Source organism: Numenius arquata, chromosome 6 (assembly GCF_964106895.1).
Source record: "Numenius arquata chromosome 6, bNumArq3.hap1.1, whole genome shotgun sequence".
In the NCBI taxonomy this organism is placed as follows: domain Eukaryota; kingdom Metazoa; phylum Chordata; class Aves; order Charadriiformes; family Scolopacidae; genus Numenius; species Numenius arquata.
In genome coordinates, this window is record NC_133581.1 from 41,863,563 (window position 1) to 41,933,998 (window position 70,436).

Genomic DNA, 70,436 nt, shown 5'->3' on the forward strand with positions numbered 1-70,436 from the left:
ATCTTGCTTGTTGTTTTTACCCTGTCCTGAAAAATATTTTGTGTTTCCTTGCAAATAATAGCCTTCTCCCACCCCACTTCTGAAGCCGAGGGAGCAGTGTGGGATTTGTGGGATGCTAGCAGTGGCAAGAGATGCTTCTGTGCATCTGTGGTCCAGTTTCTCCTTTGTCTCTGACTCAGTAGCTCACATCAGAGGCTCTTGATTTTCCTTCCATCAACTTGCATGAATGGTCCACTGTTCAACATCAAAAAATGGCAAGTAAAATTCTTCCTAAGGACCAGGTTCAGATAAGGGCCACTAACTTCTGCAAGAAAGAAGGCCCAAGTGGGCATATGAATAATGTTGGGCGCTAGACCATGGGGAAATCTGATAACCCTATACACCCTCTCTACAACTGTAAAGAACATCAATACTATTGAATTACAAGTTCTTAAAAGAATATGACATTAAGGTTAGTGTCCTTTCACCACAGAGCTGTATGGCTTCTTTCTTCAGTAGAGAACTGCAATTTTAGACTTTGTTCTTCAACCCTAGAGATTGATTTAATCTTCAAATTCACACCAGTTCTCAAATGCATCATGTTTGACTGTCTCCACTGATGATGCGGGAATTTGGTTGGCTATGGAAGACCAAGTGCTCACAGCACTGCTGCGAGCTCTCTCCCCACAAACTCAGCCTGTCCTCCATAGCTGACTCCCACAGCGTTATCCCAAGCAGGAGGTGCTTTCTGCGACCACCCCTTGGTGGCCTCCATGTTGACATAATGAAGGAAGGCCAGCGTTTCAGAAGGGCTGGATATTCATGGGACTGTCAAATGCCCAAGCCTGCCGAAGTCACCGAATAGCCTTTAGAGGGCGTGGTGCATCTGGGAAATGATGGGAACCATAATTAGGGAGAGACAGGCTGGCTATACCCTGGCCATTCCCTTATGCCATGCGGTTGCCTCCTTTCTTCTTTGCCCAGTTGTGCAATGACCACCCCACTGTCAGGCCAGCTATTGCCCACCTCTTCTCTTTACCAGCACAGCTTCTGCAGTGATGACTTGTTCTTGCTTCTTCCTGACTGCTCCTGCTGCATCAGAGCTCGTGGAGCTGCTCTTCTAACCTGTTGATGTATCCCCGGCAGGTGCCTTTGAGGTAGTGATTGCTGTGCTCCTTGGGATCTGCATCATGGTGGTCCTGGCGATCATCGGCTACTTCTTCCTGAAGAACAGGAAGAAGAACAGCCGCCGCCGTCAGCCGACCACTGCTACCAACTCAACCCTCTCCACCACAGAGGACACTGAGCATCTGTTCTACAGCAGCACCACCAAACCTGTCTGACCTACAGCCTCTCTCTCTCCAGCCCAGCACTGGGGCACTCCCCAAAGCTTCTGGAGTTCCTTTTTCAGACACAGGCCTGTGCCTGAAGGACTCATTCTCTTCGAAGACATTTGTAGCATCAGGCCAAGATCTAGCCATGATTTGGCATTACTAGTGTTTGTGATTGTCTTGGCTAAATGGCTGCTCTGGGAAAGTGAGGATCTGGGAGCGTTTTGATGCTCTCTGATGTCTATCCCTTCCTAACTTCAAACAGTCCAGTGAAACTCTGAATTACATATTTCTTCCTGCTCAAACCCAGAGCACAACTCCGCTCAACTTACTGAAGGACCCCGGGACTCGATCTGTGTAGCATTCATGTTGGTGAATGGTGAAAGCTCACCAGAGCCAGCAATTTTTTGTTTGCAGCGCCACTTTCTTCCACCCAACCTTGTATTTTCCTCCCTTTCCCCCAGTGCTCTGCAAGGTGGCCCTGCCTCCCAGCAGTCCTGAGATTCACATAACCGTCCAGACCTGTTTCAAGGGCTCTGTGACATTCTCCAGTGGTTCCTGTTTTCGAGATGGAAGGAAACAGAAATACCTGCTTTAATCACTAGGCTTTGCTTTTTACCAGAAAAGCACACCTAGATTTAGCCTCCCATGTACAGTATGTGTCCACCATTTTCTGTCTGAGTTGCCCCGGTTGCTTTTCCTGGTTGTTTGAACCCAAACGCATTGAGAAAATATCTATTTATTCCCACGTGAAAGAAAAGGAAATGTCCCTACTTTTCCTGAGGGCAAGGTGGAAGGACTCAGCTCTCTCGCCGTTGGACCTTTGCCACAGCTTTGATTTTACTGCGCTCTCCTCCGAGCGCGCAGCCTGACCAGAGTTCCCGGCATCTCCCAGAGCACGGGAGTGGGCTGGATACCACCAGCTAATGTCCCCGGGCATCCCCACTCCTGCTGGCCCATCCCTCCCGGTGCAAGATGAGCCCAGCCCTGGAAGGTCCAGAGCTCATCCCTGGCCCCATGGCAGGGGTTGACATTCGGCGAGGTCCCATGTGTTCCCCTGTAGACTGCTCGCAGTGTGGTGCTCCCCAGTTCTGTACTGCCCCATCTCTGTTGTCCAGGCTTGTACCCCTGGGAGCTGAGGACTTCTTCCGGGGGCAGAAGCTGCTATTTCTGAAGTGCCTGGTACATTTTGTCGTCTGTGGGGTTGGCACCAACCCCCAAACTGGAAGTGCCTGCTGCTCTTGGAAAACTCCTGCTGTGAAGAGAAAGGAAATCAGTGTGTGTGTGTTTGCATGTGTGCGTGTGTGTAAGAAGCATAAATCTATGTACAGATTTTAGTTTATATGCTTGGACCCTTTCAGGGCTCTGGAAGGCTCTGGTGAAGCCATGCCCGGCTCAGGGCACGGCTCAGGTCCTCTCAAGTGCAGCTCCAGGAGAGCTGCCACCCTGGGCCGATGCCTGGGCTGGAAGGGAAGAAGCCGCTGCCCACAGCCTGCTGGCAATCTGACTGCACGCTTCTCCCCATCACCGGCATCTGCCTCAGTGTCCCTGGGGCTGGTCAGATTCCTCCACGGCTTTTCATGATCTGTCTTGTATCGTTTCTTCCATCTCTTTGTTTTTCCCACAGCCTATCATGGCCTAGACAATAAACCTAACATCTTGATTTTTTTTTTCTTTTTTTTTTTTTCTGTGCGCTCACTCTGATAACACGAGTTGCAATAAAAAGGAATTGTTTGTCTTATCTGACTTGGGAGTGGTGTCTGAGAAGCAATGACCCGCAGAGGGGGCAGGTACCGTTCCCATGCCTGGTATCTCCCACCCTTTCATCTGCCCGGACTTCAGGGCTCAGGAGAGAGCCATCGGGTCCCACTGCAGCAGCATTGGTGGTCTCGTGGCTTGGGGAGGGCTGAGATGGGGGATGCAGCCTGTGTGGACACCTGGAGAGACAACCAGGGCATCAGGTGTGGTGGGAGTGAGATCATCACCCACTCAGTCACCCAGAGAGCAAGGCAGGGTGTAACCTGAAACTAGGTTCCAGCTGGTCGGACTGGTTTGGGTCTGAAACCAAAAGCAGACACTATTCTTCAAACAGGAGTTGCTCTAGCTGTGTCTCCAGGCTGGTGATCCGCTCAGGCACTGTAATGTAAAGTTAGCTAAATGTAAATTCGGCTGATCGTCAATGAATACGTATGGGAACCCGGAGAACCTGCCCCTGCGTCACTGACCTGGCAGCGCTGGGGCTTTGAAGGCTTTCCCCCCTGCCCTCTGCTCTGCGCTGTGGGCTTTGCTCTCCCACTACCACCTCTCTCTTCCTCCACTCCTGACATACACCAGCTCTCCTGCCCTGCCTACTTGTGTCTACGTTATCCCCTGTGTCCCCAGCCCCAGGAGCTGGTCGCTGCTGAGCCATGCTCTGCTCAGCCGGTGGGGTCACCGGTCCCGGCAGGGTGCGGGGGACCCTGTTTGAAACCAAAGCTGCATCTCTCAAGAGTCTCCAAAGAGAGAAGGCTACGTGCATTCCAGCCTCTTTCACTTAAAGCATCTTTGTGTCTCCTGGTGGAGACGCCATGGTCACCATGGCCCTGGTGAGGTCTGCAGGTCCGTCCAGAGCCCTCCCCTTTGCTTTGCAGCTTGCAGAGCACTTTCTGTCCCAAAAGCCAGCGGGCAGAGAGAGGGAGTGAAAGGGCCAGACCCGGCTCCCGCTTGGCACCGAGCAGGCACACTCTGTGGCAAAGGGACTTGCTGCTCTGGGGCACGGGGGCCATGAGCAGTGCCACCATCTCGGTACAGCTTCGGGACCCAGGGGAGCTCAGGAGCGCAGCTGGCAGCGGGGCCAGCCCCAGGCAGTGATGCTGTGCCATGCTGTGCCGTGCCGTGCCGTGCCATTCCGCACGCCCACGCCCGCAACCGCGCACGCCAGGTGTCTGCATTCCCCGGGTTTTACCGTGTGGGGTCACTCGGGCTGCACCAGCAGGTCCCACGTGGGGCGACTAGGGAAAGGCCCTGCACCTCTGCCACCCCCGGACACCCCCGCCGGGTGGACATCCCACCCCTCCGTGCTGCAAGGCACAAGGGTGTCCACTCTCTGGGAAATCCCAGCTCTTTAAAAGGGGTTTGTTTTTCAGATGGGAATGGGAGCCCAGATCTTGAAACCTTCTGCAAAATTAAAATCTCCTTCCCCCCAAAAAAACAGAACCGAAAACTGCCTCGCTATCATCTGGTTAAGAAACACATCTTTTGGTGAAAACTGAGCTTCTTTGTTTCACTAGCTGTGCCTGAAGGTGACAAATCCTTGCTCTTCCCCCAGCTGCGGCCAGAAACAAGCAGTTAGGTGAAGCTGCTGGTCATTTTGGAGCAGAGTTGCTCCTCCTGGCTTGGAGCTCCCCAGCTCCAGAGCCCATCACCCCAGCACAGCTGCTTTGTGGTGCAGGAGGGTCCTGGGGGGTCTGGAGCTGGCCCCTTGTCCTTGCAGTGGGTGCAGGCGATGTCTTCCCCGCTGAGGTCGGTGTTTTCGAGGGGGTTGTTTGCATGGTTTACACAGCCAGGCTCCGACCAAGCCCCAGGAGCTGCTGCCCACGGTGATGCTCCACCGAGGGAAACCTGCCACCTCTTCGCAAGTGTCCGGTCTGACTTCTTGGTGGCCTCCACCTCTTTAGAAGGAAGTCCATCGAGCCCCTCATCCTCTCTGGGCCAGCGAAGCCATTTACCCACCTTGCTCTGACTATGAGGAAGGAGGCCTTGCCTGAGCTTTCGGCTGAGTTCATCCCAGCGGGCTGGAGGGGACCTGGCAGGCTTTGTGCGGCTGCCGGGCTGGATGCAAGGAAGCATGAGCTCACAGCTAAATATCGGGTGTCTCCGGCTTCCCCGTGGCACCATGGCTCCGTGAGTAAACACAGCAGCCACCCCAGCATGACAAGGGATGGCTCCACAGTGGCAGGCCAGAATAGTGTCCCCCATAAAAAAGCCAAAGCGATGTGATTCAGAAGGCTTTGAGGTCAAGAAGTTCATTCGGGTTAAAAAGAGAGCTCTAAAACTGTGGGGGGGAGGAGAAGGAATGGTGTTGTCTGCAAGCTCTGCATAATGTAAAGAGAAATCTTCAATGTTGGTTTTCCCCCTCTTACCGCAAGCATTAGGAATGACCAGACTTCCTCCTACTGAAGTGTGCTTTGAGCTCCTAAATGGAGCAGATGCAGATCTGAAGTGCTATGGCTAGACCAGAATGTAGTGAGCAAACACCGCTTGCTGAAGTAGTGCTCGTGTGGGAAATAGCTTATGAAAACTTCCCAAACACTTTTTTTCCCCCTTGAAGAAATGGGGAGAGAAATTGGAAATATCCTCCCTTGGTCATCAGGCACAGAGCCGGATGTTACTGTAGTAGCTTGTAGTCACAGAGAAATGCAGTCAGCTATAGGAACTATAGCAGATCCGATCTCTTCTGCAGCATGTAAAAGGGCATGGAGGAACCTTTCTGCAGGGAAGCTTGGCTGACCGGTGTCTTGGGGAAATGAGTGTTTCCTGGGCAAGGTGCCACCTGAGGTGTGACGGGGTTTCTGTGGCCCTTAGTCAACGGTTGCCTCTCCGAGATGTCCTCATCTCCAGCTGTGTCAGGAGTTTTGAAACTCACCGTCGGTTCCTGTAACAGCTCTAGGAGATTTCGTGGAGGCCAGACCCAACATTTAATTACCATCTTCGCTAAGTTGCCCAGAGCCAGCCTACATGAGAGAATATACAGAATGATAGCGAGCAGCTGACAGGAGCTGCAGAGGCCAGGAGCCCTGCTGGAGCCAGCCAGGCGCTCCGGCGAGAAGAGGGGAAAATTTCCACAGGTCTCGGTGCAGACAAAGTGTCTGTGTCTTTGTTCCCTGCCCTGACACACCTGGCCCACACGCCGGCTGCTTCAGGATTGTTAAAAAATATTTGTGACCGGTCGAAGCCAAGCATTGGCTCAATTGGAATTTGAGCTGCTGAGACTCCCCCGGCCAGAAACTCTGCTTTAAATTCTTACATCCCTCTCCCGTAGACGTGGTGGGAGCCTGCTCTTCCCTGCCACCGAGCTCTGCTGCCTGCCTCCTGCCTGCACCTCCACTGCCCGCTGGTTGCACCGACTGCTGCGTTTTCTTATTCATGATGGGGTTAGTGTTCAGGCAGAGCAGTTGCCCGGTGTGGTTTGCCAGCCTCCTTGAGGTGTCCCCAGGAGGGGGCAGCAATATCTTTACATCCCACCTGCTGTTGTTGCCTTGGACGCCCTACTGTCAAACCAGCAGGGATTTTGCGTGCTGCTGGAGATGGGTGATAAGATGTGAGATGCCCCACGCCCCTCTGAGCCCCATAAGATTCATAGATTCATAGATCGGTCCAGGCCGGAAGGGACCTCCAAAGGTCATCTAGTCTGACCTCCAAGATGGACCTCCAAGATGCAAGGTCCTGTTTCCTTCCTCCCTGTCTGTGGTAATGTAATGGTCCATGTTACCATAGCTGAACTCGCCCTGGTCTCTTGACCCACCTGCAAGGCAGGGAGGAGCTGGTACAACCTTCAGGAGACCAGAGAATTGACATGAGGTCTCCCAAACCTCTTGTGGGTCCTCTGTGCCCTGGGTCTGCTAGCCCTCCATTTTATATGTGTTATATATATATATATGGGGTCACCAGTACAGCAGCAAAGACTGCAAGTGAGACTTTTAAAAACATGTATGTGGGTGCTTCTCCCTCTTGTTTTTATCTATTTGGATCAGTTTCCCAGATTTCTTTTTGCTGAATTCTACTCCTCCCCTCAGCACACACATGATGTTTTGACAGAAACAAGAGATTTTTTTTTTTGGTATGTAATCAGAGGACTTCAGGCAGAAGAGCCTTCGTTAAAACCAAAGCAACCCAAAACAGTCCTTTTGTAGAGTGTCATCAAATTTGGAAGCTGGTAGCTGTGCCTGCCAAGCTTTGCCACGCAACCCTTTCCTCTGCCTTGGATGCAACCGCAAATCTGTATTAGAGGATGAAGGGGCACTTGTGACACACTTGAGGAGGCCCAGCAACAGAGGCAGATGCTTTGGGAAGCTGTGGGGTCATTGCATGGACCATGGACCGTGTGGCCCCACAGCTGAGCAGGCCGGAGCTGCTGCTGAGGATACAACACTTATTCTAATGTCCTTGCTGGAGGTTTTTGGTGCACGAAGTTTCTGTTAAACCAGTTTGAACTGGTTCTCTCTCATATTTAGAAACTATCCCTTCTTACACTGTAGAATTACACCCTGTCAACAAATCTTCCTTTCATCCTTGTATTTTGGGAGAAGGGGAAGCCTTTTCCCTTTTACCCCAAAGCCTGGGCTCATCTGTTTTAAATGGAAAACGGATTTGCCCGGGAATTGCCTCTTGCCTGCCATACCTTCTGCTAGCTGATCCTTCCACCACCCCTCCGCTGCTCAGCCATGCGATTTCCACCCTCCTTCCGCTTATCTCCCCGCTGCGAAGGGACGGATCAGAGACAGGATCTGCTCAGAGTACAACCCCGTAGATGAAAGGAAGAGCTGGCACAACATGTGTGCCCAATATCATTCTTCCCATCACCTCCTATACGCACATTCTCAGCCAGCAAGGCTTTATCTTCTTCCTTTTCTGTTGCATTCCCATCACATTACTGTCTTAAGCACACAAAGCTGTAAAACCCATGCAAATACCTGGCCATCAAGAAAATGAGTAGGCATCTGAAGGACCCTGCTTGGAAATAGTCCATGAAGGCAGATACTGCCATTTGAATACTAAAAGCGTCGGGTACTGGGGAAACTTCCCACTGTTGGCGAACTCTGGGGTCATGGGTGAGGTCCAGAAGGAAGCACAAGTACCAGGAAAATAGCTATTTGTTATCACCAGTATTTTTTCACTACTAGGGCTGTTCTTTCTCCGCAAGGCCCTGGGTGCAAGGAACTGGTCTAAGATCTCACGTGCTGTATCTCACGGCTGATGTTTCACAATCCACTTGCAGCTTCTCCCAGACTCTGGTGGACGTGTTTGTCTCCATGCACTGGAGGTGAGCTGGGCTCCCTCACGTGGGTGCTGGTCCTTGTGTCACCAAGCGTCAGCCCAGTCTGCTTGGTGGGACAGGCTGGAATGGACGTTTCGATTTTCTGTTGGGTGAGCTTTCATCCAGGCTGTTCCTCTGTGTTGGTGGGAGCCTCCAGCCCAAGGGTGCAAGCCCGGGCAGGACCCCTGCGTGAGCGGACCCCTGCAGAGCTGGTGGTGAAAACTGAGCCCAAGGGAACAGCTCAGCATCACAACTCAGCCTGTCCTACAGCCAGCCCCTGTTGAAGGGGGAGGCCCACGCTCTGGCTGCTTTCATCGCATTAGCACTGCTGCTTCCCCCCCAGCCCCGAAACATCCCGGCAAAAAGCTATTCGCTTTTCAGGAATTTGTTATTTCGCTAGTGCAGCTCCTTGAACCAACTCCCCAGGGCATCAGCTGAGCAGGCAGGAGAAAACCTACAGGAGAGTGCCTTGGAGAGCATCTCCGAGGGAAACTAACCCAGAAACATCAAACCATACCCATCAGCCCTGACATCTCCCCTCGCCCTGCGTGCCCCCGTTCTACAGCGCCGGACTGAAGGTCTAGAAAACTGCGTCCAGTTTCTACTTGTTGTCCTGCAAGTTGCATCACTGCTTGGTCTATCCCTTCATTGGCAGATAGGGAGTAACTTGGCCATCTCTCCTCTCAGCCCTCCCTGTGGTTCGGAAAGCTTTTCCCTGCACCGTTTGCAGCAGGGCTGGTGTCTGGGGCAGAGTCTCACCAGCTGTCCTGCCTTGGCCCACGGCGCTGGGGCTGAGGGGGCCAGGAGCGCTTCCCCAAACTGCCCTCATCCATCCTTTCACATGGACCCGCAACCTCATGAAAGGCTCCTTCTTCCCCATGCCTCCAGGCTTTCTGTAAATTGCCTCATCCAGCTGCTGAGAAAAGGGGGCTTTCCCAGCTTTCATTTATTCCGAACTGCGCTCAGGTTTATGTTAATTGTGCGTGATTAACAGGCTGTGGGCTGGAAACATTTCTGACAGCCCGTTCCAAGGAAGCTGTGAGGAAAGAGCCGGGAAACGGCGGTGGTGAAACCCGCATGTAAAACTGCAGAAGCTTCTCCCTTGAGCCTGGATTTCGGCAGCAGGAGGAGCGGGCTGCGGCAGCCCGGGAGGGCAGCCTCTGGCAGAACCTGTGCTTGGGGCAAAAGCGGCCACTTATTTTGCATAAGTCGCCTGAGCCAGCAAGCCGAGGACTGCCTGGCAGGGCTGTGCATATGACTGTGGGTAGGAAAGGAGAAAAGCAGCTCCCAGAGCCAAGAAGAGACATCCTGGGCCCTGGCTCGTAGGGTCTGCATCCCTGAAACTACGCGCTTCGACATTTCATCCACGCAGTCATTGCATCGTACGTAAACTGGGTACAAAAGGCTACTTGGCCTTCATTTCCCTCTGGGTGGAAAAAAAAAAAAGTGGTGGTAGCACTTTTTGGTTTTGGTAGCTCTGAAGAGCTTGACAGGTTTCTAGGCTGGAGGGAACCAAGCCCTGTGTCCATGCTCCACTCCCTGCACTCCAGTGAAGTTGCTCCAGAAGGTTTTTCTAGCGGGGGTGCTCTCAAGCCTAGGACGATCCTGCAGATCGGGTACTCAAGCCTCCCTCTACTTGCTCTTTTCAGCAGAAACAAAGCAGAAATGCACAGTCGTTGCCTCCAGACCTTGAGAAGTAACTGGGGAAACGAGGATGGTGGGGAGCACGGGATGCTTGTCCTTTCCTGGGAGATAACTGTCTTACCTGACTCTGTCCAACTGATGCCCTTTCTACTCCGTGGCTCCTAATGACTTTTCCTCCTGGGATGGCCTAACTGATACATAACTAATGAAATCCAGAGCAGTTAATCTCAGCTTGTAATTGCCTTGGAGTCTGCAACTTCTGTTTCAAAATGGAGAAGGGCTGGTGTGCCCAGGTGATTGCTATTGTGATTGAGTGCTGTCTCTTCTCACCAAGCTCAGAGCCTGGCTAGATCCTTATAGACTGTAGGGTAGGAGAAAAGCAGATGTTTTGGATGGGGGGGTTGTTTCTTCTGCAAAGCTGGGATGATGCTAATCTGCGATGATTTGTGAGTATACCTGGTCCTGTCACCAGGGACTCCTCTGCCACCCCTTTCAGCAACCACACGCACCCCCAGGTCAGCTGCAGAGATCACCAAATCCTCCTCTGTCACCGTCCCACAACCAGTTCCTTCCCAACCCCTGCAAGAGAGACCTCACGGGTGAACAAGCGTTTGCTCTCCAGAGCCACTTCTGGTGCCTGTGCAGGGGCCTTGGGCAAGGGCTGCTCGTGGCAACGTGTCTCGGCCACCTCCCCTCTGCAGGAACACCACCAGCAAACAAACCCCACTCCCTCAGTGCTGCTCCGTGCCCCAGTTCCCACTGCAGTCACCGGGCAGACTGGGCTGTGGTCAGGCGGCGGGCAGGTAGAACCGGTACCCGAGGCATGACTGGGCTTGTTCAAAGCCTGACTTCCTATTGCTCTTGTTTGCCCCCCTCCCCTTCACTTTCCCATAAACTCTACCTTTGTTTGACTCTCAGCACTCCCTTCTTCTTTCTTTTTTTTTATTTTTTTATTTTTTTTTTTCCTCGGAGACTTCTGATATGCGTTGCAAGATGTCTGGAACCGCCAGACCGTGTGGCACAATCCAAATATCACAGCATCGGGCAGGCAGATAGCATCTTTCTCCAGTCACAGGAGCACCTTGTCTCCCTGTATGTTCCTGGGACCCTGTAAACTTTTCTGCACCAGGCGGAATGGTGACAGGAAAGGAAATGGTACGAATTTTTTCCAGTTTGAAACACTGAGGAGATTTTTGGCACTGTGCAAAGCACTCTAAGAGCAGCCTGGGCATTGCAGAAAGCACCAGGGGAACCCTAATGACTGAAAATGTGCCTTGGCTGCAAAAACCAGTGCCTCTGATTCCAAGAAAGCTAATTTCAGAAGAGCATCCTACAGCACAATTCAAGCTAAGGACATGTTCACCCCAGTGTATCTACATGAGACCCACACTCCAGCTCCCAGCCGTGGGAGATCTCCAGCCGCTGTGTGGGGGTAAAAATGACCCGGCTGTCTTCTCAGCCAGGTGAATGGTGCTTTTCAGCAGAGCTGAACCAAACCGTCCTCTCCAGGCTGCCTTTCATCTCCTTGGAGCAGAGGACAAAACAACTCCTCCTTGATACGTTCAGAGCTTGACTAGCCACCTCCTCGTGACCAGATTGCTGCCTCCGTGACACGAGTTTGGGGCTATCTGCTGAGGTGCTGTGCTCCCATCCCTGGGTCTCTTGGGCCAATTTTTGTGAGCCCAAACCTGTGGGTGGCTGGTGGGGGCAGAGTCCTTGTCCCAGCCCAGGCAGTAAGGAAATCTGCTCTCTGCCCAGTTGTCCCTGGAAAACAGTGATGGTCAGGAGGCCAGGCTCCCGACCAAGGACTCTGTTACGAGGGAAGAGCCGATGCACGGGTGCTTCTTAAAACTGGCCACTGAAAGCAATGAGACAAACCGTGTTTGGTTCCTAACCAAGTCTATGCTTGTCTGTGCTGCAATTAGAGTGGAGTAATACATGTTGCACACAGCATGGTCCAAATTTCTCACAGAGATGAGTGTCGTGGAGCTGGGCAAAGCTTGGGAGCCATCCCCAGCGTGATCGTAATTGTAAGGTACGGCAGGCCTTTGAAACTGCTTTTGAACGCAGGGCTGGAAGGGGCCTCCTGACTCATGTCCACTTACTTACCTTCTATTTTAGACAACTTCGTAATCTAGTAGTTTTCATAAACTAGACATGCTCAGTCTTCAGTGGGAGGGGTTTGTCCTCACACCGTTCCAGCTGAAAACCTCTCCAGAATCTCCAGGTTCTGTGACCAAGAAAATACCTTCTACTTGCCAGCCTGTCCGGACTTTTGTCCAGCTTTTACCCATTTAAATTGTGTCAAAAATTGATCTTTTTCAAGTTGCTTTTCTACCCCTAGAATCAGCAAGCTGAGAATCTAGTGCAGAGGAAGCCAGTGGCTATGTCTCAGCCCCTCCTTGCAGTTCATCCCAAACTGCAGTAATTCACGTATCTGGTGGTTAGAGTGCTGGATCTTCGAGCTCCATAGGATTAGCAATAAATCTCACAAAATAAGAGAGATTTCAGAAATCCTTAGGGTGTCTAATGAGGCTGAGACTTGCTGATTCACCTTAGAACAAACCAGAGGGACTGCCCTGCTGCCCAAGCATCCCTGTTCCTCCCAGGTAAGGGTAGATGCCAAAGAGGATCTTGCCGTGGCCGGTGACTGTTTCTAAGTCACCTGTTTGCCAGCAGTACTCAGCCAAAGTTCAGACAAGGTGAGAGGAAAGCAAACCTTTGTGTTTTCATGACAAAATATGTTTTAGCATAGACAAATCTATTTGTTAGTTTAAAATCCCCTCTTGTTTCCAACCTCCCAAGCACTCCTGCACCTTTGCAATGCCTCTCCAGTCCCCAAGCTTTAAAGCCTTACACGCCGCCATTGCCGAGTTGAGGCAGTTATTTAAATCAGGGATGGGGACTCCGCTGTTGCTGTCTGCTTCACAGGCACAAAAGAAAGAGATCATCCCAGCTCCGAGGAGTTTATGAGCTGATGCAAGCATGACCCTGTGGCATCTAAACCTCCTGGAAGCAAGTCAGATTGATGCTCCACTGATAAACATATCAGCAGCTGAGGAGCTGTGCACAGTGCGGCTCCCATAATTACTAACTCCGGTTCAAAGGCTTTTATGCAAAGGAACAATAGGCACCAAAACAGTGTAGCAGCCTGTTATGCACCGCAGTGTTTTGCTGTGATGGAAAGGCTTGCCCTGTCAGACAAGCCTGCTTTTCATGTCTCTGTCCTCTTCATAACACAGGGGTAATTGCTACCGGTAAGGAGGCTATTGTCCACCTTTTAAGAACAGGAGCCAGGGATGTACACACTGGCTAAGGAGATGAAAAGAGGTTTCAGCAAAAAGGGAAGTGCCAGTCAATAACAAGGGCTGTTTTCCTCATTGGAAATCTGTCCCTATTATCAGAAGCTTTCCCTGTCACCAGCAGTGCCCGAGATGGAAGTGACAGCTTGTTTGTTTTGCCTTTGCTGCCAACAGTCGAGCACATCTGTGGGCGTCATGAAGGAGCGTGCAGAAGACATTTGCATTTTTGCCTCGTGTCCATTTTCCCTCCCTGCTTACCAAGTAGAGATTTGCAGCCTTTGAAAACGAGTCTGCGTTCCGTGCAATCTGGAAAACTTTGTGGGACCCGAGGTGCCACCCGGCCAGCGCCTGCCATTTCAGGGTGCTCACCGAGCCGCTCTCGCCGACTCCAGAACCGGCTGCTTCTTATGCAACTCTGCAATCGCTGATGCATATGACGACCGGGCAGCTTCCTTACAGCCAGAGCAGTATTTATTTAACAGGGAAATGCTTTGCGTAAAGCAATCGCACCCTGCTCAGTCAGCACTGATGAGGCAGGACTCTGGGGGCAGCACCCCACGTGTGGGGTGAGTCTCCCCCAGGAGCTCCCCAGCCCTTGCTGGGAGCAGGCCCTTTTCCAGCTCCCTGGGTTTTCGAGGGCTCTGGCCCTTCTGCACAAAACTAGATTATCTCTTAGTGTATTTTGTCTGCTTACTGAGACGGGGTTTATTTTCAGTCGGTTGCTTTCCTTCTTGCTCATTTTGCCTTCTCCACCCCGAAAACACCAATCCGATGTATTTGCACAGCAGCCCCCCAAAGCCAGACCTACAGAGAGTGCATCCAAAACACTGAGAATGGCAGAAAGGTCTCCTAGCTGGTGGGCTGCTTGGAGGGGAAGGGAAGAAATAGGAGTGATCCTCATGGAGTTATCCCAGCAGGCCCCCATCACTCGAACTTCTCCAACCTCGTTTGGAGGCATGATGTGAAATGCTCTGCTCCCTGACTAGCCAGAGAAGTTGTGCTGGAAGGCTGTGCCCTTCTAAACCACCAGATTTCTTTTGCTCTCCTGCAAACGCTTGCTTGGAGCGCTGGAGGTATGTGCAGGTCAGTGGGCCAGGGCCACCTGAGTGTTTAGTTGCAGAGTCAGGATCTCTACGAGGTTGATGCAGGCTTCAGTGGGGAGGATGCTCACAGCCAACACTCTCAGAGGGTCTGTGTTGGCAGGCTGAGCTTAATAACAAAAATATTTATTAGTAAGTCATAACAACGTTAATGGTAACAAAGTATCTACTTCATATTGTGCATAATATCAATAGATTTCACTTTCTTTCCAAGTGCAACAGCTTGCTGAAACTCCACTTCTTCTCTGGCATGTTTATTCCTACTTCTTTGAATATTCCTGGCTAATATTCCAGAGTAGATTTTTGTTATGACCCACACTGAACCCTGGGATTTCTGTAGGACAAAAAACTTTCCCTCTAGGAAACCATAAGAAGCAGCATGATCTGTTCACCTCTGAGGGTCTCCCTTCCCACAAAGCCAAGGGATCTTGAAAGGGATCCTCTTCCACCCAGGGCTCTTAGGGCATCAGAGCTGCAAGGGCTCAAGCTCCAACTCATTTCTTCTCAGCAGGAAGGTGGGAATCCTGGAGATGTCACAGCCAGGAGTGGTCAGTGTGGCTGGGATGCTCCAGGGTTCATCCAGACCCACTGCAAAGAGCAGCCAGTGGTCCAGCAGCCCTGGCTGCATTGCAGTGGGTGGTCACCAAGACAGGACTCTTCCTCCCAAACATCTATTGGAAAAAGCTAATCTATCAAAATGTGAAAATGTCAGTTAGATAGTTCCTGGCCAGCACCAGCCTGTAACCCTCTTATCGGTTCCTCCAGATGAGATGAAAAGACGAGGATGTGGAGTACACGGGGCTGGGTAGTAGTTGTGGTGTGCTCCTTGCCAGGAGAGTTTCCCAGGCATGGAATGACCAAAGGCAGCTGACGTCTCCAGGCAAAGGAGATGTCTGGAAGAACCTTGCAGGGGAAGCGATCTTGGAATGAGTCACTCTAGGCTCAGGTTTGATATCCCTGCCTAAAGAGGCAGAGGCAATTGCCTCTGATTAATGCTGGCAAACCTCTGTGAACTCCAGTGAGGATATGAAAGGACTGACATGCCTTTTTGAGATGGGGGTAAGATAGAGTACAGCCAAGTGTGGGAAGAAAATTAAGCTGAGATGTAGTTTTTAATTACCAATAAAGCCATGCTCTAGGGTGGAGGGTTGAGAGCAGGACTCGGTCTCTTCCTACTCTTTTATGCTCCTTGACGTATAGAAAGGAGTTTAGGGAAGAGCAACCAGTGCTTGCCGTGGAGTCCCATTTGTAACATTTAAATGCTCGTGGTGCCCCTCATCCTTTCTTGCTGGGAGGCTATTTAGACCACAGATGTGGCCACAGGTTTCCAGTGGGTGCCAATAAAACACAGAAAGGTGGCATCAGTGAAGCCAGCACTGACATTTAGCAGAAGCAAAACTGCCCCTTTCCTGGCTGACTGTTAGTCCGGATGAGGCAGGAGGAAGGCTGGACTCCGGAGCGTGCCATTCCCTCTCGGCAAACACTCCGGGTGCTCAGCAGCCCTGCTCCAGTCTCACCTCTGGAAGAGGGAGAAGGAAATGGGACAGCAAGTGGCAGCTGGAGGGCTTCAAGCCCCTCAGGTGCATCTTTTTGCACCTCAGTTAGGAAGTGTGAGGAGAGCTTGGTGGTGGTGAGCCAGCTTCATCCAGCCACATCAGGGACCATGACAGCCCAGCAGCACAGACTTCAGCGTGGGCTCAGGCATACCCTCCTGGGCCGTTGGCTGCTTACCCAGAGAGCTGGCTTGCTTGGAAACATGCGCTGCTCTCATCTTACTGATCTTCTCTCCCTAACTATGCAGAGGTGTCTCAATAGTCAGAACTCCTTTTCCTCCCCTCCCCATTCTACAGCATGACAGACTGAGGGTGGGATGCTGTTTCTCCATCCATAAGTAAAGCTAATTCTGAGTCTTGTTCGGGAACGGTTCCTGCTGTTGCTGGGTTGCCAGCCCTCCTGCGTGGTGGGCCCTCATCCATGTGGGCTGTGGCTGTGCTCAGATAGCTCTGCCTATGCTACAGGCACGAAGCAGCAGAGCCAGACACGAGTGTTCCACATTCTGCATTTTGGGTTCACTTCTATTTCTCCCTGGGCACTTGATAGTACCAGCTGCATGAAGACACCATGTTTCATTCTTCCTCTCCTGTCACATCACCAAGGTGGCATATATACCATTTAAGTAGCAATATGTATAGGGATTCCTTTTAATCATCTCCTAATTTTCCAGACCATGGGGTTTCCTGTTTCCTTCAACAGCTCTGAAGGTTGGAGACATTTGCTCTAAATGAATACTGAATTTCTCCCTTAATTGCATGAACCCCAGAGCTGGATCTGTAATCACAGTGTTTGGTTTTCCAGATCTCTCTGACAACTCACAGAAGACAATAATTGAGACTGGTGTCTGGACACATCTCAGAGCTTTTGTCCCATTTTGAGGACCATGAGGAGAAGCTCTGTGATGCTCCTGGCAATAACCCTTTCTCTGCTATGGCACCCGGTGAATGCCAGTTAATAAATTTGTATCACACCCCATGGCGGGGAAGGAGCTCCCTTTTGCAAAAGGAAAAGGGAAAGTTGCTCACCCAAAACCACACAGGGAAATGATGTTAAAGCCTGGGTTAGCACATCCAGCTTTCTGGTGACCTAAACTATATTTAAACTTACCCTTTCTCCCAGAACCTAATGCAGTGTTTGTATCGTGTGAAAAGAGATGTTTGGAGACAGCAAATGAATGCACTCCGTGGAAGGGCAGGACACCGCTGTTACTGGTGCTCATAAGGCAACCAGCCAGGTGCTGCAGAATGTCCTGTTCCTCCCAAGGTAGGGTGATATTTTATCAGTTAGCATGGAGTCCCCATATTTCAGGCTTAGTATCCTTTGACAGGAGTCTTGTACATGTAAGACTTTACTGTTAGACACTAATAACTCTTGTTATTCTACAAATCTGTTTGGTTTACAAGAAATAAACCCAATCACCCCATAGAAGATATCACAACATTAGATATCCTCTCCTACCCTCCCTTCAGACTACACGCTGCTGCCCAGGTAATATTCCAGGGTGGCTGACATCTTTCATCTGCTCCATGTTAATAAAACCCCTTAGCCAGAGGAATGAATATTCATCTGTGCTATATATAGCAGCATGCATATTACTATCCACAGCTGGGAGGGCAGCCTGGGTACCTACACTCGGATTTTTACGGTTTGGTTTTTGCAAGCCTTTTTTTTTTTTTTTTTTTTCTTTTTTCCCCTCTGCGGCCGCCGAGTCTCTGGCTGGCTGGTGGCGTTGGCGCGCCGTGAGGAGCCCGCCGCTCTTCTCTCCTGGCAGAGGTTCCACAGGGTTTCAAAGCCTCCCTCCAGTGCGGTTATTAAAGGCTTTTGTTTATCTTGTGAAATCTGCCCCGTGAATGCTGACACTGACTGAAGTGCTGGGAGAGTTTCCCTGACTCTTCCTCTCGCTGTCTCTCACGGGTCTATTCCCATGAAAATGATCTCAGGTGTGCCGTGCGTCATCACTCCGCCCCGGGCGCTCTCTGACTTACTGGCAGGGAAGATGAATGCGCAGTTTCTGAAGCTCTGCCCGTAGCCGGGTGCTCCTCCTGCCTCCCTGCCATCCCAGCCGCTCCAGCAGCAGCGGGCACCAGCCGTCCCCAAGGCACATGCCGCTCCCCGGGGCAGGTGGCCCAGCAAAGGAGAGGAGAGGAGCCGGGGCTCTGCAATACTGCCCGAAAGCCATTTTCACTGCTTGGGCAGCATTTTCCCAGCCTCTCTCCTGTCTAGCCCCGCAGGGATGCAGCCTCCGCCGGGAGAACTGAATCCTCCCACGGCGGGCCCCGCTGAGGCACGTGATGCCGACTTTCCCCTGTGGAACGGGAAGCACCTCCGTCTGCAGGGCTGGGGATGTTGACGCCGGCCGCCAGCGAGATCCCAGCCAGGACACCCTGGCTTCTCCCTGTGTCCCTGTTGCCGCCGAGCTATCTAACCAAGTGGTCACCTGGAGAAGCAGAGGGTTAAGCTCGGTGACAGGGTGAGACACTTAGGGGAAGGTGGAGGAAGGGTGGAGGCCCATGACTTGAGTGTGCTGAGCCCCCCCACCCCGCCCCGAATTTAACAGTGGTGATGGCACCCACCAGCACAAGTGCTCCTGGCTGCTCGGAAACCACCAGCGCTGTCCCCATGCCACCGTACCACCAGCACAGAGACAGCAGTGCAGCCACCCGGGGGGCCACGGGAAGGGGGCTTTGCCATCCATTCTTGACTTGCTGACCCACGCTCTCCCGTCCATCCTCCTCTACAGGGCTGTGGAGGTGCCTCCGCAGGAGGTCGAGCTCTCCCACCCTCACCACCAGCAGAACCAGGTCCTGCGGGTGGGCTCCTGCTGCCAGCCGGGGGCTGGGGGGGAGCGGTGGGACCATCCCCTGACCAGAGAGCCAGGCCTGGCTGTGAGGCTGAGCGGTCACTGCCCTCTGCGCCGCAAGCCTGGGGGAGGTTTCCGCAGCTCCCTGGCTCGCTCTCTGAGAAAACAAGGAAAGAGAGATTTACCCCAAACCCTGGGAAGCCCGTGTATTTTCATTGTATTTTAATTTTAAGAGATTGTCTGCCCCGCCCAAGATTATCTCATGGGAAAGAAAAGCCTGGCTCGGTGACTCGTGGTGAAACTTGTCCCCGAGCCAAATTTCCCGCACCTGATGTTCCTCCGTAGCAGCAGAAACCAGAGTATTTCAGTTCACAACACTGCCCCGGGGGCAGCGCTGGAGGTGAGGGGATGGAGGGGGAGGATGGGACCCACATCTCCTCCTGCTCTCCCAGAACAAGTCCGGCAAGTTTGGATGCCGAGCGGCGCAGTCCGGGAGCTGGAAAGGGCATGGTGTCACCCTGGGAACGGGGATCACGTGGGGCTGCAGCGGAGGGAACCTGTCTCAGGGATACGTTGAAACATACCCTGCTCTCTTGTGCAATAGGTCTTTGCAAGTACAATGCTGTATTTATACGGTGGGAACGGAGAGCCCAGGGCTGGACTCGGCAGAGGCATGAGTAAGCAGCTTCCAGGAGGCCCAGGTGCCGGCTGGGCCAGCTCTTTGATTCCTCTTCTGGGAGCAGATGCAGACTGGGAGCTGGGCCTTGACCAACATCCTCCAGTACAGGGAGGGCAGTCTTGGAGCTATACGGTAAAATTTGAGTGGTTTCTTTGTATAAATGCTTTATGTCCCAGATCCACTACAGAGTGATTTAGCATGGCTCCAAGAGAAGCAGTGGTATAGAATCATAGAATGGTTAGAGTTGGAAGGGACCTTAAAGATCATCGAGTTTCAACCCCCCTGCCATGGGCAGGGACACCTCCCACCAGACCAGGTTGCTCAAAGCCCCATCCAGCCTGGCCTTGAACACCTCCAGGGATGGGGCATCCACAACTTCTCTGGGCAACCTGTTCCAATGTCTCACCACCCTCACAGTAAAGAATTTCTTCCTAATATCTCATCTAAATCTCCCCTCTTTCAGTTTAAAACCATTACCCCTCGTCCTATCGCTCCACTCCCTGATCAAGAGTCCCTCCCCATCTCTCCTGTAGCCCCCCTTTAGGTACTGGAAGGGGCTATAAGGTCTGCCCGGAGCCTTCTCTTCTCCAGGCTGAACAACCCCAACTCTCTCAGCCTGTCTTCATAGCAGAGGGGCTCCAGCCCTCTGAGCTGGCTGTGTAAAGGAGAGCCAAGATGTTTAAGCAGACCAGGTGGGCCAAGGACAGTCTCCCGGCCACAGAGGACTCTTGGTAGGGTTGGAAGAGCAGCAGTTTGATTGAAGCATGGGCCACGAGAGGACAAACGCTTCTTGTGGTGCCAGTGCCTGTTTGAGCAGTGCCTCTGCTCACTCCCACCCCTCCACTGTTCCCACACCGCTCTTTGTGAGGCCACAGAGAGGACCATGAGAAGGGACAAATCTAGCCCAAACCAGGAGCAGGAAGGCATTAGGAGCAAAACTGAAACAGGCTACTTAGCTGTCCCAGCTGTAGCTGGGAAAACTCAAACCAGACCCTGCTTCCAAGCTGGAAATGGTTGCCTAATTGATAAATAGCAATCAGAAGGAAAAAAAAAAAAAAAAAAAAAAAAGGCAGTTAGCACCTGAGGGTTAAATCGGGGGGTGTTAAGAACGCGATAAGGCTGTTAACGCAATCATACCCCTCTCAGGAAATGGGGGAGGGTGTCATTCCCTGGTAATTGCATTTCAACAGGGTTCAAGCACAGCCGGGTCCCTGCCTCTGGACTCATGTCAGCTCCTGGCCTGGTAATAATTCAGCCTGTCCCTTCAAAGTAAGTAGGACGTAACCTACAGGACATAAAGATCTCCTGAAGGGACCTTTCAGACTTGCCCTTCTGGTGCTAGAAGGAGGCTGTGCTGAGTCAGATGAAACTTGGTATTATTTTGGGGATTAATTCCCAGTCAGGGTTCAGTGGAAGCCCGGGAAAGCACTGCCAGCCGGGAACCTTCTGGCACAGCTAAGCCTATTTAGGGTGTGCTACCTCCAGAGAAAAGAAGCAAAAGGGTGCTTTCCACACCATGTTCCTGCCGTTGCTGACATCTGAGCTCAGCTCCTTTAGAGACGGCAGCTGAGAGCGGCATCTAGCACACCACCTTCATGCAGAATGACATGGCATGGTGTGTACCTGTACTGAAATACTTGCCGTGTTGCTTATACAGGTGGGAAAGCCCTGCTGAGTTACTCTGCTGGATGCAGGAGTCTGCTGACCAGGATCCAAGTCAGGGACCTGAGCAAGAAAGAAGGTATGAGAGAGTTTCTGCCTTACAGGAACACTGTGTCTTTTAGCATTTGACGCTGAGCTTTGCGCTATGGAGCAAGTCAGATCAACTAATCATAAGGATCCTTCCTGGCATTAAAGTAAGTGACACTCGTGTGGAATTCTGCTGGCCTCGTAATGGGCTTGGCTACCTTCACCCAGCCTGGTGGGGTGGTTTGTGTTAGCAACAGTCTCCCAGGAACTCTCCTCTGCTCTTAGCATCATCTGAAAATACAGGTTGGTCAAGCAGCACTACAATGCAGGAACAAGCCCAAACTGTACCAGCGCCAGGTAGTAGCACAGGTCCAGTACTGCACCACGGAGAGGAGCAGAGCCAGGCTTTAAAGATGGCTCGTTGGCTTTGGTAGGATGCACCATTTAATGAGATAGCAGAGCTCCTGGGGGTGGGGATTGAATCTTTGTTCATTGGTTTCAGGGAGTTTTAGGGTGCTTATTGTGCACATGACAGGATATGGCTCAGTGGGATGACTCACCCCCCTGTAAAGTTAATTCACACTTTCCTGCTATTTCCATTCACGGGTTCTTCTGTAAGCTTTAATGCTGGGAAGCTGCAAAGCTGGGAGCCGGCTCCAAATAATCCCACAGGTCGCTTTACATCTAGCAAACAGCAGACTGTGGTCTCAGACTTTGTCAAAGAAAATAAAAAAGAAAGCAATTCCCAAATCATGTTTTATAGGCAGTAATTTCCTATACCCTTCTAGTTTCTGAATCACATTTGCTCATTACCTCTGCTACATTGTGGTTTTTGTCCATTTGCTTTCCTGCCTCTCCGCTGGGCTCCCCCAGCAGCCTCACCCCCCAGCCCCCTGCCTTTGGAGCATCTATGGGGCCCCAGATGTGGACAGATATCAGATATGGATATATATATATATATATATATGGAGATATATATATATATATATATCTCCATTTCTCTCTCTCTATATATGGAGATATATATATATCCTGATAGGTCAGGACAGAGCCCTGACCTACCTCTGATGCTAAGGCTGAAGAATGACTCCTGTGAGCTATCTTGGATCGAGCCTTTGCATCCTATGTGGCACAGACAAAATTTTTCAGCACTTGAGTAGGGTTTAACTACCAATTTAAGTTAAATGAGGCTGGTGGCTAAATTACCCACCAGCCTAATGACAGAGCAGCACGTTGTTATTAAGACTCCAGATGCAAGTCCTACGTGGGCTTGTCTCGGAGAGTGCTGCGAGGGCCTCCTGACTTGTCCCCGGATGGTGGCTTATGGGGAGAGGTACCGAAAGCCTTGGATGTTTGCTGCTCCATCCCCCTTGGCAGTCTCCACCCTGAGCGGAGAGGGAAATTAACTGAGGCAACAGAAGGATCTTGGAAGGTTTCAGCTATGAGGGGATTTTTACCATTGCTAGTGGGGGTCAGGACATGGAGGGAGAAGTGGGGCAATTTCCCTCTTATGCTTTTGCCAGTAAGATGGGACAACACCTCCTCCATCTTTAAGCACAGCTTACTTTGCCCTGACAAAATTACAAACACATATTGCAGACATTAAAAAAATTTATTTGAACAAATATTAGACACAATCACAGAGGAAGAAAGCAGCTCTCAGTACAGTTTCTTTTCCAGAAAGAAATAATCCCTGTTTCATACCAAGCTACTGCAGGACAACCCTCGCTCCCCCCAGCAGAAGGGGAGGCTGGTGTTCTTCCCACCCGTGGATTTGCCCCATAGGGGTATGGTGTGCTCCTTAGCAGCTCACAACACAGCCCTTGGTCTCACGGGCTAAAGAAATGCGTAAAGACCCATCAGATAAACTAGTGATACAGCAAAGGTGCCTGCACAGGTAGGAAATACACACAGGGATGCGTTGCTGAGTGAGAGCTTTGTTCAAGAAGTGGTGCCCTGCCTAGAGGCATGTAGGACAAGTCACTTCTAGCTACCGCCTTTGTCCTCTCGATCTCTCAGGACTCCTCACTGAACCTGGATGGCATTTCAGCTGGGGGAGTCCTTTGAACGTTCTGCTCTCTTTGCCACACCATCCTTCCCAGGTCTCTAAGCCTTACCCTACAGGCAGCTCCAAGGCTGTGGGCCGCTTCCCTTGGCAAGAAGACCTGCCCACCTCTTTCATACTGTGATACTGCCCAGGGAGACAGCAGGCTTGTCTCATGTCCTGGGGACTACACGACCTGTGCCACAAAGAGAGATGTTTGCAGGCATTTGTTTGGAGCCAGAGCCATAGCGCATTTGGTTTTTTACAGGCCCATGAGCTCAGGCACGTTTGCTTTCGGTGCCAGGCAAACAATCCACAGCTACGTCCTATTCTGTCACATTACTCCAGAGCATCCCCAAAGTGATGGGCCATGGGCAGATGCACAGAACCCCCCGAGTGTTGAAAGCATTGCTTGACAGACCTGTCAAGCTCTCTGCTACACAAACCAGAAGGAAATGTCTCTGTGAAAGAAGTTTTAGAAATTGATGCGAGTTCTGTAATAAAATGTGAGTAGACTCACAGGGAAATCAATCCCCCGAGAAACAGGCGAGAGGGCAACAGAGCAAACGTAGTGAATGTTTTTCTCTGGCAGGAACTTCATGGATTTCCTTTGATTTCAGCAGATCAAGCAGCGACTTTTAAGAAAGGGAAGCACAAGAGAAAGAAGCCCCGAGCTCTCTGTTCCTGTTCTGGAGCCTCAGGAAGAACAGTACAAGGTAAATTCTGTTCTCCTGCATAGATCTGAAACTGAGGATTTTACTGACCAAGAGGAACTCTCCCTCCTTACAACCCCCTCCTTTAGATTCAGAACTTAATGTATAGACAATATTACCTTGAAATTGAGATCACTAGCAAATTTTCCAGTTCCCTACAAGATTCCCTGAATATTAGCATCTTAGCTAAGTAGAATCACAACTTTCATTTAATAATGTTCTTTCTTCTTTCCTTCTCCATTTCCCCCCCTTCCTTCCTTCCACCTCTTTTTCCTTTTTATTCCCTTCCTTTTCTTCCTTCTCCCTTCTTCTTTCATTACATGCATGGCTCTCCATCTACACTTAACCCTTTGGCAGTGTTACAAACCCTTCACTGACAGAGTTTGGTCTCTGCTGGACAGACAGAGCCACTCAGCGCTGTTCCTCACCCCTTCTTTCTCTCAAAACACCACACACACAAAAAGGCCTTTCAAAACAGGTCCCCAAGTTCATGACTACCTCTTAAGATAGAGCTATAGCACTGGCACCCGTTGGAGTGCAGAGTCCTCTTCAGAGAATGTTTTGCTTAAAGAATTACTGTAGCTCCCAGTGCATTTTCTCTTTAGCCTGCTAATGGCCTTCATTTAGGGAAAATCTTTCTCAAGGGTACTCACAATACAGGGCCTTTAAGAAAGAGCACTGCTTTTTCACAGCCAAGTGATTTCTACCTATTTTGGCAAGCAGAATCAGAGGGGGAACCCAAGTCTCGCGTTACGAACTCGGCAGCCCACGTCTGACCACATTGCAGTCACCTGTAACTGCCCCTGCCCTACACTCTGCCAAGCCTGTAAATCAGCCAAAACACAGGCAGCCTTCAAAAATCCCTCACGTTTATTATGCTGCGTCAGGACCCCAGTAGTGTGCGAGTTTCAGACAGAAAACTGGTTACTTTGAACAATGGAAGGATCCTGCTTGTTCTGGGGTACCCAGTCTTGGTGTATTAAAGGCTCCCATTAGCCTGGGACACTACAGACATGGCCAGCAGGTACTTATAGCTGCCTGGACTATTCCACATCCCAGCACAATGGAAATCCAGTTTGTGTCTCCTAGGCATCTTGATTCTGTAACCCAGCAAGAGCCAGGTTTCCAAGCCCAGGAGCTTATCATACCCTCCTCGCTGGGGCCATAGGAGCAGTCACTCCAAGAAGGTGCAGAGCCAATACTGGCATCGGGTGTTTCTTTCCCCCTCCCCTCTTCAGACAAAGCAGAAGAATTTCTTCCAGCGACACTTGGAGAGAGTTTTGATGCCTTTGGCAGTCATCTTCTTTTCCTGCCGTGCTTTGTGCTCAACACCGCTGACAATGGCCATGTCAAAAACTTCTTTGAGGTTCTTCTGGGTTAGTGCTGAGCATTCCAGGTAGGCTTCAGCCCGGATTTTGTCAGCTAGACCTTCTGCCTGAGGCCGGGGCACAGGCTTCACGTGGTAGCGATCCAGGCTGATGAGGACATTGACATCGTCCCGCAAGTCTGCCTGTGTCCCTACTAGCAGCACCGGTGCCCGGGGGTTGTGAGTTCGTATCTCGGGGATCCATTTCTCAGTAATGTTTTGGAAAGAACTTGGGTTTACCACGCTGAAGCAAACGAGGAAAACATCGGTGTCGGGGTAACAAAGCGAGCGCAAGCAGTCAAAGTCCTCCTGTAGAAAACGGAGGGGAAAAATTAAAAAAAAAAAAGTTTTCATTGGACTGAACTCTAAGATCATGATGCTGCAGTGGCCTTTTCACATGTTATCTAGGACCGCAACACCCTCAGAGGCAGGGCATCATGCTAACTTTGTGGCCATGCCATGGTTCAGGCACTAGTTTCAGAGCTGAGGAAGTCTGTGGTTCACCCATCTGTGACTCCCTGATCCTGGACTAGTGCATTTCCTTCCTTCCCAGTTAAATGCTGCCTTCCTCAAAGGACCGCAAACAGCCCCCATCCCATAGGACCAGAGCTGACAACTGCTTTGATAGAGCTTACCTGTCCTGCGGTGTCCCACAGCTGGATCCGGACTGGGGCTCCATCCACCAGGACCTGCACTGTAGCAGAAAGAGAACAAGGCTGAGTCTAAGGGAGTCATCCGGCCCACACACCTACACTCATACAGGTTTTTCCCCCCAGCACTCTGGTTTGTATCCCACTGGGCAGACTCGCTGAAGTCACTCAAGTCTGTCTTCCTTGCTGAGCATCCTCCCCAGCCTCACTGAAACAACTGAGGCTTGCACTGGGAACGTTAAGATACCTGCAATAGACTTTCTGATTTGGTTAGCCCTCAGGTGTTTTGGGCTCTTCTCCAGTATTTTGAAAGAATTGTTCCATATTACTGGACAACCTTCTCTAGAGAAGAAGAGCCCTTAGCCAAACAGCACCCTGAGAACACCTTGTTCTTCTTCCACGCCCCAAGAAAGTAGATAAACACAAACTGAGAACTTCAGCAACTTGCTCCTATCAGTCTCCATTAAACAAGCTATTGAAGATTTTTCCCATCCAGGCCAGAAATTTGACTTTAAAAAAAAAAAAAAAAAAAGGTGGTGGTGGTGGGGGAATAAAAAAAAAGAAGAGGAGCATTTCCGTAAGTGTCCCAGCTAAGGAAAAGCAAAGACCTAAAACCAACTTTGAAATGAAGAAGCTATTAAGGAAACAGTGATGAGTGAAATCCCCTTCAGACTATCCCCACACTGAAAAACTGCTGAGTTACACAGGTAAGGTCTGCTCCCATTTCACTCCCTAATCACAGTAAGCCTTCATGTGGTATCAGCTGACTCAGACTGAGGGCTGGCAGGACCTCTGATGGAAATCTGGAATGAAACTGTTAGATGTCTAAGCGCACAGACACCACAGAGACTGGCTAGGAACCATGGAAAAGGAGAAAGGGGTTGGGAGAGCTGGAAATCCCTTGAAAGTCCTGACAAGGTGGATGGGGCTGTGCTCTGGTGAATAGGGGCAGACATCCTGGCTAAGGTGACAATGGCTGACACTTGACACGAGCCATCGAAACACCCTACTGTGGCCAGGGAAGAGGTTTATTGTCCTTTTTTTAAAAAAAAAAAACCACCAAATAACCAATACAAAACCAACCCAGAAGCAGGATCAATCTTTCGTGATTCTTAAAAGTAATTAGCCAGGTGAGAAAAGTGATAGAAACAACCGACTTGGAGAGTTTAACACAAGTTCTGGGAGGAGAGCACTCCTTCTCCCTGAAAGCAGTTTGGGGAAGAGGGAGACACAGACAAAAGATGGACTGAAATTTGGTGGAAGACTGAGACTGAAGGAAAAATGAAGGGGTGGGTGCATCCACCACGGTGCCACTCCTCGCGGCGTGACTGAAAGTCATTGCTTCCTTGTGACTGGGAAACGGTTGGATTTTTACCATATCTTTGCCCCAGAGGAGGAAGAGAAACCTGTTCCTGATCAAAGAACCTGCTAGATCCTGACTTGATCTTCAAGGCACTGGGCATTTGCCTTTCTAGTATCTGGTTTCTTCTGTCTCACAAGCGCGTTGAGAGAAGGAATTAGCATCTCTGAAATGTTTTACAGCCTTCAGAAGAAAGGCACCACATACATTACCTGCTGCTCCAGTGCTTGCACAAGGTTTTTTTGTACCTGCTGCTAGCCTAAGCTAAGCTAGCAGCTCTGTGACAGCCCTCCAAATACCGCCCTCACAAGGTCCACACCCTCAGGATGAGGCTGGATTTCGGTACAATAGCGAAGGGGCCGGCAGAACAGGATAGCCTGCTGGAGAAAGGTCACTGGGGACACGTTTCACTCAAGGCTGCTCTACCTGGCAGTGACACCCAGGAGGAGGTGGCACCCAGACAGATGTGGCTGGGTCACAGTCCCAGCACCGTTCCCCTGATAACACAATACTTTCTCCTATCTTGGCATTGCAGCCCATTGACCAGAACTAGGGTTAGGATGTAAACTGTGAAGCTCAGTTCTGCTTTGCAGTTTCAGTTGCAAGTATTCCTCAGGAGTGGAGAGAACGGGGCTGAAATTTCTGAAATGGATCTTGAACTGTGTTTCCTGAAGCCAAGGAGGGGGTTTCTTCAAGTTTATGCAGGTTAAGAGTAGGGGTGGGAAGGGAAACATCTCTATTGTCCCATTTCCTCCCAATAAGCCGAAAATGAACTTTGGAAGACCTGGTTTTAATGCTTTTGATTTCAGTTGCAAATGGTATGCATTTCTGGAAGTCTGGCTTAGTACTTAGATGTCAGAGTGGGGCTAAACCCACATGCAGCTATCTTCAAATTCCTTGCTGCTAATCGGGGAGTCTCTCAACTTTCTGGAGAGGAGGCTAATAACTATGGTAATTTCAAGCCTCTCTTGGCCCAAACTGTACACATCAGTGTAAAGAGAGCAGAGAGAGCTGTCATCTTTCCCCTGGAGGACTCAAGGGCTCCTTCCATCTGTTCCCAAAGGGCTGCTCAACCCTGAACAGCAGTGTGTTCCCAGCTCGTTTCCTTCAAGGGACAGTGGAAGAGTCTGGAGAGGTTCAAGGCAAATTCCTGGTGTAAGAGTGAGCAACTGGAGGGACATTCAGACAAACAAAATGCTCCCTCTAAGGTTTCAGAGTTCCCTCTAAGAACCCCTGAGACTATGACACAGTAGAAGACTCATTCCTGGTCTGACTTAAACCCATCTCTAATCTACTGATCTATACTGTCACGTACTGTTGTGTTCCTTCGTATCAGATGAAGATCAGAAATCTTTCAAAGGGCTTTGTACTTTCCTGGGGTTTATATTAGAAACGGGAGCCCAGAAGAAGAGGAGAGGAGCACAAGAACAAAGATGGCATTTACAAAAGTGGAAACTAACGAGAGCTCATCAGCTGACAGGGAAGGCAATTCTAGCCAGACTTAGAAAGCTCTTCAACTTCTTGGCAACCTCTGTTCAACATTAGTTTCAGTGGACACGTGGGAAAAAAAGGATGTTTTTCTGAATATCAGTTGAAGCTAGAAAGCCTACAGTGCAATGCTGTGGTATTTCTGGAGCTAAAAACCACCACCACCACCACCACCAAAAAAAATCAAGTCCTCTTCCATTTATCTGTAATAACACCGCAAAACCGGGAAGGTGCCCAATTTCACGGAACTCCAAGCCAGCTTGACGCATGCCCCGTTGATACACGAAGCCGCAAAATGCAAGACTGGGACCTGCTAAACTTCGCAAAGCGCCCGGGGGACTGGGTCCCCGCTGCACGACGCCCTCCTGGGCTCCGTGCCCCCACACCCGCAAAGCCCCCCGCCCCGCTGCGCAGCCCCGGCGGCAGCCCGTCCCACCGGGAAAGCTCCCCCCCCGGGAGCCCCCCGTCCCGAGGCGGGGGGATCGCCCCCCGCCGCCCCCCTCACCCGGCCGGCCGGGGCACCCCGGAGCCCGGGCGGGCGCCTACCGGAGAAGGTGTCGAGGGCGGTGGGCTGGTACTCGTCGGGGTACCCGTTGGTGGTGTAGCTGACGACCAGGCTGGTCTTGCCCACGGCGCCATCGCCCACCAGCACGCACTTGATGCCCAGCTCCGGGCCGCTGCCCCGGGGGGGGCTATGCCTCCGCAGGGCGGGCGAGTAGTCCAGCAGCTCCTGGGGGGGCATGGCGCCGGCAGCGGGGGGCTCAGTGCGAGGAACGGCGCGGCGGGGCTCCTGCCATGCCCGGGCGGGCGAGCTGCTGTCGGGGCTGCGCGCTGCCGTGCGGGGCCACCCTCTCCGTCCCGCCTAGCACCGCTCCTCATCGCTACACCTGCCGCCCTGCGCCCAAAACCGGCCCCCATTTCCCTAGTCCCGCCCCGGCCCGCCCCGTCGGGAGGGTGGCCCCGGGCCCGGCCACCGCCTCCCGCCGCCGCCCAGCGGGCCCCGGGGTGCTCCGTTCCCCGCCCCCCCCCCCCCCCCGCTCCGCCGGGGTGACCCCCGAGCAGCGGTTTCTCTCGGGATTTCGGTAGGAGCCGAGGGCTAACGCCGTACTCCACTTTGTGCACGCACAGGGGAAAGCTGCCGCCCCCCCCCCCCCCCCCCAACACCCCCTTTTCTGTTCGAAATGTTCAAAAGAAGCCGCGCTGATGCGTTTATTTCCACTGCCCAGCAGCCCCAACTGGAGCATCTGGGATTCCTGGCGTGACAGGGGTAACACCGACAGTGCTGGCCAGTATCCCGAGGGACAACAGGAAACAAGTGACAGAAACGCATGGCATTTGTTAAGGATGCCACTGCCATTACTGAGCTCCTCTGACCCGGCCGAGCTGTCGCTACACGCCGGCAAAAGCTACAAAGCGTATTTTCCCAGCTCCACGGACACGCGCAGGGGTTCCCAGCCTACTGCCTGTTTTTCATATTCACCGCCGGTCGCTCACACACTACACTGTGCCCTCGGCAGGTGAGGACATGGCTCCATCCCTGCCCCGGGGAGCTCACCGCCTGAAGAAGTACGGCTAAACAAACAGAAGAGGGGGAACACTGCCGCTCCAAAGGAGAGAGACGTGGCCACGCTATCACAGCAACCATTGCGCCCCAGTGTAACACCACCGAGGGGTTGAAAACACTGGGGACAAAGTATTGATGCTTGCCATCACAGAATCACAGAATCTTCATGGTTGGAAGGGACCTTTGAGACCATCAAATCCAACCACAAAAAAACCCACCCTAGTATTTTTTGCCATACCTAGTATTGCAGCATCAGCTTTGAAAGAGGAGCCATTTCCTAATGGAGGAGCTAAACTCAGGCCATCGATGAATGCCACCGCTTTGGTTACATGATGTCCTTCATCGTGCTCTCAGCAAGGGAGACTCGTGCTGCAAGGAGCCATTGATAAGCAGTGCCAAAGCTTGTGTCTCCCTGCACTTTCCATCCACACTGAGAAGCTACCCAGGCGTTTCACCTACATTAATCCTACCCTTGAGAAGACACCTTTAAGTCAGGCACAGTCTAAAATGCTTTTCCCCATGGTTGAGAGGTAACAAACACTGCAAACCCTTCACGTTCAAGAGCCTTGGCTGGACAAAGCACGTCCACTCGTTGGAGACAGCCCACAAGCTTCCTGGGAAGAGCAAGAAGGCTTCTTCTCTGCAGTTTTCTCTAGCAGTTTGCTTTAGTTGGTCTTACTAGCACAAACTTAAATTTTCTATAGCTACAAAAACCCCAGAGATGGTATTATAAACCAGGCAGCTGGTATGATAAACTAGTTCAGAGGCAGGTGACAGCTGAACGGCTCCAGAAGAAGCAGAAAGCACCGGGACAGGTGACACTCCGTAAGGTGCGAGGTGTGGCTGTGCCTCTGCCGGGACGGGCAAGGAGAGGCTCCACGGCAGCCGGGGCAGGCAGCCCAGGGAGTGAGGATCCAGCAGAGGGTTTTCCAGTGCGTTTCAGGCACGGGCTGACATTCTGTGAACTATGACATTTCCATTTAATCGGAAGAAATGAATGTAAATGAGGGATTATTCACCAAATTATTCACTGTTGGCAAGTGTTAGGAGTGGCAGGGGGAAGAGATAAAGAGAAGCTGGCAACTCTTGCTTCCTATATGGCCTGTACTTAGGAATGGATGTTCCTTCAGAAGATACAGTTGCCCCCCTCCAGAGACTGAATCCCTTTTTCACCCTTTCCTAAAACCTCTTCCTTCTGTGACGACGTTCCTTATTTCCTTGCAGTTTCTGACAGCCGTTGGTTGACACACACTTAACTGGTGGATGGGGCTTAAGTGATTTTTAATCTACATTTAAACTAAGCGATTAAGCAAACAAACGGGGCAGCTCCCACGGGTTGGTTTCTCAGGTCCTGCCTTGCTCCTGACAGCTAACAGAAGATGTGGGTTTAGCTTCATGACGCAGCGAGGGGTCAGACGTGTCAGTTTTGCAAGATGTTTTTGTACAGTTTCAGTTTGTTTTTTTTTTTTATTTATTTTTTTTTTTTTTTATTTGAGTGAAAGTCTGTCCCGTTCCTATGAGTTGCCGAAGCAGGTACAGCAGGGGAGCCCCGTTGCGCCATGCCTCCCCGCCGTGGTGCCTCCTCTGCCAAGGGAGTGGGAAACATGCAGCCTGCAAGGCTGTGCTTGGCCTCTCTCCCGGGAATTGTAATTAGCCCCAATTACGACGGTACTCCTCACGATGTGAGTTCCCATCCACTGGGAATTACGTGCAGAAGATCAAACTCCTTTCAGGCAGGGCAAATATGGATTTCAGGTGCTATGCGCGTTTCCCCGTTATTCCGCTGGGTTGCACAGCTTCTTAAAAGAGAAAAGCTGCTCCATTAGAATACACAGTGATTTACAGTGGAAATCACCACTGAACTTTATACATGCGTACAAAGTCCTAATATTAAAAAAAAGCAGTTATTTCGAGGAAGACACTTCCTTTTCTGCCTGTTTTTTGTTCATTATAGCCGCCTTTCTCGCTGGAGCTGTGGCAGGAGAAGTCCATCTATGGACCAAGTTAAAAACAGTAACTAAGCCATATTGTATGAGAGGAAACCAGGGCTTGATCCTTGGCGGGGGGGGACATGACAAAGCCATGGATCAGCTCAAACTATTCCATATAATTTCCCCTCTGAAGTGCAGTGTTACTGGAAAAGTGGGAAATTGTGGTGCTGGGTTTTTTTTGCAGCCAGTGGTCCTGACTTTCACTGGTTCCTGAGCAATACCGCACCTCTGACAACATCATATTCTGCCTCCCTGGCTGATCTCATTTTTAACTTCATAACTATGTGTGGTTTGTGTTTTTGGTGGCTGGCACGTTCCAATAAAGTCTTCTCGCTGATATCTTTAGAGCTGCTCTAATTTGACTGACTTGGACAGGAGTTGTATTTGCACTGTTCTCTTCTATGGTAGCCTTTATTCAAAGGTTAAGTTCAGTAATTCACAGAAATCAAATCTTTATGGTGGTTTATTTGCACCTATGCACAGCTGGAGCCACCTCAGATTCTATGAAGGTGGCAGTTCAGAAGAGCAGAAGGTTGGACACTGAGTGACAGAGGTTGGGGTGTGCAAGATGACTTGACCTGCTCAGTGGGGAAAATAAAGAACAATATGAGGGGAGAGAGTGTTTTCTTCCAGGTCTTGGAAAATCATCTTCCTTTTCTGAAAATCCTCAGAGGGCTGGAGCACCTCTCCTGTGTCTCTCTCTCTGCCTGAAAGCCACAGAGTGGGAGCCGCTCTCAGAGCCTTTTGCAAAGCCTAGCGAACTACTCGCATTGCCTTGGAAAAAGCATCGCATGTCGCGGGAGTTGGCAGACCTCAGTTTTAAAAACAGCAGGGCTCCTTTCTCACCACGGGAGAGAGAACAATTTATCGGCCACTCTTCACACAGCGAGTGAGCAAACCTGGCCTTCAGCTTTGCCCGCCGTTTGTACAAGCGGGCTGCGTATGTCAACACACTCCCTTGGCAAACGATGCCCTCGGATCACATTTCTGAATCCTTTCACGGAGCTGCCTGTGAGGAAACACCAAACAACGAGAAACCGGGAGGGGGGGGGGGGAGATGATGAACACAGGCAAGAACGCCATCACCCACCGGGGTGGGGACCTGGATTGAGAGAGGGGCTAAACGGGAGCGCGGGTGCCAGAGCAAACCGGGTCCCGTGATGCCAAGAGATAACGCTGAAGAAGTGGAGATACAGCCGCTGCCCGGCCGGCCGCCTTCATAATGGCAAGCGATGAGACAACCGGTGCTGAGTCACCGTCATTTTGCCATGCACCTGAGTGTGCATCCTCCCTGGGAAAAATCAGGCATAATTACCACTTAAAAGAAGTGACAGACAAAAGGGTGAAGACGAGCCCGAGCCTGGTTTTCCCTCGTGGTGTACCTCGTCTAGTCACTGCAACCTGCAGGAAGTGATGTCAAACGCACCTTCGTATCATTTTCTGTCAGCCTTGCAGAGGCAGAAATAGCCACAACGCACGAGTCAGTGGAAAATCAGGCTTTGGCTATTCACGGAAAAATTACTACAGCTGAAATCAAAGGAAGAAAGATCCTAGGATTTGCTTTCCCCTATAGAGCTCTTGATTGATAGGAGCTTCGTAGTTTCTGAGTCCAAAGTAATAAAACCACTTTACAGTTCTATAGCAGCTAAGGGGTATTTCTGCTGTGCACTGGAGATGTGTGATTTGGAAATGCCTTTTAGGAAAATTAAAAAAGGAGAGAAACAATGTGAGAATACAGCTCCCACTATCCTGGCCTCTGAACTACTTTATTGCTCCTTGGAAATAAAGCAATGCCATGGGGGCGCACAGAGATGTTCTGGTTCATCTGTTCTCTGCCACTCTAGTTAAATGCAGAGGCAGAGAGCTACAACAACAATATTATACTACATTTTAAGATTACAGAATAGTAAGTTTAAATGAAATGCCAACACCACTAGCTTCAAAAATATTTTCTTAAATATTATAAAAAAAGGTAAGCACCTATATTTTACTTGGCCCCGTTCTCAAAGACAAATTAATCTCCTGTCTGACTTGCTCAGGAATGAGTCCTACCTCTCGGTTGTTCTATAAATAATTTAGAAGTATGTTGCCACCTGCTGGAGAAAGTACATCTTTTAATAAATCAACGTAAATGTAAAAAAGTGGGCAAGGTTTAAGGCACTCAAAGCCCTTTCTTTAAATCTGAAGCAAAACCAGCAAACTTCAGACTAAGGATAGGTTGGGAGACAATGCTCTGAGCTTAATTTAATCATGTCAATCAATCAGACACTTTAAGTGAAAAGAGGAGTTAACACTTAACTGGAAGGGGTGAGGGAATTAGCAAGAGGAAGGTGATTAGGTTCACATCCCCTGTGTGAACCAGGGAAAGGCAGGCAGTTAACACCGAATTGTGAGGGGCTGGGTTGAAGAGGGATCGCCAGGAAAACCATAAAATGTTGTAAGACCACCGTCTCTGCCAAGTTACCAGTCCTCAAGCTTATCATTCATAGATCTTCCCTGAGGATTAGAACTGAGGGATCAGCCACAGCGTGCTGGTGATGGGAAGAAGGTTTCCTCTCCGTAAAAGCATGTTTTTGTCCTTTCCCTCTGGTGCTAGTATGCTCATCCGAGGACTGAGGGGGTTATGCCTGCAGAGTTTCCACGGGGGCACTCGGCGTGCTTACTGAAGGGCAGCATTGCTCTGGAGTCCACGTGTAGCATCAACAGACCTTGAGAGTTCACTTGTGGGAAAACTTCTTAAGGTGCGAGAGGAGCTGTGGTCAGCAGGTCTGCGATGGCTGCTCTGGCATAACAGGATCCCACCCACCCTTTGCTGGTCTGCAGGAAGTTTGCTTCTGACAAGGAGTTTGGGAGACTTTGGGAGGCTGGTTAATGGTTAGGAGGTGGGCTCTGGCAAACTCATTTCCAGCTTGGATCTCCTCCAGTGTAAATTATAATTGTTGCACGGCTTGCCATGTAGCTTCCAGCTCAGGTTCTCATGGGTAACTGTGATACCCGTGGGTACGCAGCCACGGCACTTTCTTTACTGTAGTAAATTTGTACATAGAATTCAAGTGATCACCCAAAAACACTGTCTGTGTCACTGGGGAAGTGCCACTCTTGGGACATGGTCTCTTGGTTGGGTGGGGGACTTAGATATCTGCAGCACTTTGCTCAAAGCGGGGTGTCTCAGAGCCTGGCTGTGTATTACATCTTCGTTGGTATTTTATGGAGGCTGTTGCGTTTAGGAAAATACACCTGTTCGCCTATGGCTTTTATGAACACCGTGCATTTTTTCGTTGATCACAGTGAAGGAATATTCTATAGGCAGTGAGGTGGAGTGATGATCAGTGCCACGTCTGTAGTGGAAATCTGTGAGGAAGTCCAGGGTTTAATTCAAACTATAATTGTGCCGCTAGGTTATCTCAGGGGCAGTTCAAGTCACGTAAATCTGAGCTGCCTTTGTTCTGCCCTTACCTCTTCCCACAGCCACGTCCTCCTGCACCAGCACTCGTGTTTAGATCATGGCTCACACAGTCATCTGCTGCGGGGCAAGGAGCTGGCTCACTCCGCAGTCATACACACACTGGCACAAAGTACGGGCCGGACAGGGCAGCCGGGAGTGAGACACAGTGTTGTGGAAGCTGAGATTTACACAGGCGTAACCTGCTGGGAATCCGGAGCTTGGACACAGTATATGGTTGTCCGTGCCATTCTCTAGAATCTGTTCCTCAAGGCAGCTGAAGAGATTAGCATGTCATACAGCATCTAGATGTCCACAGCTGTGTCCACAGCTTGGAGAAAATGCTGTTTAACCTAAAATTACTGCAAGTATGGTCACATCCATACAAAAACAAGACCAGAATTTAGGTTTCCAATCCAAACCCGTCACCAAAATCGCTCCCCTTAAGTCTTTCCCACAAGTCCCTCTTAGAGACTTATTCCACTTCTACACACAAAATGTAATCATCTGATTCTCCACGCACTCCTGGTGAATCAAAGAGGTGATAAATCTTTTGCCCGCAACCCTTGCTCTCCCCTTCTTTTCAGAACAGGAAAACTGTGAATGCGGCACTGGGATGTAATTATTGCACATGTTTGTAAATTAAATAGTCATAGCAGATGATAGTGCAGATGGACGGAGCAGACTTGTGGGCCTGGATTAGCTTTAGGCTGATGTTTCATTTCCAAATAAGGTGAGGATCTGGCTTCCAATTTAACCACACGAAAATCAGGCAAAGTTTTCTCATGAGGTATCAGTCTTAACTGGCAATAATACCTGCCAGATGAGAAAGAAAATCTCTTCCATTTCTGGACCTGACCAAGAAAAAAAAATATTATAAAAGTATGTCCTGATCTAGGCTTTGAATGGAAACACCCCCATAGAGCAAGAAATTTGTGCACAAATTTCAATTCAGCAAAATTTCCAGATTTGTTTTGAGAGAGTTTATTTCCTCCTTACCAAATAACACTTCAGTCTTTTACTGCTAAAAATGTGACAAAAAAGAAAAAAAAAAAGCATAAGCATCATTGTTGAAGGCAACAGGGAGAGACCTCATCTGAAATGAGGGGTCAAACTATGCTCACCCAAGCTCACATAAACATGAGTTGAAGCTGGAGCCGAAGTGGAGAAGGACTATTCGGATGCTGCAGGAAACTAACCGCCTCCTCTTTTCAAGAGAAGAAAGGCAAGAACTTCTTGGTTTGGTAAATCCTGGATTTGGTACATCTGAATGAAGGCTATGATCGGTGATGATTTTAGCAAAGGAAATTAATGCTCTACAATGTCCTGTACACTAAAGGACAGTGTTTGAACAAGATGGATTCAGACTAGCCACAGTTTACATTAGTCTGACATCGGAGCTTGAAATCATGGGAACAATCAGCATCTGGAACAGGTACGAGCTGGAGCAGTCAAGGGAAAAAATACCTACGCTTTCAGACAGAGCTTGATAGGAACAGAGAAAGGACTATATGATGTGGTATCAACAAGAGTGGGAGAATGGATCTGATAGTCCAAGAATTCCGTTCCTACCTCATTACCCTAAACCTAATGTAATTTGTGTGTACTTTTTTAGAAGCTGAAAGAGAACAGTTGCTGTTTATGATGATCAAGATGATTGGAGAGCCAAGGAATGTGGGTTTGTTGTTTTGTCTCAGAGCAGCCACATAAAGAGGGTAAACAGCAGAGGCTGGAGCTGGGTCTCAGCTCCTGCCAGCGCTTGCAGGCAGGCTGAGTCAGGAGGAGCCATCTTGTGTTTTCAGCAAAGCAGACAGAGGTGACCCCTCGGAGGTGTGCCACGGGAGCCTGCAGGAATCCAGTGAGCGTGGGACCTGCACGTCTGGCTGAGTGCTGGGGAACCGGCCCGAGGCAGAGCGGTGCAGACCGCAGCCCTGGTTTATGGGGACGAGGTGTCCAGTAAAAGAGCAAAGAAAAAGGAGACGTAACTTTCTTGTTTGTGCAAAGCCGACCACACGGTAGCTGGTGCCTCGCTGCCACCTGACGAGCGAGCTGAGTTTGGGAAGACCTCCTTTACCTTGTAATGCATCCCTCTATGTCGTAAATTGTCCTCTACCCCATGGGACAACATTTCTGTTCCTCCCAGAAAGTGAAGATTACGTATAATATACAGTATACGGTACACATATAGTATGTACATCTGTATTCTTTATATACAGGATGAAACCCAAAATTGTTCTACAGAGGTTAGTCCTTTTATTAATGCTGTTGTTATAAATTCCTTCTTTCTTCTAGAGAGCAAAGCTGTTAAGTAGCAGTTGTTAGCATAATCAGAACAGCTCTTAAGTACTATTTAGTACGTCAGAACCCTGCTCTGAAGTACTAGTTAGTGACACAAAAGCTGGGCCCAACATGCTGTGTCTAGCTGGGACAAACTTGCACAGCAGATCTAGCACAGTTCAAGCACAGCCTTAAGCTGGATGCCCATCTGCTTTGCCACAATCGCTATTTTAACAATAAAGCCAAGATTTTACCACTTAGTGCTACAGAAAAATCACAACACAGAGTGCTTAAACCCAGCCAATTACTGGTTGCAGTCGCTAGGTGTGTTTGCCCCGAAGCACACTGATGCACCCTCAGATGAGTTACCACACACACAGCCGCACACAACAGAACGGCAGTGCGTGGAGGCCGCAGGCACCACACGGATGCACTGGGCCTACAAGCTTTGCTGTGTCTGACCCAGAAGCAAGGGCACAGGCAGATTAGACATCTTCAGGGTATTATGAAGGACACGAAGGTCCGGACTGCAACTGTAGGCGTAATTAACAACAGCGAAGGGAAGGGCATCCGCCCTCTCGCCGCCATTTTGGGGTTGGGGAGCCCCGTCCCTCAAGGAGCCTCCCGCCCCGCGCGCCGGGGGTGAGGGGCGGGGCCGTCGCGCAGGCGCAGTGCGCCGCCGGGAGGCCACGTGACGCAGGTCAGCTGAGCCTTGGCGGAAGCGGTCGGCGCGGGCCTGTGGTACCGGTACCCGGTGGCGGGTGACCGTTGGCGGCCATGGCTTCCATCCTGGACGAGTACGAAGATTCCCTCTACCGCTCCGCCTCCGTACAGCAGAGCCGCGCCAGCGTGGGCATTCCCCACTCCGGTAGGTGCAGCCCTCGGCCCGGGCCGGCCCCCGGGGGCAGCGCGGCGCTGTGGTTACAGCCAGGCCCCTGGGAACATCGTGCTTCCCCCCGCCTCAACGGAGGACTAGGCCCAGGGTCCGGGCGGCTGGAGGGCTGCTCCCACCGTTAGCCCTTTGGCGGGGAGTCCCACTGCGGGTTTTCCTGCTGGGAGAGGGGAGGCAAGGTGGCAGCTCATGAGTTGGGAGCGGGGTGAGGAGGAGGGCATGTCAGGCTGTGAGGAGTGCTTCCAGTAAAAGGTGTGTCGCTGTGTCTGTGGCATAACATTCGGCTGTAATTTGTTTTTTCTGTGTTTTGATGTGGGGACCACTTGGTTCCTGATGAAGCTTAGGAGTGATGCAGGTTATCTTTGCAAATCTGATGTGCTTGTTATCAGTGGGAGGGCTTCATAAAGCACACACCGCGTCCCTGTGCGGTGAAGTGGTGTGTGCTGGAAACACGTGTATGTGAAGTGGCATGCCTTCATAGTCACAAATTATAACCATACCTCAGCACTATTCAGTTCAGAGCTGTGGTAGTTGTCTGAGATCATCTCATCAGTTTGCTTCCTTTTTTTAATTTTTTCTACATGCTAAGAAACCCACCTGTTACAGCCACAGTATTCTGTCTGGCTGCACAGCTGTACATGCATGCAGTTTGTTTCCAAACCCAGGGGCAGTTAACCAAAGACTTCATCTTTTAGAGTGGTCCCCTTAGGCCGACTACATGATGGTAAGGTTACTGCTGAAGGAGGTTACCAAGAAAGCAATCTGTATCACTATTAAACTTTTCTGTCAAGGTTTGTGAAGCTTTGGTATACTGTACTATTTGGGGAGGTGTACAATCAATGTGAAGTAATGGTGTGATGACCAGTCAGTTGTTTCTTTCATGTTAGAAAGCAAACAAATGGCAGGTATACTCCATGATAAATTCAAGGTTTATTAGAGTCAATAACTGTTTCCTATTAGATGCCACCTCACAACATTTGAGCGTGGCAAGGAAACGTAAGTTATGAGAGGGTTCTGTTCCACCTGGTATTGTCATGGTAGTACCAGCTGCTATGCAGAGCTGGTGGTTTAGAGTTATAAGTTTGGAAATGCATGGAGACATTCTTTCAAGTTTTTTCCTCATATAGTGCTGCACACTGTTAATCTTTGGGGAAACCAGGTTGTGAGCTGTATACATGTGGCAAGAATTGAGGAATTCTGTCATATTATATATACTATTGAGTATAAGTACACAGACAGAATTACTCTGAGTCTAGGTACTGAAGTAAATATGTTCCCTGTGTTTGTTTTAACATGCATAATTATTTTGTTGTGTAACGTTAGATAAAGAATAAGTGTCCTGAATAGATGTTGTGCAAAACAGTGTTGGGACAAGCTGTGTTACTGAAAATAAATTTTCAGAGACTCAGCTTTTCTTTCTGACTGCTGCAACACTGTCTCCAGTCATCACTATCTGTTGAGAAATCTGCCTGTTTGCTGACAATTGATGTTGGCAAAGGAAGTTTGGGAAACTACTTAATTGCAAAGGCACAGACTAATCAGGATTTTAATTATTCTTAAATCAGACCGCACTGGTAACTTGGAACAAAGCTTGGGCTGGTAGAAGTTGCAGGGAATCTGAAGTTCAAGCAAACTGATTTTGGAAAAAGATCATAGAATGGTTAGAGTTGGAAGGGACCTTAAAGATCATCAAGTTCCAACCCCCCTGCCATGGCCAGGGACACCTCCCACCAGACCAGGTTGCTCAAAGCCCCATCCAGCCTGGGCTTGAACACCTCCAGGGATGGGACATCCACAACTTCTCTGGGCAACCTGTTCCAGTGTCTCATCACCCTCACAGTAAAGAATTTCTTCCTAATACCCCATCTAAATCTCCCCTCTTTCATTTTAAAACCGTTACCCCTCGTCCTATTGCTCCACTCCCTGATCAAGAGTCCCTCCCCATCTCTCCTGTAGCCCCCCTTTAGGTACTGGAAGGCTGCTATAAGGTCTCCCCGGAGCCTTGTCTTCTCCAGGCTGAACAACCCCAACTCTCTCAGCCTGTCTTCATAGGAGAGGTGCTCCAGCCTCTGATAATCTTCGTGGCTCTCCTCTGGACCCGTTCCAACATGTCTATGTCCTTCCTGTGTTGAGGACTCCAGAGTTGGACACAGTATTCCAGGTGGGGTCTTACCAAGGCAGAGGAGAGGGGTAGAATCACCTCCCTTGACCTGCTGGCCACACTTCTTCTGATGCAACCCAGGATATGGTTGGCTTTCTGGGCTGCAAGCACACATTGCCGGCTTCTGTTGAGCTTTTCATCCACCAACACCCACGAGTTCTTCTCCTCAGGGCTGCTCTCAGCCCATTCTCGATCAAGCCTGTATTTGCGCTTGGGATTACTGTGACCCAAGTGCAGGACCTTACACTTGGCCTTGTTGAACTTCATGAGGTTCACACGGGCCCACCTTTCAAGCCTGTCCAGGTCCCTCTGGATGGCATCCCTTCCCTCCAGCGTGTCAACCACGCCACACAGCTTGGTGGTGTCGGCAAACTTGCTGAGGGTGTGGTCAGTCCCACCACCCATGAGACCAAAAAAGATGTTAAACAGTACGGGTCCCAGTACAGACCCCTGAGGAACGCCACTTGTCACTGCTCACCACTTGGACATTGAGCTGTTGACCACAACTCTTTGAGTGCAGCCATCCAGGAAATTCCTCATCCACCGAGTGGTCCATCCGTCAAATCCATGTCTCTCCAATTTAGAGGCAAGGATGTCATACAGCACTGTGTCAAATGCCTTGCACAAGTCCAAGCAGATGATATCAATTGCTTTTCCCTTTTCCACCAACGCTGTAACACCGTCGTATAAGGCCACCAAATTTGTCAGGCATGATTTGCCCTTAATGAAGCCGCTTTGGCTGTCACTGATCACCTCCTTATTTTCCATGTGCCTTAGTGTAGTTTCCAGGAGGATCTGCTCCATGATTGTGCCAGGCACAGAGGTCAGACTGACCAGCCTGTAGTTCCCTGGGTTGACCTTTTTTCCCCTTTTTAAAAATGGGCGTTGTTTCCCCTTTTCCAGTCAGCAGGAACTTCGCCGGACTGACACAACTTCTCAAATATGATGGATAGTGGCTTAGCAACTTCATCTGCCAGTTCCCTCGGGACCGGTGGATGAATCTTATCACGTCCCATGGACTTCAGGTTCCTCAGATGGTCTTGAACCTGGCTTTCTCCTCCAGTGGGCAGTTCCTCATTCTCCCAGTCCCCACCTTTGCCTTCTGCAACTTGGGCAGTGTGGCTAGAGCTCTTGCCGGTGACGACTGAGGCAAAAAAGGTGCAAGTAAATAGTTAACTTACTGAAAGCAGTACCTTTCGGTTACGTTGGAAATTTTAGAAGATGTTAAAACTTATTCCTCTGTTTCAGTTAGTTGTTCCCTGTGCCTGTTAAACTGAAGGTACTGTTTCTCAAAGTTGTAGGTAACCAAGCAGTGGCTCTGTTGCCAACTTAAAGTAGTGCTGCATTGTAAACTTCAAGTACTGCAGTTCCAGCATAAAAAGATCTACTTTGATCCACTAGACTTCACTGATGTTGGTGAGCTTAGATCTTTGAACAGATTAAAAGCTCTAAGGAAAAACGCAGATTTGCCCAGAAATCGGTGGGAAATTCTGCAGTGGAATCTTGCCTGAACAGAAGAGGGACATTGTGGTCAGGATGAAGGAGGGGACTATTTGAAAGGAATGCATGTTATAAATAGATATCTCCTTTGTATAGAGAAATGCAAGTTAAATAAGTTCATCCTTCTCCTGTTATGAACACTAGTTAAAATCCTCACGTTAGCAATGATGATCCTACAGTTGTTATAATTGTAATTCCAAATATTCCAATACATTCCAAAAGGGTCCAGAATGCTGGAATCCAATCCATTGGCTTGAACTATGACTGAATCAAAAAACCCTACCTGAATTCTAAACCCCTACCTGTGTATAGGTGCTAGTTGTTCCTTTTCCTTACTGTGTTTGGCTTTTCTTCCTGTCTATCAGCCTTGTTTTGCCTGATGGCAATCTGACAAAAAAATCAAGATTGCCTGAATGAATGTGACTTGGTGATCCATTCATATCTGGGTTTTTCCCATCAGAGTAATCCTTCCTTTTTATATATATAAAAATATGTATCTATATTTATTGGTTAGCTGGGACATCGTGTAAATCTGCAGCTTAGGAGCTTTGTCTACATGTTTTGAACCGCAGTTCATACCAGTGAATTTAAACCATGGCATTGCAGCTGCCTAATCTGAAATGAAGAACATCTGTTTTGCTTAACTGGGAATGAAGGAACGCACATTTGCATAAGTGGGTAATGTTTAAGATGTGGATCAACATGTAAGAAAAAAACCCAATGTATGTGTTGAGCAAAAGGTTGCCTACTCGGATTGTGGTTGCTTTGTCTGTTCCTGTATGTGCATCTTTCCTCTAAAACAAGAATCCTTTAAAGATCCTGCAGCTGGTCTAGTGGTGAGGCTGAGGCAAGGAGAAAGCATTAGTGGAATAGGTAATTAAAGGATTCGTAGTGTCGGCAGGCTGCTTTCCACTACTTCACTGGCTTTTTCAACAGCAACAGGGCTCAAATTAGAGTTTTTCAGGATAATTCAGGGGAGGCTATAGGTGTTGAGGGTGCTTCGAAGTGGTGCTCTTAGCCTAGAGAGCATCAGGCCTGTGCTCTTTAGGATGGAAGCAGTCTGCTTCCTCTGAAATACAATCCCAGGTTTCTTTTTTCTTTAAGTTTACATCTTCCTAGTTAGCTACTTTAGCCATGAGTGGCTTAAGTTGCTATAGCTCTTTTCGCTTTTAATCTTCCTGTCCAGGAGAACTGCTGCACTTGCTTTAGAAATCCTTTACTTGCACGTGGAGCGAAGCAGATGGGTTAGCTTAGCAGCGTATCTACCTGTCTCGCTTTCTAGCGTGATGTAGTTTGGTCAGACTGGGATCCTCTGTGTTTTCTTTGTCTGAGGGTTACGTAAGATTTTGGGCGTATGGGAAATTCAGTCACCGGGAAAACTAGTCTCATGGGACTGATATGGATGAAACTTTGTGATAAGATCTGTTTGTGGATGCACATATGTTGCAGGATTTTGCTAATGAGTATCATCTCTTGGTTTTGGTTTTGTATGAATGCCTTCTTTTTTGCAGTTCTCAGCACATCTGAGCTATTTTGTAGGTTTTTTTTCTTCCTCGTAGGAAGACCATAAAGAGTGCTGTCCTTGTTTAGGAATAGAATAGCATGGTCTCTGCAAGTCCCATGGGTTTGGGTGCAGGGGTCTACCTATCTTCAGTGAAAACTAAATCTGTCATCCTGCTTCTCTGTGTTGCCACGTGGTGTTACAGGTTCACCTGTTTTAAAAGTTTCAGGTTGTTGAGCATTTGCCTATGGCTGGGCTTTTGCCTTTGTCGTAGCCAAAGGAATAAGTTTGAACTGCATCTTGTGCTTTGCCCATCTGCACTGAAGATCATAAGAGGTTTTTAAAGCAGGAGATTTTTAAGTTTTATTTGTTTATTAACATATTTCTCTAGAGGTATGTCATGTCCCTCAAGTCAGACCTTACTTCTCCACTCTCTGCCTTTCCCACAGAGATGTCCTTCATAAGTAATCTGTCAACATGCCTTCCTATGGATGCCACGTTTCCCAAGCTTATTGGCACTAAACCGACTAGCTGAATACTCAATTAGTCGCATGACCTCACTTGCTCTGGTTGTACACTCCCATTTTCAGTGCATTGATTCGTCAGGTTTGCTTTGGTGGGCTTAAAACACAACATATATGTCCCGTAAGGTATCTTGTCAAACTTCAACCCGTAACTCTAATTTGAATTTAATTGTGCATTTCTTAGAATTCAGGCATGGTTTTCAAAAAGATCTAAGGATTAGATTAGTCTGGCTCCATCTTGGGATTTATCATGAAACAGTAAACCCATCTGAATGGATTTTAGCTCAGGAAGCAATTTATGCCAAGGTTGGAGCATTGATTCAGCAATCACCAGGTCTTGGTTATTGTTTTGGCTCTAATAAGTAGTTCACGTGCCTTCCAGCAACAACTGGAAAGTTGCAATTAGGATAGTGTTATGGCTGGTGAAACAGAGTTATGGTAAAAGCATCATTGTGACCTCCAGCTGTGCTCCCTGCAGCAAATAATCCAACAGACTTCTCTCTATGATGAAGTCTGCTATGTGGATACAAAAAAAAACCCAACAGGGCTTTAAAAATAGCTTCAGCTTGCAAATGATGGATGTCAAGTATGGTAGCTCATTCAGTTCCAACGTGGAATAAGAGAGAAATATATTTCAATTAATGCCACAGTGGTCTCTTGGGTAGTTTGTATGGGAGTGTCAAACCAGAGCTGCCTTTGTGTCTTATGTAATACCAGCCATTCTTTCCCATCTTGAACAAATAAACTGTCAACCAAGGAAAACAAATTACTTTGTGATTCTACTCTCATTTTCAGCTTTTTATGCAGTTTACGTGGCAGTTTTGTGGCTTTCCCTGGAATTCTGTGTGCTTGCAAACTAACGCTTGTGACAAATTTGCAGTTCTGTGACAAGACAGTAAAGCGTATTACTACTTTTCTTCCTGTTACACATATCTATGTGAGTGCTGCTCTCTGTGTTTGTGCTCCATGCAGCATGCTCTCTTTTCAGTAAAACTCAGAGCAGGGGATGATCTTTCTAGTGTTTTAGGTTAGATTTTGAGGTAGTGTGGGGTGGTAGTTGCTGTGGGTTTTTGTCTTGTTTTGGTTTTAAGTGTTCATGTTCTTTCTCCAGGATATGTGAATGCACGGCTGGAGAAGGAAACACCAATATTTAACAAGCAAAGGATTGATTTTGCTCCTCCAGAGAAAATTAACAGCTTAGTGGTCTCGTCTAACCAGCTCTGTATGAGCCTTGGCAAAGACACCCTTCTCAGGTAATGCTGCCAGAGACCTGAAGTTATTGCTTGTTTTTCCTTGCCTTTCTTTTTTTCATAAGTTGTTAGAGAACTGAAAATTACAAACTGGATAAGAAGCTGTGAACCCAATATGGAAAACGGTAGGCAATTACGCCTACATGGGCTTTTGTTGGAAGCATGCTTTCATGGTTTCTCTTTGTAGGATTGATCTTGGGAAGCCAGATGAACCTAATCAGGTAGAGCTGGGACGCAAAGATGAAGCCAAAGTCTACAAGATGTTTTTGGACCACACAGGTGAGGTGGTGGACTATGTATATTTACAGACAGTGGTTAGCAGCAGATGCAATTGATTGTGCATAACAAGCACTGGTGAAGGAGTTCTCCTTCTGTTCTGTAAATAAGGAGAATGGGTGGTTCTTCTGTGGGCAGGACTCCATTGCCCAGGGGTCCTGCCTACTAATTTGCCCTGTCCTATTAGAAAAACACTGGTTTGTTGTGTGTATGTTGTTGCTTTTGAACTCTCTGAAATTAACATACGCAATTAGGCTGTTCTGAGCAAGGCTGCTAAAACCAATAAAAGGAAATCACCCAGTGCTGTGTTCATATAAGAATTTTTAAAAAGGACTGTAAAACATCTGCAGCTCACTGTAGCCTTGACTGATTTTAAAAAACAAACCAAAAATTTGGGAAGAGATGCTCATATCTGTCACCAACTGCCCGGGATAGGAGAGAACTCTGGGAACTGTTTATCCTTAGAATACTTATCAAAACAGAAGAATACCTTCTCGCTGAAGCATCTGGGACAGTATTTTAAGTTTGCAAAATATAGACTACCGTTCTGATCCAGCATGGAATTCCCCCACATTCCTATGAATGCCTGGGAAAGATTTGGATTTAGTATACTGCTGTCAGAGCTTATCAAATGTGAGGATTAGAAACCTCAGGAATTTGGCTTGTTTAGGCACAGTCTTAATTTGTTCTCTCCTTCTTCTTCCCGTACCCCTCTCCTGTTGGTAGGCTCTCATCTACTGATTGCTCTGAATACCAGTGAATGCCTTTACCTGAACAGAAGTGTTCAGAAAGTGCGAGCGCTCTCCCGCTGGAAAGGCCACTTGATTGAAAGCGTGGGCTGGAACAAATTTCTTGGTTCAGAGACCAACACTGGGCCTATCCTGGTGGGGACAGCCCAGGGGCAGATCTATGAGGCTGAAATCTCTGTCAGCGAGGGAAGCCTCTTCAGCACTAACCCCGACCAGTACTTCCGACAGGTCTACACTCTGGAGGAGGAATCGGGACCTGCCCCAGTCTGCTGCTTGGAGATTGAACGAGGCATAGAAGGGAAGTTTTTTATTATAGCCACCACTCGAAAGAGACTCTTCCAGTTTGTTGGCAAAGTGCCTGAAGGGACGGAGCAGCAAGGCTTCAGCTCCATATTTGCTATGCATGCTGACCATTTGCCCAGCTTCCGGGAGTTTCCGGCCAACCTTGGTTTCAGTGAGATAGCCTTTTACACCCCAAAACTGCGTTCCAACCCACGCTCCTTTGCTTGGATGATGGGAAATGGTGTTTTATATGGTACATTGGATTATAGCCGCCCTGATTCAATTTTGAGTGATGAACGGGTCTGGGTTTATCCTTCTGATATTGACATAACTGTGAACAAGCCAATATCCATTGTGCTTACCCAGTTCCACTTCCTCTTGCTGCTGCCTGATCGGGTGAAGGCTGTATGCACTCTGAATGGGCAGGTTGTTTTTCAAGATCTGTTCCAGGAGAAGTTTGGCTTACTGACACGCATGATCAAAGATCCCACAGTCCAGCAGATCTGGATCCACACTGAGAAAGTAGTGTTCCGCTACCATGTCCAGCGGGAATCTAGAGATGTGTGGAAGATGTATATGAATATGAACAAATTTGATTTAGCCAAAGAGTACTGTAAAGACCGTCCAGAGTGTCTAGATATTGTGCTGGCAAAAGAGGCAGAGCACTGCTTCCAAAATAAGAGGTATCTAGACAGTGCCAAATGTTATGCACTGACCCAGAACTACTTCGAGGAAATTGCCCTTAAGTTCATTGAAGCCAAGCAAGAAGAGGCCCTGATGGAGTTTCTGATTAAGAAGCTAAGTAACCTAAAGCCTTCTGAGAAGACACAGACCACTCTGTTGACCACGTGGTTAACGGAGCTCTACCTGAACTGGCTGGGCATATTGGAAGGAGATCCCTCACAGCGAAATCTCTATTTGGATACACGGGAGAGGTTTCGCACTTTCCTGAGCAGTCCTAAAAACAAAGACTGTCTGTTTAATAACCGGGCATCTATTTATGAGCTGTTGGCAAGCCATGGGGACACAGAGCACATGGTCTACTTTGCAGTTATCATGCAGGACTATGAGCGCGTAGTAGCTCACCACTGCCAGCACGATGAGTACGATGAAGCTCTAAATGTGCTGTCCAGGCACAGAGACGAGAAGCTGTTCTACAAGTTCTCTCCAGTCCTCATCCAGCATATTCCCAAGAAGGTGGTTGACGCTTGGATTTCTATGGGCTCTAGACTGGATGCCAGGAACCTCATTCCAGCCCTTGTTAACTACAGCCAGAGTGCCAGCACCCAGCAGATCAATGAAGCCATTAGATATATGGAGTTCTGTGTCTATCAGTTGGAGGAAACCCAGCAAGCCATTCACAACTACCTGTTGTCTCTTTATGCTTTGTGTCGGCCAGACTCGCTGCTGTCATACCTGGAGCAAGCAGGAACCAACCCAAACAGGATCCACTATGACCTGAAGTATGCATTGCGCCTGTGTGCAGAGCATGGGCACCACCATGCATGTGTCCATATTTACAAAGTGATGGAATTGTATGAGGAGGCTGTGGATCTCGCCTTACAGGTATGTGTGTGTCTGTGCGTGCATGCTATGATATATAGGAATGTAGCTTGTTCAGGGTATCTTGAACAATCGAGCATTGAGAGGAACTGGACAGACTCATCAGTATAGGAGGTGTGCAGCTATGTCTAGGAAGAAATACCTGTCTCTTCTGTGCCTTCACATTGTTTTATATAGATTGCTGACTGACAAGCCATAATTGAAGGTAGGGGTGGGGAAAGTACAAGAGGGAGTACTGTCTGTCTTAAGCTCAGTCTCTAACATAAATTACTTTTAACGTATGTGCATTTGCATAGCTATTGTTCAGGATTCTAATTACTTCCTATTCCTAGCTGTGATAATTATCACAGAAGAATTCCTTTGTCAGTTTAGTCTGAGCTTCAGGGAGATGTAGGATTTTGTTCTATTGTCACTGCTATGTCTCTGCTGAAATGCATGGCCAGCAAAGATACTGTAACATGGATTTGCCCTTATTGTAGTGCTGGGCTTTGTTGTTCTCTGCTGGGTAGCAAGCGAATCTTCAGGGGGGAATACTGGTGGAGAGGAGAGGTGTTTGACATGTAAATAAGGAGCAGGCCAGTAGTGTAGTCCTCGGCAATGACATAGCAATAGAAGTTTTCTATTAACGCCTCCTATAATGGACAGCAGGCTTTGAAGTTGAGTGGTGGATAAACAAAGAGAGCAGCTCAACTCAGTTTCCTTGTCTGTCCAACTCCTAGGTGGATGTTGATCTTGCCAAGTCCTGTGCAGATCTCCCTGAAGATGATGAGGAGCTCCGGAAGAAGCTCTGGTTGAAGATTGCTCGCCATGTTGTTCAGGAAGAGAAGGATGTCAAGAAGGCAATGGCCTGTCTCTCCAGCTGTGCCCTGCTGAAGATTGAAGATGTCCTGCCATTCTTTCCAGACTTCGTCACCATTGACCATTTCAAGGAGGCAATCTGTAACTCCCTGGAGGACTACAACAAGCACATTGAGGAGCTGAAAAGGGAGATGGAGGAAGCCACACAGAGTGCCAAGAGAATCCGAGAGGACATCCAGGAAATGAGAAATAAGTATGGCTCTGTGGAGCCTCAGGAAAAATGTGCTGCTTGTGACTTCCCGCTTCTAAACCGCCCTTTTTACCTTTTCCTGTGTGGTCACATGTTTCACTATGACTGTCTCCTCCAAGCAGTTTTCCCAAACCTTCCTGCCTATAAGCAGGCAAAACTCGAAGATCTTCAGAAAAAACTGGCAGCTACCAGTCAGCCTTCCAAGAGCCACCATCGTCCCAAGGACGCAGATACCATTAGCTTGGGGAAGGGGCAGCAGAGCCGGGAACAGATCAAAGCTGACATTGACGATATTGTGGCAGCTGAATGCGTGTACTGTGGTGAGCTGATGATCCGGTCCATTGACAAACCTTTTATTGATCCCCAAAAGTATGAAGAGGAGATGCAAAGCTGGATGTAGTTTTCCAAATCTGCGACTGTCAGTGGACCAGAGTGGTTTTGTTCACAACTTGTGAAGCTTCTGTGGTGGGAATATAACCTCCAGAAGCAGGAACACAGTGGCTTCAGTGGAACTCTAAGGAAAGAGTGGCGGGGTCTAGTTATCAGGATTACAGTGAACTAGTCTTGAAAAATGGGGAAACGTAGCTATGGCTGTCTAAGAACTTGGACAATAGTTAGAGCTAACCTACTGGAATATATTTAGCGGAGTTTGCTGCTTACAGTTCTTCTGAGGTTCTCAGTGTGAAGCTGATGGAGTGCCTTGTCCAGAAGGAATTGGGAACAGCCTATAATTTATCTTCCCTGTTGTGTGGTGTTTGTTTTGGTGAAGACAAGCTTGAAGGGAAAGGTAGTGAAGAACACTAATCAGTGTAGTCTTCATTCATCACTTCCAAAGCTAGAATTGCCTTCTGTTTCCTTTTTGTTGAGAATCTATAACCACATACATGGAAAGAACATGAAAGGGCAAATGCTCTTGCATATATATTTTGTAAACATCATGCTACACAAACACAAGTTTCTATACAATGTAATATAAAAATGTGTACAGTTCTCAAGCAGGAGTGTCTCGTAATACACTTAAGTCGTTTGCCTGCAATTCAAAGTGTATAATTCTTTCCCACAAGCTTTATGGACAAGCCCATACATTTGAGTTTTCTCTAGGTACTCTTTCTGGCAATACTTCCTAGCCTGTTCATCCCCTCCTCCCTCTTTCCATCCTATTTCTATTATGACTGTCTTTGTATAGTGGGTCTTGGTTTTGTCTTCACCCCAAACCAAAATCGATATATGCAGTAGTGATGTTTCAGCTGATACTCTGCAAGCAGGAACACAGCCTATTTGCATGGTCCTGCTGTGGTCCTCTTCAAGCTGCGCTTGAGCACTACACTAGAGATCTAGTTGTAGGTTCCCTCAAGGGTAGGCTACAGAAAAGTTCTGTTGGTATGAAATTTGCTTTGCCTTTTGAAGCCGGTACCTTGTGACCAGGCAGTCTTTTACCTTCCTGGCAGTATTTGATGCCTTCTGGAGATGGCTGCAGGTCAATGCCCCTGTCTGTTGCTCTCACTTTGAGAATTCTTCCCAGAAGGTGGCAATCACTACATTGTGAGTGAGGAAACAAAAACTTTTCTTCAGTGATTTAGCAAGGGCTCCTTGTTTTATTTTTGAAGAAACAAAAATTTTAATGGAGTTCTGCTGTTTGGGGCTGAATCACAAAGGTAGTAATTGGCAGAAGAATGCAATGATCTAAATGAGCAATGATGATTCTTTAAGGCAATAGAAAATACTGTCTTCTGAAAAACCTCTCCAGTTCTTTCACATGAATGTATGTGCTTGTCCTGAGTACCTCTGTCAATGTGCTAGTCATTTACCCCGTTTGTGGGGTTGTAGAAATGGGTCTTCACATCATTGAAAGGGAATATAAGTTGGTTTCCTTAAGGAGCTGACCTAAGAATTCTGATAATGATTCGGAGCTCCAGAAGAACATCTATGCTTTTGTTGGGAGCTTCAGCCTGGAAGGAGTGAATTTTATCTTATCTGTGTAAAATGACAGGAGTAATGAAAACTGGAGCTGACAGTAGGAAGAACTGAGGTTTTGAAATCCTCTTTTCATTGTTGGAGCCCTGGGATAGGCAGTCTCATCACCACCTGGTAGCGTTTGTTGCTGGCTTATCAGAAACCACTGTTTCAGTGGTTCTCTTAAGTGGTGGTTCAGAAACCCCACATGCTGCAGGGTTTTTTTGGCTCTGGATAGTCTTATGCTTTGAGTAAGATGATGTTTCTGGCAGAAGAATTTGTGATGAAAACTAAATGTGATGTCTTTTGAAGTTCATCATTAAACCTGTTATAACTGGCCACTCCTGAATCATCATCTTTTCATGTAAGCAGTGCGATATTGAAGGTTGTATATGTTGTCATAAAGCAACAGTAGCCCCCCACCCAAACCGCTTTCTGGTCAAAGGCAAGTGGCTATTTTTCTGCTCTTTAGCAGAAACATGAGTAGGAACTAATTCTGATGCAGGGAGTAATTTCAAGTTAATTATTTTCTTTGGGATGTTTTTAATGCTTGTTCCATCTCTCTTTTGGGGGTTTTTAAAGGATGCTTTCTTGCTCTTCCATTCTTTTCCTATTAGTGCTACAGAACAGTCACAGTGCTAAATGTTTGTTGTGCTCTGAAGATTAGCAATATTATTTGCTTATATACCATTCCAGGAAGATCTGCTCATCCATAATATTGGAAGAACCGCGTATGTGTGGGAGCTGAGGCATAGCAAGGAAATAAAAACCCTCAAGACTTTGCCTGAGATGAGGTGATAGGGGAAGGTACTTCAAGAACCTACTGATTATTCCAGTCTTGGGTATTAATATCTCACAGTTAACAAAACCAGAACTAACTGGGTTTTTTTAATGACTAGTATGCAACTTTCTCTGAGGGCTGTAGGCTTGTGCACCAGATAAATATACCCCAAATCTCCTGCTTCCTCACCACTGTTAGCTGAAAAAATCTTTAAAGTAATTGACTGTGGAGAGTGTTAACGCCTGCAAAGACCCCAGCAGTGATTCAATGACTAGTACCAGTAGTACAGGAAGCTACATAAAGATACCTTCTGAACTTTCCTGACATTGACACATGCTTCAAAAGTTTTCAATAACCACTCACCTGTGCTGCTTGGCAATTTTGCAATATCACTCAGTGAAAGAGGTAAGAGGGTTTTTTGGGCGGGTGGAGGGAAGTGAACTGCTTACTGTTCTCCCAGAAATCTAATCTGCAAGATCTCTTCCTCCTTGCTTTCAGAATAGCATTCTTGTCTTTTCTCCTTGTTAATTTCAGCACAGTTACATTTTAGAAATCACAGGTCTTTGTTTGTTTGTTTTAGCTGTGAATGAACTGCGTACCAGCTGTTAGAAATGATGTGGCCTTGGGTCTTGTCCTTGTCTGCGTGAATAACCCCTACCATTTAGTTCAACGCAGCTAGAGAGCAGCGTAACCAAAAGGAAGGGTGGGTGGGAGCCCCAGCCCTATGTAACCAGAACAAATATCTGCAGGTAGATTTACACTGAAGAAACGTAGCTGTGCAGGCAGGGCCAAAATCAAACTTGTGCCTACTACCTCACCTCTCCTAGGCTTCAAGCAACAGGCTGGAGAAACACTGTGAGCTGGGGGAGACAACGATGAGTGTGTGTTATGGAAGAGTTTGTAGAGAATTTCAGGTGTACCTGCTGTTGGTCTGTGTAGTTAGAAGCAGATAACTGAAACCCTGAGAGCTGCGTGTTTTGTCACCTTTCTAAAAATAAATGACTGGGCTGGAACTTTAGCAAGGCAAGTTCTTAACAAACCACTAGATGTCAGTGCTGTCCATTTAAATACTGTGGTTTGTTGCAAAGGAGCTAAAAGTGTTCTGTAGCGGAAGAATGGAAGGTACGTAACAGTGAGGAACTGAAGCAGGTTCCCAGTGCCTTTGGGGAGGGAAAGTGGAGACAGATCTGTAAGGTAGTTATTGGAGGCAACGATGCTAAAAGAATTGTCTCTAACTAAAAGGCAGTTTCAGTTCACAGATCACTGTTTTTCAGGTTTTGAATATCAAAAGCTGTTAACAAATGAGTATCAGTCCTCTTTTATTTAATTGCGTTCTAGTGTAAGTTCCTACAGACCTAGCTGATTTAGTAAACTGTAGAGAGATCATCCCTGGGCTTGGAGTTGCAATATCTGGTGTCCTTGGGTCTGGCCATTTTTGGTTGCTTCCTCTTCATCCTGTCCCGGCCGCAGAGATGGTAGAAGTGAATGTGAGCCAGCTCCTTAGTTGCCTGAGATCACATCTGGTGTGTTTTGTTAAAAGCAGCAGTAAAGTAGGGTTTGTAATATGATATTGGACACTGACTTGCATGAACAGAGAAGTTAGCGTGTTTGCTTTTGCCTCTGAGTTGTGGGGTCATAGTCCCAATAAAGGGGCAAGTGGGAGTAGGAACATATTGTACTCCATCAAAATTAGATGTTGTAGTTTGACTCAGGCTGTAGTCATGTATTAGCATGTAGTTCTTGGAACTGGTAGTTCCTGTTCACTACTGCCCTGTCACTATCAGCATAAAGACTGTCTATGTTTACGAGTGCAAATACTTAGCTTCTTGTGGCAATTCATGGAAGTATTGTTCCTGGCATCACTTCATCCAACAACCCTGTACTGAACTGTGGGAAGACAGACTGAAAATGGGCCTCTTCCTTGCAACAAATGTGCTGAGATGAAATTTGAGGTTTGAAATGTAACAGACTTACAGAATTTGGGATTTTAAAATTATTATTATTTTTATTCAGACAGATTAAGTCACTTTCTCCAGAATAGATGGAGTACTGTGTGGTTCACTGCGGTATGTGTAGTGTTTATGAGAGAATCTTACGGCATCCTCAAAGCAGAGAGAGGCTGGCCAGGATCTCGTATCCGTTGTGTACATGGAGGAAGGGATGCCCTAGAAAGGAAAGGAAATGGGGTTTCTATAAGATAATTTGGCCAAACTTTATGTATCCGACTTCAGAGAAGCTTCCCCAGTGGAACTGCAATATTGATAGATCTGTACTTTTCACACTCAGGTGCTGAAGAAGAAAAAGCTCATTTCCTTTGGAATAGGAATTTTGGTAAAGTTGAAGAGCTTAGGGCTTGAAAGTGGAACATTACAGGAGTGCCTTAAATTTGCAGTGGGTTGTTTATGGGTTCAGCTCCTGAACTATCTGCTGTCTCTGATCATGCCCAGTCCAGACTTTACACCTTATGAGCCCTCTAGGATTTGAGCCCTTACTGTGATTTTGGAGACTTGTGATACTTCCCCTTCATCTCGGTGTTTGGGTTTTTTCACTCCCAGATCTCATGGAAAGGCATCAGGCTACTTATTTGGGGCATGAGCTTTAAAGCAACCTGGCCTGCAGCTGCTTTCAGGTGGAAGGAGGGGAATAAGATTAAACAAACTTGTTAGATCTACCTGTTGAAACCGGTTGGGATGGAGAGAAAAAGGGCTGGGGCGTTTCCTCTCTGTAATGGCCAGAGGTTATTGAAGGCAGCCTGTTTGAGTAAGACTGGTTGCTTAGGAACAAGGAAGCTACAGCAGCAACTCTAAGGTTACAAGTACAGCTATAACTAATCCTACAGACTCGCTTTGTTATTGTCGGGCCACTCAGTTGTCGGGCCAGGACAGTTTCCAACTTGCAGCAAGTCAGTATTGGGTTCAGACTTCCTGCAGTGCTTCATGGCCCTGTGATGATGGTCACAGAGCTGGTTTAATTCAGTGCTTGAGCTGCAGAGCTTGGATGGTGTGGGAATAAGCACAGCTGATGTGTCTGTACAACATCAGGCTGTCTCACTGCACAGAGGTTTCCATCATCTGCTTCCGAACACCACATAAATACCTTTGTTTTATAAGGGGTCTATAGGCTGTACCAGATATGTGTCAGGTGGTAATTTTGGTATTTTGCTGATGCGTAGGTATTCATATATTCCTGCTATGCTGCTGCTGTGTTGGCTGTAGGCTGGGTTGTCTTCAGAAGAGGATTTGATCTAGCTTTTTGTAGGCTGGGTTGTCTTCAGAAGAGGATTTGATCTAGCTTTTTGTAGGCTGGGTTGTCTTCAGAAGAGGATTTGATCTAGCTTTTTGTTTGTTTAACACATAGCTTGTTTGCTTCATCTGTAACAGAATACTACTGATAGAGATTTTTGCAATTAAAGTGTTCAAGAGAAGCTGAACCGTAGTCTACCCCTCATTTCATGCTCCATATTGAATGGTTCATTGTGGGTGGTGGCTTATAGGAAAAGGATGGAACAACTGGTTTGGTGTCCAAAAGCAGATATTCTCCACTTTGTGCAATTGAAATCCAAGTGCTGGTCACTTGGCACGGGACATGATCTTCGGAACACAGCCTGAACTTGGAGGCTGCTGGACTCTATTTAAGCAGACATCTGTGTTTTCCAATTAGTCAGTTATTCAGCAGTCTTTTTTTCATCTCTGCGTGTACATACTGAATAGATTTTCTAATAAATAAATGATTACTGTGGAACTGGGTTCATAGACAGTTGCTCCTATCTATAGATTCTATTTTATTTTCCCATGTTTGTTAAAAATAAGGTGCACAGTGTGGTTTTGTCTGGTGCATTTTGATCTCTAATATTTTAACCCTGTTCCTTTTTTCACACTCAAGGGCATGTATACTGGGCCAATGCCTTTGGATGAATTAGGAATGTCACCGACAAAGAGGAACACGAAGGCTGCTGTAATAGTTTTTTTTAGGACTTTCCTCTCCAGACTCTACGTGACAATAATTAGCAGCTGCCATGTCTGGTTTTGATGGCTGTTGCCTGTTTTTCATCATATAAACAAGATACTTATTCTCTGGTAAGAGCCTGTGAAGGTATGGGTAATCAAAAATTGTTGGTCTTTAGCTAATTAAAATGGTTCTAGCAAAATAGCTGTTGCCCAATTTTTCTTATCGTAGCTATCAAGATAACATTAATGTGTGTAGCTGATCTAAATAAAATAGTATTCCATGTATAGCTGAGCCATATGTTGCCATCCTTGATAACAGGGCCATAACCTCAGATCAGCTCATGCTGTTTGAAAGAACTGAGCAGAATGTTGCCGGGTGAGGAGGAAACAGAGTTGAGGCTTATTCTCCTAGATGTCCCAATTCTTTGTTTAATACTTGCCGGTGTGACACAGCATGACTGTCGCAGAGCGCCATCTGCATTTGTGTTACACTGGTACGTTCTGCTGAGCAGCCTTTTTGGGAAAAAAGCACTTCCTTATGTTCTGCAGTCTGTTTCAAACACTTGTCTGCTTGCCCAGTTAATGAGATTGGAATAACTAGGACCATGTCATCTTTCTGCTATGTTCTTCTGAAAGGTTGCTTATGGTAATCCTCAGTATGTGCTTCAAAGACTTGCAGCTGCAGACTTTCCGAAGCAAAAAATATTTTAGTACAGGAAACATCTAATGAAAGCGGAACATACCGAAACCCATTCCATAATAAGCTAGAGTTTGTTTTCATTCTGTTGAAAATTCTTAGTGAGAAAGCAAGTATAAACGGCAAAGTAACTTCTTTTATTTATTATTTCCCTCAGCTCAGACTTTTCAAGGACCACATAGAAATGTCCTTTTCTGTGACTGCAAATCAGTTAATGTGGACTTTTCTGTTTATAAGTAGCGTCTTCTTAAATTTGTTGTTGGGTATTGATTGAGAAATGTCTTGTGATCCTTGACGTACTTAATATTTGTACAGGCAGCAAGTTTTAGGAGACTGAAGTGGAGCGATGTATAGCAGTATTCAGCAGTCAGTAAGCCCTGACAAGAGGTACCTGGAAAGTGGTAACTTCATGGAACGGAGTGATTCAGTACTGCATTTCACCACCTTTGAGCTACAGTGAGTTGCTCACTCGATGCTGTGGATTATTTGTCTGTCAGGCATCTTGTTCTGCCCAGAGTTACACTCTGAAGAAAATAAACAACTTGGGAAGTTCAGGCTGAACGTAGGTTGAAATGAGGAAGCAGGAAGAATTTCTGCACACAACACTGGATGTTACTGTCAGTCCTTCAGGACATCTGCATAATGCTAGGCAAGAGCAAGCTTGTTGAATGCTCCCTGTTGTAAGTCAGCCAAAATCTGTAGGTAGGGTCTTGGGCAGATCTTCGAAGTGCTCTCTTCTTATCCCCTTCTTCAGAAGTTGGAACACTTCTGGAGCTGACTGCCTCCTTATGAGACCCTGAATTAACAGTAATGGTGGCCATTTGTGATGCCTGACACTTTGTACCTTTTTTTATTTGTTCTTCTGTCACTGGGACAGGCACCAGCTCAGCAGCCATCTCTGTCTTCCACTCACTACTTTCACCTTCTCTGCTCAATGCTTTAGCAAAGAACTGTTTGATTCTGACATAAATACTAAATTTAGGAAGGGTTAATAGGGGGTGAACGGTGAAACTCCCTGCTGCTAAGCTTGAAGATTAACGCAGAAAGGAGGAGAATTATGTGGAGAAGGTAACAAGAGGCCCACTGGCTTGCAGATTTCAGAAGGATGAAATGTGGGAGACAGACCAAAGCTGTATCAGGGTAGTGTGTTGGAAATAACTTGCAGTCTTTATTCCGATACAGCCGAATTAGTACAGGCTGTGAAAATACTTGCTTCTGGCCAATCTTTCTTTCCTGAAGGGTGTACTACTTTTCTCTGAGTCACAGACAGGAGCATCAAGAGAAGGTTGTGAGGGAAAGGGTGTCTCGGATTTTATCATTTGCAACAGACACAGCGGATGATCTACAAACCTATATTGGTGGAACAAGGAGGAGTTAGAGAGTAGGACAGAGCATACTTTTGGACTCAAGAAGGTTACAGATGTAACAAGTCTTCTAGATGCTGCTGAGTCTCATATCTGGCTTGTAGGTGCTTTCATTTCCTAAACTACCCTGTCTGTATATTGAAATACTCAGGATCCTTAAAATGCTCTTAGATGCTTACACAGCTGAGTCACTACTAAGGTCTCAGCAGGACATTTAAGTGTCATGTCTTTGAACTGATGCCACCTCTCACTTGTCCAGTGTAGCTGTTCAGACCTGTCTAAGCAGTGAAGCAACAGGATGGCTGTTTTAACAAAGCTTGACATTAAAATCTGAAGAGATTGCCCACAGTAGCACAGTCATGTTGAGGAAATGAGTCTGGATCTTTTGTATTTTTTCACTGGTTTTCCAATGCCACAAATGCTATCTGAAGAGGATTTGGCTTTTCATTGTGTCCCCTTCTTTCTGACTTACATCATTCATGCGTATGGGAGGCTCAGGATGGCCGGAGAAAGTATTCCTTCCATTGACAAATAGCTATCTGGTCTTGCACAGAAGAGACTGAGTTCTTTCTTCCCCCTTTCAAGATGGGGGTCACACAATATCCCCATTTCAAAATGAAAGCAAAACCCAAAAAAACCTATGTGGCAAATCTCTATTAGCACTATTTCTGTTTCCTCTCTGAAAGTTTTAAGTTATCTAATTTGGGTCACAAACCATATGAAACCCTTGGTTTTTGGTACCAGCCCAAGTTGGTAGCCTACAAAAAGTTACTGTGTCCAGATGCCTACTGTCGGGAGGGATGCAAATGCAAGTGAACCAGCATGTTGCAAGCTGCAGCTGTTAGATGGAGATTGCAGTAATGTCCCTGAAATGCTGAATTAAAAAAAAAAAAAAAGCTGCCAGATTTGACTAAATGGAGATGTTGCTCTCTGCCCAAACGTAATCCAATACGTATCAGTCACCCTTTTCCTTTAATAGCAGGAAGGAAATGAGATCTGTATCTCTTGGGAACATGCTTCTGAAACCAACTTTCAGTTGCATTTCTCTGTCTCCTTTTAGTCCCTTTGAATAGTAAAGATTCATGTTCTCACTTTTTAGTCACAGCAGCCTGGATATTAGATTGCTTGAGGATGTTGTTTTTCTGTCACATCTTAGCTGGGGTGTTGGTGCTCCTCTCCCATCTTCAGGTGCCTAATAAGGATTCTTATCACCCCAAAACACTTTGGAGCCCAGCCCAGCGTGCATGGGCATTGGCAGCATTTGGATATTTCTATAGGGATTTCTACTTCCTTTCTTTGGGCCGCTTTCTTACTACAAGAATTCCGTGTTCCTTCCATGCTCCAATGAGTGCAACACTCCCAGGGTGGTGTCTGGGCAGTAGATGTTATGCATGTACCTTCCCAGTTGCTGGGGCCAGTGCAAGCAGGTAAAACACAGCAGTGGCCTGCAAGGCAAAGTTAAAAATAAAACCAAAATAAAAAAGGGCACTACCTTTTTAACCCACTTCTATCTAGTTTTGGGAGATTACTTAAACTTGTTGATTTATTGTGGTGTTGTTAAACTCTGATACCTTGACATTTCAAGCACTATTATAATGTGATTAGACAGGGTCAAATGCTCTGAACATTTTTCTGCTTGAAATTGTCCTCTGGGTCTATACAGAATGGCAGAAGGGCAGACAGCATGGATTGGATCTTTCTAACAGTACAGGACTGTTTTCATTTTGATTCATTCTTTGAAAGATGAATCAATGAAGTCTGATTCTTACAGAGGTCTTTACAATTGCCACTTCAACTTTCATCTCTTACTCTCTAGGTACTCATGGTAGAGGATGGCCGCAGTGGTGGTCACTTGATGACAGTTCCATGAGTGCAGAGTAGCTTCAAAGTGTTTGCTGACCATCCAGCCAGCTGGTGATGGGAATGCAGAGCAGCAAGTCCCCCTTTGCTTTACCTTAGCGGAGGCGCTGGCTGAGTTCCTCTGTTCCACCCACCTGCCATTTCCCTCAAAACTTGTAGGAATCTGGTAACTTTGAGACTCTGCCTCATTCTGAAATTCAGTTGAAATCTGTCAGTATGTCTCTGTTGGGAGCTCAGCACCAGTAAGTGTGATTTAAAAAGCTTTGTTTCCTTTGGAAGTGAGGGGAATAATGTAAATATTATATCTGAGCTGCTGTAATCAAGACTTGGAAGGGCTATATGGAATGGAGCAGGTACCTGAATACACAGCTGGAGAAGGAAAACTTGCAGGGGACGTATTTTGAGCATTTCTTATCAGAAGGCACTAAGACTAGATTAGGAGCCATTACTTGAAAGAGTCCGTAGCATCCTCTATGTCTCATTAACAGATGGTTTTAAGAGGCAACCGTGGAAATGCAAACTCATGCGTGTTTGTGCTTGCTCTGCTCTGTGCCTCTCCTGGCAGCACTCGTTGGTATAATCTGTTGGAAATTAACCTTTTGCTTGAGGTATCATTACAGAGGCTAGTATAATTCATCCCATTGCCTGTGACAAATCTGTGTCTCCCCCCCTACTTCGCACACTTCCCAACAAGAAGAAATTCTGTCAGAATGGTAGAGAAATGCTAGGTGTAGGATCACACGCTTGTGAGAGGCCAACTTTCTTCTCCTGCTGTAAGTTTTTTCTGTGCTTTCATTGCCAGGATTGTCCACAAAATCCTCTACCCCAATTACCCATTGATTAGGGCTCCTCTGGTAATCTGCCAGATGCAGGTTTGTTACCAACAGATGGCAGAAAGCATTTGAGGTAATGAGAGAAAGGATAACGATTGCTGATCTGCATAATAATCAGCTTGTGAACAGGTTTCATGTTTTTTTCTGTTTCCACTGGCTCAAAGATTGCACTGTCAGACAACCGGGCACCTTCTTTTGAGTTAAAGAAATAGTAATGGAGAAACCCATTTCTTCCAGCTACTGTTAAGATTTCTGAAGGTACATGTACTCTCCACCACTGACAGATTAAGTTTTTATCTAGAGAGTCAGAGATTGTTCATTCCTAGTGCTCTGGGCACATTCAGTCCTCTTGTGATCAAGACCTCTAGCCAACCAATGTGTTCAGAAATGCTTTCTCTTTTCTGGGACAATTTTCCCCAGCTCTACCACAGGGCAGGAAGATCCTTGACCCCCTTGGGCCAGCATCATCTTTGCACAGTGCAATGCCTACTCTGAGAAAATGACTTTTCACTTCCATGTGTTTTGGAGTTCTTCAACCCAATTCTGCTGCTTTGCACATTGAGACAGCCACACCGTTGCCACATAAAAGTCTACACCAACTATTCTGGAGTCCTTGCAGGAAGAAGTCTTCTCTGACATACTCAAGAGCAGTGTTACTGGAGTTATACCTCACTGGTTTCCTATGCTATGTATCACCTGTAATAGTGATTTTTACTGTTTGAAATCTGTATGCATTTAGACTGTTTCCATTAGTAACTGTCCCTATATGAAACAAGTCATGTAACACTCATCCAAAAGTCATCTTGGTGCCATTCACTGTGAATTTTGGCAAAGGATTTGAGTTGAAGAACTTTTTGAAAAAGTAGCCTTACACATGTGCAATAGGTGCTAATGCTGGACTGTTCTCCATTTATTTCCCAGGTGGGCTGGTAGACACAGTGGACAGGTTTCCATCACACCCCTTTATTTGGTGAAATCCCACTATTTGTTTAAGATGTAGATGGAGTTTTTTGAAATTTGCACTTGATTTCAGAGAGTAGTAAATGCAGATGATTTCCCTGAGAATCCTTTCTTTTTACCCTGGGTGCTGATAATACAGCAGCCTCCTGCCAATTCTCTGGAAGGATGATGTTGATCATAATCTCATCTGTATCATGCACATCCATGCACTTGTTGCTAGTAATTTTAGTGTCTGAATCTTACAAGGCAGTCACTATCTACTCCTGTCAGTGTGTTGCAGCTGTATAATCTGGAGGAAAGGGAGGATTTTCACTTTTGAGCTTATACTCTAAAGCACAAGGCTTTACTATCAAATCTTGATGCTCTGCTACAGACATTGCTGTTGGTTACAGGATTTTCCTGTCTTTAGCCTGGTTTCTAAGGAAACAACGCCTGGGCATCTGAGCTCATGCACATTTGTTGTATCTTTTTTTTTTTTCCCCCCTGTGTTTTCTGTCTACAATTTCTGAACCTATTTGCCAAGTGCAGTTTTATTTGACACATGCATTGTAAAGATACTGACTTCCTATAAGTTCCCTGAAAATAAGTGATGGGGAGTGGCTTTTATTTGTGCTCCATAGACAACACCCATGGTGTATGCTCAAAGTTTGAGATACTAGAGAATCCATGTGAAAGAAAAATCGGGGAGGCTGTCGCCAGAGGAAAAACTTAACCTGATGCTGGGGCTTTTTAGATACATGCAAGTCCAAATGCTAATTCATATCACAGTCATCTTCTCTAATTTGAATTCTGAAACTGTTTGTGAAAACTAGTCACAGTAGTTGCTGTGGGGAAAAGCAAAAAAAAAAAGTTCTTTGTATTTTTCAGAAGCTACTTACAACTGTCCTAATTTAGCACCAGGCTATCCTTGTAGGTGCCTGTGAGACACTTGTTAACATGTTCTGTTTATTTTCTGGGTAGAGAATGGCTGAACCATTTCCTGGGTTAGAGCGACCAATGTTTCTAAAGAGACATGGGAGCTTTTAGCCATTCTGTTGAACAGGTGACCCCTGATTAAGTTGGGTCTTGCCCAGAAGCCTTGCAGGGAGGGAGAAGAGCCTGAGGCAGAGATTTCGCGTGCATCTGAGCTGGCACTCATTTCTTCTGGCTTGTGGATGACACTAGTGTGCAATAAGACCTGACAAGGAATGTGTAGGGAGGGGAAGAGGTGAGAAAAGAGAGAAGGACTGGGTGATGGTGAGCTATTTAATTTACTGTATCTCAGGCTGCTGAGAGTTTGGATACGTAAAGATAACGTGTATTCCTAAGGCAGCATCTCTCTTGGTGGAAACAATAACCATGACAAATGGTAGTCAACTGCGAGACTGTGTGTATCCTGACAGCAGCATGCTGGGTGAAAAACAGACTTCTTGGAACTGATTGGAGTGTAAGTAAAAACAAGTGTGCGGGGGGGAGGTTGTTTTTGTTTTTTATGTTTCTCCCAAAGAGCACTGTCTGTTAATACTTCTTGTTTCTTTGCTGTTACCCAGAGACCTGCCTGGTGTTAACTGATTCCAGGGTAATCAGCAGACTTCAAGGTGCAGTATTGCTGCAGCGTTGACGATTCTCTGCCATGGGAGATTAGGGCACGCTGCGGCAGGACTGCTTCTTTGAGTCTGCACAGGCCACCTGGAAGATGGTAACAGCACAGGCTGCTGGTAAAGGGCAGAGCTCTGTTTCAGGCAGCAGGGATTGGGGAGAGGTGCCCCTGGTTCTCAAAGGGAACTTCTTTAGCTGGATTAGGGGTATGTGTATGTGGGGAAAGGAGGCTTTCCAGGATCTGGGATCTGTGCTGTGTCCATCTCCCCCCACCCCATTAACCTTTCCAAAAGACAGTTACATTTGTTGGCTGGTAGAGCTGAGTTCCTTCACTGCTGTCTGAGGGTAATGCTGCTGAGCTTGGTTCCTCCTGAGGGAGGCTGAGCAGGACTGCTCCTACCGCTGAATTCCCAGGGACCATAAGTACATCAAGGCTGTCACACTAGTGACAATGCTTCACAAGATGTACTGGAGCTTCTACGTCAACCTTTTGAGTCAAGGAATGGAGAGTGAGGGTTTATTTTGGGGACAAGTAGAAATGCCTCTAGAGTACAGAAACAAAAGCAGAGGGGCTTTAACGTTTTTAAGGGCATCCCCCTCCATAAGTTTCCTTGAAAGTGTTCTGAAGGCTGCTGTGCAGTGTAACGTCACTTAAAGCCCATACAGGACCAAAAATGCTGCTCTTTAACAGGTGAAACAGATGCTCAAATGAATGAGGATGCGTTGCTTAAGGCAGTGTGTTCAATGAAGCAGTATCCAGAACTGTTCCTGCTGGCTCAAGCGAGGCTAAGCTTAGAAGCCACTGAGCTGCTGTTAATAGTTTATCACAGTTATTTTCTCTCTGCTGTTGTCCTGGCTTTGACTTCTGGCTTTGGTCCACCTGGTAACGCTGTGCACCTCCTATGAAAGATGCCCAGTGCAGTCTTTTTTGTTAGACAGCGGAGAGGTGTGGGGGTTTATGTTCAAAAGCAGTTATTTGTTATTCATTACAGTATACCTAAAAGCTTTCTCTGGCCTTAGTCTCTTGCAAATGAACGTAACCAAAAGGAGCAAGAGGGATTAGAGAATAGGTAACTTGCGTTTCTACATGTCTGTCTGATGCTTATTTGCACATGCTTATCTAGAGCACTGCTGAGCAGTTGTGTTTGCTGCTTCTGCAACTGGTGAGAAATAAATACAAAATATTTTTATTAATATTCCATTTTATAGGAAATGTCAATATTTTATTAATATTTATTATTCAGAAATAAATGGCAGGGGTTTTATTCTTTATCCAGTACACCTGTTTCCACTTTCTTCCCTCCCTCCTTCTATGGAAACCCTCAGCAATGCCACTTTTTGAAGGCTTCAGAGAGTCAACTAGAGCAAAAGCATTGCCAGTGACTTCACAAAAAATAGTGGCTGGCACATGGCATCTCTAATTCCTTGTAGCGCTTAACTAGTCTGAGAATGCTGAGCTATTCATTAGCGCACATAACAACAGTACTGTGTGGTACTTCAAAGAGGGAATTTAAACTCTAACGGTCCTACTGAGATATTTTATTGCTTTCGGCTTGAGGCCCTTTCTTCCTAGTGAAGATGTTTGGCTTCATAGGTGCTGGTTGCTTTATTTACAGATGGCATGCTTTTAATTTATCTTTAAAGGGACTCTTTCATAGCAGCCCCAGCTCTAGAGTGAATCTGAGTGTGTTTTGTGTGTGATGTGGTGGGTAATTCCAAGAGAGAGGACTGGATACTTGGTAGACACTAATCCTTCTCTTTAATAAGAGCTAGAAGGCATTGCAAGCACGAATGGTCTAAGTTTTTGGGTCTCCCCCACAAAATGTTCCACTCTGCTGTACATCCTGACTCCTGGACAGGCCACGGTGAGGGAGGACACTTTGTAAGCCTCTCAGTGCTCAGAAGCTCTAGATAAGCGCTAAGGGCTGCAGAATAGGGATGATACAGTTAGTGTATAAGCAGCAGATTAAGCTGAGATGGCTGAACTGATTAGGATCCCCAGCTGTTCTCTCCCTCCCCAAAGTTGTTGCCTTGCAGTGGTGTTGGCTGGGGAGGATCTGAGTAGATGAGAAAAATCAATGCTCAGACTCTTAGAGAACAACTTTTAATTTCTTCTTGAGCCAGCCTGAACAGCTCTACTAAATAGGAAAGAGGATCTGGTGGTGAGGAGCATCTTAGCTCTTGATAGTTTACAGGAGATCGTGAAAAACACACCATGAAGTTAACTTTGATACATGATGGTGGTAGAGGAGCTGCTATGCCTCTTTACCAGTTGATCCTGCAATAGGGATGCTGCTCCCCAGTTGAGGGAGACATAGTGGGTGGTTGCAGGAAGGGGAAGGGGATTTCTTCATAACTAGCACAGTCTAATCTGCCATGAGAAATGCCACAATTCTAGTTTTTGTTCAGCAGAACTCTGTTTCCTGCTCTTAGTTACTGGGCTGACCAAAGGAAAAGTTAGAGTTAGGAGTCTATTTTGAAGTATTGATAACTTTTTTTTTTTCCCTCCCCCTCTTTTTTCAGTGTGACACTGAGTGAAGGACTCTTCGTGCAGTCAACACCTTTTTCTCAAAATTGATGCAAATTAGAACCAAATAAAATAGCTCATGATAAGTTGCTACTTGCTTAAGGCTTTTATTTTTTGAAGGTGTAAGAAACTTAGTACATCTTCCTGGATCTGATACTTTGCCTTTGAGTCACGTAATGATATGATACGGTAAAATGGGAAGAATGATACCTGTGGCAGATGGCGGTGTGGTTATTTCAGGCTCTCAGAGGAAATGGGAACTTAAGACAAGAGTATTTCTGAGTCAGAAAAAGCTCCATCACCATGTATACGAAGGGGACAGGGAGAGGAAGGCTCCCAAAGGAAGTGCATTGGAGGTTTTCTGTCCTCTGCCTGGATTGCTGCCAGAACTGGTGATGGAATGAGTTCAGTGACAGATTAAAGTTACACTAATCCAGATAATCCAGAAATGTGAGACTCCCAATCATGCATGAGGAGACAAGAAAATTAGACTGTTGCCATTTTAAAAACGAAAATACTCTTTCCTAATGTTCCACTGGGACTATCACGTTGCAATCCAGCGACCTCGCTGTGAGCACCTAGTCCGTCTTTGGTGGTTCTTGCTGCTCTTGCATCATGTCTTCATTTGTCTAGGGACAACTCACCTATTCTGGGTTTAATAGACTAACGCAGCTGCTCCCTTAGGTGTATGGCACGTTTTCACTTTAATCTAGATGTGCATAAGTCTTTGAAAATTGTTATTTATAAAAGCAGCACCTACAGTAATTATCTAACTGCCCTAAGCTACAGGCGTGGGAATTCAGGGTGGAGATACATTGCTTGGGCACTATCAAACAATTACTGTCGTACCATCTCAGCATGGACTGAATCTTCCCAGTGCCCTGAGGAAGGCAGTGATTCCATGGAGGGCTTTGTTTCATCATTTAAAATGTGTTGTGCTTGCAATAATGTTGGTCTGTACTGGGATGCCACACCAGCTGAGCTTCCTTTCCCTGCCCAAAAGACAAGCTTGTGGCCAGTTTTTCCTGCTTTTCTTTTCACTTGAGCTTATGTTTATCCTCTCCTTGTGGTGTTTTTCTGTATTGCAGCAGAGCATCGTCTTGCCTATTCTGAGACATCTCATGATTGTCTTTTTTTTTGGTCTTTTTTAATCTGTCCAGTAAAACTATTCTGTTTCACACACAGAACAGTTTGGGCTTCAATCTGGGATGATGCTACAGGTGAAATGCAATTGGAGTGAGTCAAAATAAAGGAGGGGGGGGATTCTGCTCTGAGGATTGGGCATGCTGGAACTGAACCACTTTGTGCATATACAAGAAATAGCACGGAGTGCTTCACTTGCAATTGTGTGAGTTTATTTGGCAATCTGCCCCTGGTTTCCCTTGTTATAAAAAATATCTGCTGCACTTCCACCAAAACTCTGAGCACAAGTGGTTGACTTCCATTTGACTCTTGAGTACAAACAAGAACAACATCACTGTGGGCGTAGCTTATAGATTTTCCCCTGGGAAAAGACTGCCACCATAGAGAGGTAGACTACGCATTTCTGCTGTTAACTTTCATAAAATAGGAATAACTAGACAAGCGAAAATTGCAGGAAAGCAGTGAAAGACCATAGTGTTCCTGCACGTGTGTTTAGATGTTGCAGCTCAGGTAGGACGGGCAAGCTCCTGAGGCAGAAGGCCTCAAGGCCTTCAAGCAATCTTGCCATTCAGAGAGCAGGCCTGTAATACCAGGAGACCAAGAAACCTTGACACTTAAAAAATGAAGTTCTTTTGCTTCTGTTTTGGGCCTCCAGTATTTGTTACATTTTTTTTTTTTTCTATAGCAGAGAAGGACAGAAGCTACTCTCCAAGTCCCTCAGGCCTCGCAGCTTCATGCCTGTTTCTGTGGAACTGATACCCTCTGCCTTTTCCAAAAAAGAAAAGTTAATGCCACTCCTTGACTAAAGCGGTGCCATTTTTTCCCCCTAATGAGCCCCTGCCAAATGCTGTATCTGAAAACAATCTTTATTGTGTGCAAATTTTCCTCTGCAGTTTACAAGCTGATTGATCCCCAGTGGGTCAAGGGGAGAGTGCCAGGAAAGCAAAGAATTCGCTTCTGCCTTTTCAAGACTAATCCTGAAACGCAAGTGATCGCGTGCTGGCAAGTGTTTCTGTACGTTCCTGAGAAGTATGAGTATAATCCAATACAGCTGTTGTGCGAGCACGTCCCTTCCTCTCCTCCGGCACCAGATCGGGCCCCTGGGTTTTGAAGACCTGTATCAGAAATCTCCACACCTGGTCGTACGAAATGTTTCTGCTTTCAATGAAACTCAGCAAGACCCAATACTCTGTGTTAGTATTATTGCCTCTTGCGCTACGGAGGGTCCTGTTAAAACTTTGGTCAAGTGTAGAGCACTCAGTTTGGCTTCCCCTGAACGGCAGCAAAGCAGAAGGAGGTGCTTGGAAAAAGGAGCTTCACCTTTGTTTTGTTGGGGGCAGTGTAGATCCTCAGTCTTCATCTGGTGTCGGGACAGTGCTAGAAGCGAGTGTTGTTCTGTCTGCTGTAGACTTTGTCCCAAATGAGATTGATTTGCAAAGAGAAATGAGGGTGGGGGAAGAGAGGGGAAAAAAATAACCCGGTGCAAACACAAATGGTCTGCGTGTGCTGTTGCGCCAGGATGTGTTTGACAGTTCTGTGGAAATTTTCTTCTTCCTTTCCTAAAAGAGAGGAAAGGGGTGAAATATCCCTTGTTTTCCTTTTAATTTAGCCATGTTTTTTAAATTAAAAGAGAGATTTGGAAAGTCTAACGGCTTTTTCAACCCCTACTATAACAATTCAAGCTGCTCACAAAGCTTACAGGCTTCTCTACCTCTCCAGTGCTGTTTTTCCAGCGATGGAGAAATCTATAGTTCTGGCCCTGTGGCATTTTTTAACAGGCGGTAGGGATGTTAATGCTAGAATCTTGGCGACTTTCCAACCAGAGTAATTACATTCTGCCGACCTGAAATTCTTCCTGCTTCTACACAAGGTCACTTTAGGCACTGCTGGAGCCGGGGCTACAACCCGGTGCCCTGCTTTGCCCTCCCCTCTGTCCCCATGGTCTATCCTCCAGTCACCCTCTTCTCAAAGGAACAGAGGGTTCCTTGCTCACTCTAAGGTACCCAGTGCCCCGTAAAAATTGAGCTAAGGGAATGGGTCTGAGCAAATCCCCTGAACTGCTGTCATTAGGTTTTGAAGTGTGACCTGATATCCCGCTTCCTTTGATAAGTCAGGGGCTGGTATTTTTAACAGGCAGTGGCTCTTTTCTTGTTCTCCCTTCGACCCCTTTTGGAGCCAGCGTGGCACAGCTAATTCATGGAGGAAATTACATTTATTACTTTTCCTAGCAAATGCGCCCTCTCTGCAATGGTGTTTCGTGCAGGGTAGGGCAGATGCAAGTCAGACGGCCCATTTTCCTAATTTCATTTGGAAGGATCAAGAGACACCATGCTGGTCTCGCAGGCTGGGGGCTCAGTCTAGAAAGAAAAGGCGCAGCAGGCTCCCGCATTGATGGAATCTATGGCATCGCCCCAAATGTTGGTTGTCCAGAAAAAAAAAATCTCAAGGACAAAGTGTATCCTTCCAAAACCAAAACAAACTGCCCCAACAAAACCAAACCAACCATTGTGACAGCCCTGGTGGGGAGGAAGGGATCTGGTGTTGGGGCAGTAACTCAGCCGTTGTTTTGGTGTAGATCTGCTTGTGCTGCCTTTGCCTTCCCGTTCTGCAAGGCAGAGCTGACAAAACCCTTGACCAGGAAACTCTGATATTCAAGGCAAATCTTTTTGCGTGCCATGTCTGTGCAGTCCCCTCTTGTGACTGTTCACAGACCTAAATCTGCAGCCACTAATCCCACAGGTCTTTGTGTATTAATTCTTTACAGTGCCTTTGTGCTTGCTTTCCTCTTATGCCTAGCCTCTCTTTGGTGTCCCAGCTTGCAGGTTTTTAAAATGACACAACCTAGGAAGGATTTTGAGGGGGATAAAACATGCGGGAGAGACATGCTGGCCAGCTTTGAGACTGTTTTTGTTGTAAGAATGCTTTTAGTCAAAAGTGTAGTTACCCTCATCTACACTCTCTATTTTCCTTTTACCCTCCTTTGCCTCTCGTTTTTGTCTGATTGTTTTTCTTAGAGAGGAGGTGCTGGAAAGAGGTAATGGTACCTGATACAATTATAC

General features: G+C 47.4%; 3 protein-coding genes across 3 annotated transcripts in view; 2 read left to right on the forward strand and 1 right to left on the reverse strand.

The window, feature by feature from the left end:
- The window catches only part of SPINT1 (serine peptidase inhibitor, Kunitz type 1), a 17,749-nt gene extending 16,427 nt beyond the window's left edge, over positions 1 to 1,322 (forward strand). Inside the window, exon 10 of the mRNA XM_074149619.1 lies at positions 1,126 to 1,322. Coding sequence (XP_074005720.1) covers positions 1,126 to 1,322 — 197 coding nt within the window. The remainder of the gene's footprint in view (positions 1 to 1,125) is intronic.
- A 23,762-nt stretch (positions 1,323 to 25,084) lies between these two features.
- RHOV (ras homolog family member V) lies at positions 25,085 to 29,456 on the reverse strand. The gene is made up of 3 exons (XM_074148488.1): positions 29,261 to 29,456; positions 25,852 to 25,910; positions 25,085 to 25,525 (listed from the first exon to the last, which is right to left on the reverse strand). Exons 1-3 carry the CDS (start codon positions 29,454 to 29,456, stop codon positions 25,085 to 25,087), a joined length of 696 nt encoding a protein of 231 aa, XP_074004589.1.
- A 9,225-nt stretch (positions 29,457 to 38,681) lies between these two features.
- Positions 38,682 to 52,026, forward strand: VPS18 (VPS18 core subunit of CORVET and HOPS complexes). Its single transcript, XM_074149758.1, has 5 exons — positions 38,682 to 38,856; positions 45,678 to 45,819; positions 46,004 to 46,095; positions 46,819 to 48,689; positions 49,406 to 52,026. Exons 1-5 carry the CDS (start codon positions 38,766 to 38,768, stop codon positions 50,132 to 50,134), a joined length of 2,925 nt encoding a protein of 974 aa, XP_074005859.1. The 5' UTR covers positions 38,682 to 38,765; the 3' UTR covers positions 50,135 to 52,026.
- Positions 52,027 to 70,436: the final 18,410 nt, after the last annotated feature.

Coding starts and splice junctions, on each gene's coding strand:
- VPS18 (XM_074149758.1), top strand. CDS start 38,766: ATGGCTTCCATCCTGGACGAGTACGAAGATTCCCTCTACCGCTCCGCC. Junction 45,820..46,003: donor GGCAAAGACACCCTTCTCAG/GTAATGCTGCCA, acceptor TTCTCTTTGTAG/GATTGATCTTGGGAAGCCAG. Junction 46,096..46,818: donor GATGTTTTTGGACCACACAG/GTGAGGTGGTGG, acceptor TCCTGTTGGTAG/GCTCTCATCTACTGATTGCT.
- RHOV (XM_074148488.1), bottom strand. CDS start 29,456: ATGCCCCCCCAGGAGCTGCTGGACTACTCGCCCGCCCTGCGGAGGCAT. Junction 25,911..29,260: donor CGCCCTCGACACCTTCTCCG/GTAGGCGCCCGC, acceptor TTTCTGCTACAG/TGCAGGTCCTGGTGGATGGA. Junction 25,526..25,851: donor TGTGGGACACCGCAGGACAG/GTAAGCTCTATC, acceptor CGTTTTCTACAG/GAGGACTTTGACTGCTTGCG.